Source organism: Schistosoma haematobium, chromosome 3 (assembly GCF_000699445.3).
Source record: "Schistosoma haematobium chromosome 3, whole genome shotgun sequence".
Classification (NCBI taxonomy): Eukaryota; Metazoa; Platyhelminthes; class Trematoda; order Strigeidida; family Schistosomatidae; genus Schistosoma; species Schistosoma haematobium.
This window is the reverse complement of record NC_067198.1, coordinates 32,065,182-32,126,129: the sequence shown is the minus strand read 5'-3', so window position 1 is coordinate 32,126,129 and position 60,948 is coordinate 32,065,182. Positions and strand designations below refer to the sequence as shown.

Here is a 60,948-nt window from a genome sequence, read left to right as displayed (position 1 = left end):
GGCGATAAAAAAGAGTAAACAGAAGTAGGTCATATAAAACGGATATGAATATTAAATTGGCAAACGTAAAAAAAACAAAGTACATATAAAGTTGTTCATAATCATTAATGATGACTATAAAACTGCTATGCAGATTTAAAAAATGGAAATTTGCAATACTTTATATTATGTATTTATATTTATCCAAAAGTTAGAATAAACTCACGTAGGCGTAGAATAGCTGCTCCAACTCCAAATAGACAGATGAACCTAATTTATAGACACTCTGATTGATTTTGGCGAAATCGAAAAATTGAATAATAATTTCTAAGCTCATGTATCGAGGAGATATCTTGGTGTTTATACTGTTTATCTGTACCATTGATGAGATCAAATCCTGACTTCTTTTCAAATAAAGTACCGGTCTTCAAGGTTATGATCTCTTACTGTCATCCTAACGAATCCTTAAGTCATCCCTGGACTAATAACGGTCTTAACAGATGCTTCGTCAGCACTTTATCTTCCAGTGTCCTTTGCATTTTATTTCTGGTTCCTGGATTCGTTCAGGCATACATCTACCGAAAACATGGTCAACCTATTACTAATAGTTTGAGATCCAGGTCTAAGTTCTTATACTTTCACATATTGTTGTCACTAACCATCCCATTTCTTTATCTCTCCCAAACAATGGTTTACGCGTTCATGAATGACTTGGAGCATGTGTATGGATATATGACATATTCTGTTATAGTTATGTTTATCGTTTGGCCACTCTCTGCATATATTTTACGCACTGAGTGCTCCTATGTCCTTTTAAACTTTGAAGGGAGGAGTCATGGTCTGCTTCTGTTATGCTTCTGGACATTATCATTCCTACTAGCCTTCCTGCCTTTGGTATCCATTTCTAACAGCGACTGGTGGTGGAACTTGTCAAGGTTAGTTTTACCACTCGCGCCTGTTTTCCCCGTTTTGCTAGTCTGTGGCATTGTTTTTCACGCTTTTTAGATGGAATAAGTGCATAAACAAACATTCTGCCAAATGTTTAACACATCCTAGAGCAATCTCCATTTTACAAATATTCTCTATAATCACTACTTCAATTCAATCAAAGTATTATGACTACTGCAATTATTTTTTCTCCCCATTTGTGGTTCATTAATCTTAGTGACCTTGAAAATGCACAATTGGGTGAATGGATTTTGAGCCAAAATCTGAGATCCATCATCCTAAATCTGATTGGTTTGTCCATAAATTATTGTGTCACCCAGTGCTGTTGACTTATCGTGATACTTTTAAAAGTGGACTTGGAATAAGCCATTATATTGTTATCTCCAATTAAAGCAGCAGACCGAGTTAATATGGTTGATTTGGTGATTCGATCATATTTTGGCAACCTTTCTTTGACAAGTACCAGAATTGTTTATGGATGGACTGTGACAGTTGTGTTGATTCTCATCGATTTCTTCAGAGTTGCATCGTCTAAAACTTATTTGCCGAGGTTTCACCATGGCAACCATCTAGACCGGGGATCAGTAAACCTTAAGACAGCAAGTTTGACGTTCAATGGCATATTATTTAACAGATGTTATCTTTCAGTATTTTCACTATAATAACCCGATTTCCGAGAGATAATTTTCCCTAACTATTTACACTTATACAATAATATAAAATCTTCATATGCCACTATCTTTGAACTACATTTGAAACAACCAACTTTTGTAATAATTAAGTTTTGGAAGTAATGAGCTTTCATAATGGAGTATGTCAATGGTTTACAAAACAAATCTCCAACTTCATCCGACAGATCGTTTCACCTGGTGTATGTATAGACAATATTTATTTTTGTTGGTTGGAATAAAGTCCTATATAGCGTGGGACTAAAAAAATCAATATAACAATGCATACTATTTCAGTATTAGATTGTGAGTAAACGTCCGTCAAGGCTGAACTATTTTTGACTTAGGCCATTTCTAAGTGACCAGTATCAATGTAGAGTAGAATAATTGATTGATTTGAACATTCTAAAAACTTGTATTAAGATATCATCAAAGGGTGTGTTCGTTGGTAGATTTGTTTTATCTGTTTAGTGACTAGTGGTTTGTAAACCTCTATTTTAAGATGTTTTACTACCTCAAGCTTAAACTTTTTCCCATCTTTAGTGACGCAAATGTGGTCGAGTTCACCTTATGGATTTTGTACGCCTTTTGCGTATCCTTCGTCTTCATATTGGGTATATGGGCTCCAGGCCTCCCAAGCTACTTTGCAGTCTATGAGTTTCTTCAGTCGAATGGTCATAACTCGTTGAGTAATGGAAATATTTGGGTTCAACGCATCCGTAGATTCAAAATTGTATCACCGTTTATCTGGCCAAGACGTCACAAGACCATACAACTTAGAGTATTTTCTTGTTTTGTATTACTAATTGCTGGGCGAATCGTCAATTTATACTCACCAATTTTGTACAAAGATATAGGTGAGTTGCTAAAACAAGCATTTTAGTAATCAGTATTTTCTCTGGCTTATGACAGACCATTATTGACTAACAATATTATATATGAACTGTAGCGACCAATCATATGCGTTAAAATCAAACTCTTAAACTGTAAGATTAAGCACAATGATATCATGAAAGACAAACTTTGCGTAACCGTGAAGTGAGCAAACATTGGTCTGCTTGTTTTTTCCCCTTTTCTTTTCGATGTTTAATCCACCACAATCTGTTTTTTCATATCTAAAATTATTTTCCATTTTACTGTTTACGAAATCCATTTATTCATTTGTCTTTGCACTTCAGTAAACAGTTTGTCCGAAGTTGACAATTCCACCGGAACATTATCTTTTGAACAGAATCTCATCATGAAACCATCTCCGTATACGATATTTAGTGCTGTATCCAGTCATACTGGGTTGATTTATCGTTGGGATTATGTTCTTTTGTTTGCTTTATTACGGTTACTTCAAGGGCTGGGTGGTTTAGGTGCTGGTCTTATATCTGCTTTACGTTCTCAATTATGGATAGCAGTTGATCAGTTTTCAACAAGAGAATTAAGTGTAATGCTCTTCAAACATATCCAAAGGTAATTTAATCCAAATATACGTATATTTACAAATTTATGTTTTCATACCATTTTGTAGTTGATGACTACTCCTTTCGACTATTAGTACTTGCCTGTGATCGTTTAGTTTCTTGAAGCCAGAATAATTTAATTATTTTTGTAAAAAAAGCTCTATACCTTTCTACAGCATACTCATACAACTATGCACTTGAGTATGCTTAACAATCTAACTAACTTCGATAACTAAAATTCGCAAATAAAATCTGTGAGTTTCCTTTCCAATCCCTAGGAAGTCATTAAAATAGGTTCTCTCTAAAGACTTGACCCTTCTTGACATAGTTCACCGTAGCATATACTAAGTTAGTCTATATTCACCATTGTTAATTAAAATATTTTGACCCATACCTTTTATCAACTTTCTTTGTGATCAAATCGTATTTAGACTTACCAGTTAACACGAGCTATTTTCTTTGCTAGCAGTCAACACGAAATAGGTTTGGTCTAAGAATACTTTAACCAACAGCATTTACAGTATCTTAATCTTTTGTGACGTCTAAAAGTTGTGTATACCGATTAACAACTTTTTTCAGTAGATTTATTTTTGTATCTTCAGAAAATATATCCGAATTATCTTATATACACTCTTTTCATCATATTCTCTTATAATTCTTCCATTCACACTACTTATATTTTCTAATTTAAGATCATGTAAAAATTTTGGAATAGGATAGAATTTTGTTCATTTACTATTAGCTGTTGTAGAATTTAATGTGCATACGGATGAATTTTGTAAATAAGTCTCTACACTATCGTACACTAAATCTTGGCAAGACAAGTAAAGCATACCAATATAGCCAACTTCCGATGTTTCTAAAACATAAATTGATCCAAAAATGTAAATAGTGCAGTCAATTAGAAAAAGATAATAATCACTTGCATATCGAAAAGTTATAGAAACTCGACCAAAGTGGATCACTGTCATCGTTAGTCGTATTATCAAAAGGTGCAATTTTTCAACTAACAGTTAAACAAAGAATAACCAACATGAGTTTTAAGTGGAGGGCGTTTAGCCTAACTAACAATTGGTTAGTTTATACCTACCAATCAGGATTAACAGCTACTTCAAGGGCTCAAACTCATTACAGTAAAGTGATGCGTTTATCTGTTTGAATCCACAGTTTAAATATCTTTGGATGTAAATCATATTTGCTGCGATATTTGATAGGCTTCTCATGTAAGCGAATGGGTAAATTATGTATTGCGTTTGTGGAAAGTATTACCTGTAGCCTGACTTACCACTTATGTTCTATGGACAAAAAATGATACTCGTCCGGTCTCTATAATCGAATCCGGGAAAAATATTAGCTCGTTTACTGCATTTAACTCTGCTTATAAGATATATACACCTGTAGGTCTTTTCCTATGGGAACAATACATTAAACAGGTATAAATTTTCCATCGAAGGCCCTTGACCCAATCGCTGGAAAGTGATTATTTGTATTATTCATTCACTTAACTGTTCGATACATCAGATGTAAGTGTGCAAAAACCTATTACCTATTTCTAGAAATATTTTACATGTCTTTTGTTCTTTAAAATCACATCGTTGACAGCCAAGTTCAATATTGAAATGCAAAAACAAGATACGAATGCGAAACGATATTACATTAGTGCCACTTAACTCAGTCAAGACTAATTGTAATGATATAAAGTTGCTCCGTAGTAAAATTCTGTAAATCAATTTAATTGCTCATCTTTCTCAAAGGTGTTGTACTCATTTATTTGTGTCTATTTAAAAGATCTATTAAGTAATTCTACCTTACTTCATCATAATAAATAGCGATCATCAGAAGATATCAAATATTTTATTTGTTATTAGTTCAGTGCTCTGTTAGCTAAAACACTCAAAGTCCAATCAATAGATTCCAATTTCGAACCCTGGCTCACTCTGATTTTCTCAACTGGACATCATCTCTCTTCCTTACATCAAACAGTGTAGCTTTAAATCGAGTACATCCATTTGTACATATTAAATGAGTTAATTACCTTTAAGTAAGCTTTATTACTGAATACCTACTGACTGTAACTTCTTCATCTTCAATTTCTTGATACCACTGTTGTTTTTGAGAGCTTTTTCAATTATTTGATTTTATTTACAGAATGTACTGCTTTACGAGAAACCGCTTATGGTAATGATAAAATTTCTTTCATGTTATCAAAGAAAGCCTAAATCCGGTCTAATTACCATGATCATTGAAATTTTTTCCACTCATTTCAATCCAAATTGCTTATTCATCCCCAACGTACACATCGTTGGAACTGCTAAATGAATGTCCTCATCAGTTGTAGTATTTTCATAAAATATGAGCGGCAAATCTAAACTAATTTAATGAACATATTTATTTCGTGGGTTTCTACTCAGCCTTTTACAGCCGACTATCAATTACAAAACCTATATATCATATTTGAAAAAGATAACTTAGATCATCGATATAGATTTTTAGAAATAGAATAATAATGTCATAAAATAACCAATACCAACTGCAAAGACGATTGACTAATTGGGTAAAATAAGCAGATCACAGATAAGAAGCAGACTAATAACAGAAATTATAACTTAATGCATAAAATATAATGTGATGCAAATTATTAATAAAGACTGGGATTACTAGGGTAATTTAAAAATGACCTTAGTATCATTTTGTTCATGAATAAAACTAATGAAAAACTTCAATAACGATAGTTTAACAACAACCAAACAATCTTTCGATTACTGATCACATCATGTTCACTAGTAAACGAATAACAGATGATTGTACTGTTGAAAATATGTTAACTTTGTTATTGCGATTTCTGTAGGAAATTCTCGGCTATTGTTAACGTGATCTGGAGGTTAAGCGTCCACTCGCGAGACCGAAGGTCCCGGGTTCGATTCCCGCGTCTAGTCGTGGATGCGCATTACTGAAGTGTCCTGTGCTAGTTCGAAACGGCCATCCAGGTTTTCATTGGTGGTCTAACGTTGATCCGTTCATAATTCCAGCATAAATATCCTTTGACACACATAAAAAGTGATAGAAATAATCATACAAAGACATTGTTTCACTTTCAATTCTTAGTCTTCTGTTTTAACCTACAATCAATCAGCTATACAAAGAATTCTTACAACTTTACCAAATTTGTTAATTGTTTACTGATCTAACTATATGTTATCTGTAACTGTGAGCAAGACGTGCCTATAATTAAATACTAATAATTTTAAATTATGAGCGGTTAAAAATAAAAATCACTAAAATAAGTAAATTCATTTCATTTTACTATAATATTTGTTCTGAATGTATACTAAACTCTATAAAAAGGAAAAGACTGTCATACCTATCTTGTGTTATATTTAAATGGTAGTCTAGCCTTCAATAAAAAATTATCCATAATTATTTTTAAATACGTTATTTATTGGCTAATAATCTTTTATTCAAACATAAGGGTTATATAACATCTCATTTTACTTTGTTTAGACTTTCTTTAAAATGGCATTTATCCAGAAAAACTGGTGAAGTGTTAAGAGTAATGGATCGTGGAACAGCTAGCATTTCAAATATTCTATCATATCTTGTATTTAATATCATACCAACTGTATTGGATATAATCATTGGTGTAGTATATTTTGTCACAGCTTTCAATATTTGGTATGGATTGTTAGTTTTTGTGACTATGCTTATTTACCTTAGTAAGTTATTTATTTTCATTTATATATATATATATATATATATATATATATATATATATATATATATATATATATATAAAACTTAGTGAGCCACAATATAGTGTTAACTTATTCCCAGTGTACAATTGATGGTAGAGAAAATTCTATCATGACGTTATACATCAATAGAGTACTATCGCGGAGATCTTAAAAAGCCTGGTTCATACACTCACTTTTGATAGTGAACCCATAAATATTGTCAAAATGTTTATTCACCTAAGCGGTTTTATAAACTTGAATAATGGTGCGAAAACGACATGGGTTTGTCTACAATCCAAACCAATAAGATATTAGATGTGTATGATATCCCGGACATTTCAATCACTGTTTCAAAGTACGGATAATCACTGGTGAACCGAAAACAAAAAAATCGTCGATGCAGAATATCTGGGGTTAAGAAACGATTTGATAACGACTTATACTGACTTCAGATGACTTCTAGGGACGGTCAGAAAAATAGAGATAAAGATAGAGCAAGTATCACTGTTATAAATGAAAATAATTTTATACAATTTAAGGTAAGGTAATGTAAGTTTCTAATGACTTCAACACAGGAATATGTATTAGAGAGATCATACACTTTTTTTTCAGAATAACATCAGCTGTTGTTAAAGTCTATACAATATGAATCTTTTCTGAAACAACAATAAAAGTATTTTACTCTCCTCACCCCTTAGTCATTCTCTGTACAACTAATACAATACCACTTTGATATTCATCTAAGGCTGATACATATGTGCTATGTTCTACGTTGCATATAAGTGACTGAATATTTCCAAATTTTACTTCATTCTTTTCTAAGTTGTTTTGTAGGGAACAATTTCTTTTGTCTTCATTCCAATTAAAATTCCCATAATCACACATTAATTGCATGATGCTATGTTAAAATTAGATGTTTGTAATCCGTTTGACTAATATTATTTCTTATTTTTGGCTCATAATTATAATATAGTTTCCACAGTGCTAATTACTGAATGGAGAGCGAAATTTCGACGTGAAATGAATAATTTAGACAATCAAAAAAACACTAAAGCTGTTGATTCAGTGTTGAACTTTGAAACTGTAAGTCATGATAAGCGTTCTTCACATTATGATGTATTTGAACGAAATTACGTATTATTTTGTAATATAATCTTTTTTGTCCCACACCTGATCATTTTAAATAAGTTATTTAATACTACTCGATCGAAATTTACTTATTTCATTGTCAATGAGAAGTATAATACTAGCTGATGTACAATTAAACAAAGTGTGCCAATATCGTCAATGGACTATATTGGGGAAACCCAGAAAATTCCTCAAAAAAGCCAAAAAGGGCTCTAAAATCGCTGAGAAACATCTTATCTAATCAGCATTCAATAGAAGTTTTACCAGAAACATCTAGAAGGTGAAAAGTCACATGCTGCGTTTCTGATTGGATGGTTATACTGCTACTATGTTCAGTAGCATTCCAGACTTTTCCAGAAGCCCAAGGCTATCTAAAATGCTATAAATACCTTAGATTTTCTGTACATAAACGAACCTTGGAGTAAGACGTTTTTTCCATATTTTTTGCCTTTTCTCTCGTGTTCAAGTTGTGTAGATCAAGCCTCGGGGTTACTAGAAGAGCTTAGGAAACGAATCTAGCCTTCGATTAGAAGATTTATGAAACTTAACAAAAACCTTCGGTTTATACATGACCAAAACACAACTAGTTCAAGTTTTTGAATGATATTATAAATATTTAAACCATAATTTTAATAAATATCTTGGAAAATCTCGAATTACAAACTTGTCTGAGTCACCAATCAGAAGGTTTAAAGTTAATCTTACAGTATGTTTATGGTATAAATGCTGTTGGTGTTTCACAGTTCATACTATGACTTTATCAGTATAAACAATCAACTTTTACTCATTATCAAAATTTAGTTAATGTATTGATTATTTACCAAGTATATCATACTCAGCATTTTCAATCATTCCTCCATTCATTAAGGAGATGAGTATTGCACTTTAAAGTGTAATTTTTACTAAAAATTTCATTTAAAACAGTTGGAATTTCTCACAACTGTCTATCATAAACATTCCAATGTAGCGCAATCAGACATATGGGATTAAAAAAATACAAACATTATAGGAGTTAAAGTTTGAAATGAAATCCTTCCTAAAAATTACAGCAATATGCAACGCTTAATGACTAGTTAAATGGAATATTGAAAGCTTTTCATGATAGTCTCGGCCAAATTTACATATCATATACGGGTGTATTTTAATCACTGCTCTCTATACTACCGTTAAAAATGATATCTATTATTTGTCTACTTTTAATTCTACTCTCTACCTATTTATCACTTAAATTACTCACATCTAAACTTATACATGCTAACCTAGTAAGACACAAATTGTTACCGTGTCCTATTTGACAATGTTCATTTTTATCATAAGTAATAAACATTATTTTGGCTTTCTTCGTTTATTTGTTTTTTTATTTGTTGGTGAACTAACCAGTTTACTAACAAACATGTTACAATATGTTCATAGATAAACATTAAAAATCGAGTCTTACCTGATTGATTTCATTCACCAATTCAGTTTTCACCTACATCACATTGGGATTTTGTTTAACTATAATGATTTTCAAAAAACAAACAATATCTGAACAAAACATCATGGTATTGTGAATCGAAAAGATTTTATTAATTGACTCTTGTAATAGGTAACCTTAATTCAATGTCAACTATTATTCTCTCTTTAAATTAAACATTTAATCATAATTGACCGTAGTTGTTTAAAATTATTCATTCATCGGATTTGACCTATTTTAAAACGGCTGCAGTGAACTTAGACTTGGTGAAAATAACCAATTTATTATATAATTCGAGCTTACAGTGCTTTCGTAAAATATGAATACAATATATTAAATACCTAATTTGCACATATTTCATCAGTTGTCCTTTGCATACTTCATGATTCTCTCAATTCTGTTGTTATTACAATTACTTTCTTCTTCCCTTTCTGTTCTCTTCAATTGAATCTTCTGAATCTCCTGCTGACATGCATTCCTCTTTCAACTGATGCTACATACTACTTATATCTGTCAACAGAAGTAGCATACACCACACTAATATCAATTTTTACCTTAATGAACTAACTATCAACACGTAGTTGATGTCAGAATTTAATCGATTAGATTTAATAATATTGAATCAGATGTTTTCTGTTTTTTATTAATCATATTTTACAGGTTAAATATTATAACGCTGAACAATTTGAAACGGATCGTTATAATCAAGCATTTTTAGATTATCAAAAAGCTGATTGGTGGAATGCATTTACTTTAAATCTACTTAATACAGTACAAAATATAGTAATTAGTATTGGATTTATGTTTGGTGTATTGTTATGTGCTCGAGATGTTGTTAATGGAGTATTGACAGTTGGACATTTTGTTTTATTTTGTACATATATTATTCAACTTTATTCACCATTAAGTATCTTTGGAACATATTACAGGTTAGAAAGAAATTTTAATGAAATTGATAAAAATCAGCTCAATATTTTATTGTTTTCGATTAGTATGGAATACTGTCGTTTGTTTTGAACTTATTAGTTAAATTTGTCTATTGTATCGTTCATTTACTTAATGAGATCATAAGCCAGAGAACGAAACTCCTCTAAAAAGGATAACGAAGTATTGTTTAGGTAGATAATTTGTCGAACTTTGCTTCAAGGTGACCAGAGGTAGTTATTTTTTAGTTCAACTGCATTCGATTGTAGTTGTGATATCACATGAATTAACTTAAGTTGGAAAGGAGAATATTGTGGTCACGATTCAGTGCTCTAAAATTATGATGTCCGCTGTGAAACCAAACGTTTTTTTCGATTCAATTTGAGTCTAGAGTCATGTATGAGCTTTCCCGACAAGTCCTAAACTCTAATTAAACGACTGTCCAATATGCTTTCAATAATTTTTTAACTGCACATCTTTTTGCTACGATTAATGAAATTACCAAGGAACTTATAAATCTCACTGAATGAAGTAGAACATGAGTCTATCATCTACAAATTGAAAACAAAATACTTGGAACAATGAACCGAAACTGTATGCATAATGGTTTACATTTTCAAAAATTAAACCTAATCATAGTTTAAACTTGAATTTTTCATTAGGTATTGAAAATACCATTAAATAACGTAAATTCTTTTCATGTTCTTTTCTATCCTCTGTATTGTATACTATTCTATAGTATATAAAATAATATAATATTTAATTACTAAACTTTCAATATTGAGTTTAAATATTTTTGTTGTTCAATAACACACTTTCAAAGAATACATGGCATTGATGTTAAGGTCAGTATTAATACTGATGATGGATTGTTTTCATGAACTCTCAAATAAATATGAATTAATTTTATGCGATTTACATTTTCCTTGATATAATACTTACTGGATATGAATTTTGGTTTTTTTTTAAACTAGTAATTCATACTGAATCTATTAAATAAACACCTAAATGGATATCATTAATAAATTAATCGACAAAATCGAAGATGTATTGATTTTACAACCACACATGTCTAATATTTTCGTCACGTCAGGGTATAGACAATGATTCTAGTCTTAAAGTTCTCACATCCCTCAATGAAACATTTGATCCACTTTATTAATTTTCTTCGACATTTTGTAATTATCAGCAACTTTCAAAAGATTTCCTAAATTTCATCAAAAACTACCGGTTTCATCCATATATTTATTAGACAAACCATATAAATATTTACAACTATATTTCAAAAGTAAAAATGTCACACATTTTCATGATGTTTGAAGTAGATATCAACTTTGAATCATTCATCATTTTACTATACATTAAGCAAGATTATATCTTTCTGTGAATAAAATAAATACGTCTGATTTAGCGTAGACGTGTTGCTGTTATTAATGCTAAACATCCATCTAAGTGTAGTAAGTTTGAACATTCACATTAAAAACATGCTAAGAGATTTGTGTTATCGAATTTTTCGTTTCAACCACAATGGAATAATGTAAAACTGTTAAACTTGTATTAATATTAATACATTTACCTTTAAGTTTCACAAAACAGGCACATCGTATCGAAATGGTTTGTAATCAAACTAAGAAATATTTCGACTTCTGATAATTGCCATCGAATAAAGTCTCTCCGATTCTTTACATGATTTGTAAACTTATCTTTGTTAAATAGAGTAATATTTACTCAGTAAGTGGACTGATCTGTTTACACTAAACACATTTTCATCACGATGTTGATTGTGTTTTCTGATTTATATGTAGACTTTTTTATGTTTCTAAATGAGAACTATGTATTGTTTCCGTTTTCTCTTTCATTTCATCGTTTTCTTTAATCAGTATAACAAGTTAAAATGGTATTTTTCAATTATTAGATGATAGTCAATTGTGGTACTTTTCTGATACAGTAACAATCGAAAATTCAATACAATTCAGACAAAGTTCGTGGATTCATGCACTGGGCCACAGCTTTCGTCTGTCGTTTGAGGGCCAAATATGCTAGTCAGTTTCCAAACCTTTGAAATATAGGGTAGAATATTGATCTATAATACGACGGTTGAAAGTTGAATGATAGCACCAGCGAGTAGAAACTTTACACCTTAGAGCTCTATGACCATTAAATCTGTTATTGTTTGAATCCTTTATTCGTTTAAACATGAAGAACTCTGATAATTCGTTTGCATGGATTGGTTTTCCTAATTATAACACAGTTGCTGTTTTTCACTAAAATTTCCCATCCGTTTTAAGAAGTTATAACGTCTGTGGAAATGCCACGAGTCCAACTTTGAAAGCGTCTACTATGTTGTTTCTTAGAGTGGATTCAGACATTCAAGATCATTTATTTATTTAGTTCACAGCTTCATTCTAAAGAAAAACTGTTTCTACTTAAAATGTTATGAAAATAGATATATCTTGCTGAATTCCACTTGAGTAGAAATAACCTTGAACAAGTTATCCATGTATACTTTCAATTTCCTGTTCTTTTTACTTCGATAGACAGTATCTCGTTGTTTCTTACCATTATCGTCATTATCATTATTATCTATTTTTTTAACCAGGCTACTACAAACAAGCTTTATTGATATGGAAAATATGTTTGATTTATTAGAACAAGAATTAGATGTTGCCGATGCACCGAATGCTCAAGCATTAATTGTCAAAGAAGGTGCTGTTGAGTTCAATAATGTCTGCTTCTTTTACAACCCAGAGTAAGTTTATTTTCTATCAAAAAATTATGTGATATTACTTCTCTTTCCAATAGTATGACTAACCTAAATTCCTTCCGAAATAAACATCCATAAATGAATGTAAAGGGTTTGTGAAGATTAATGTTTCACTATTGGTATTAGGAACTGATCTTGGTTACACACGCAGTGAGGACCGGAAAGCACTGGTTGGTCGTGACCAGCGAAGTTGCCCACTATTCGCTTTGGAATAGGATAGCGCAATACCTCTAATTGATTGAGGTTATAAATATGATGAACCATTGGATACTAGCTCAGTGTTTTGAAGGTTAAGCGCTCACCGTAGGACCTACAGATTCTAGATTTGATTCCTCGTAGACATGCGTCGCTAAGTGTTCCCACACTAAGACGATATATTTGTCAAATTGTTCCTGGTTTTCAGTGGTTATCTAAGGTCCTTTGTTTAATCAATCAGTTACAAATAATAAAAATCTGGGATGAATTGGTGTCGTACAAAATCGTCATATTCTTATGTCATCACGTTAAAGAGCGATTACCAAGACCTGAATCAAAAATTGTAAAATAATTATCAACGACAGTAAAAAATTGAACATATGGAATATAACTGAAAGGAATGAATAAAATCCGCTACTAAAAATTGCCAAATAATGTTAAACTCAAGGTTCAAAATAAAATGGAGAGTGTATGCATCCGTCTCACTGAATCTATTTTTAAAGCTTATCGTCTAAATTTTCTAATTATAGGGTATAATTATTTTACGGATGGTAACTTTAAGGTCTAGCTTTCTGATTGATATCATGTCGTAGTTTGATCATCTGTATGGGTCTTTCAACTCAATTCTATCCCAATCAGCTTGATATATTGAGAAGAAATTGACTAAGCACGTTTAATGATTTTTAAGTCACATTGGTCGATAAAAGTACATAGTCTCATCAGTTGGCTTGGCTGCTCCATTTAGTACTGTATGTCTTATCTCAGCACTAATCGCTGGCTCTGTCATACATCTTACTCTCGAAACATCTAAGGTCAGATACTTGATTAGTTGTAACTTGTTGTAGTATACATTTTTATATAATTTCTTGAGTTATCAACATCAACCTTTTACAATATGACGTTTTCATGCTTCTTACTTTGAACTGTTAATCTACTTCAACCTTTCTAAACAAATTTTAAAGAGTAAATAAAATGACCTAAATTTATACTTTCCATTAGATATAGAGCATTAATCTTGATAGACATTTGTTTTTAACTCAATATGATCGTAATTATTACGTATGTGACGTTTGACTTAATAATTCTTACATCTAACCGGTATTTTCAAGCGTTATTTACTCATAAAAGAACTGAGCTGGAGTTTCACGACTAAGTATAACACCTCACTTTCTAATCGACAATTATATATATATATATATATATATATATATATATATATATATATTCCTTGAAAAGCTGCCGTCAAATGTATTGGTAATGTGTACAGTGCATTGTAAGTCTCTCATGCATGAAGTTCGTTTATCTTATGGCATTCTTGTGAACGAGAAGCTACGTGGAGACAATCAATTGTATTTTGATACGGAATTACAGAATTCTTTCGTCAAATGTGAAAAGCCTGCATTCAATACTTCATTTGATAATCCTCCAGCAATTGCATCAAACCTCATCGTTCCTCCGTTGCCATGACAATTACTTTTTGTCCTCTTCGATCCGATCATCCCAACCTCCTACCAGGTATTCCGCTTCTGATTGGTTTTATCTACTATTTATGTCAACATCAGTAGCATACACCACACCATAACCCAAATAGTTTGTACAATTGATAAATTATTATAATCGTACTTATTAAATTTACTAATCTTAAAATGGATAAGTACTAAAATAAATTACCAATTAACTAGTATTGGTCAAGTAACTAATCAATTTTCTTTTTGGATTACAAAACAATACCTAATTGTTCACAGTTATTAGATAAACAGTGAATAAGTACATCTTTCTAAATAGTTATCTGTCTGTATTTAATGCATAATGTTTTCTTAATTTATGTATGTACGTTGTAGTTTGTTTTTTTAGACAATCTTTATACTATAATTAAGCCATCTTGCCATAATTATGATCACGATTATGATTATCATTAATAATAATATCGTTGTAATAAATGTAAAAATGTTTATTTTATTGACTAATTTTTACTCACTAACTAGTAATTCTTTCCATGTTCATGGAGCACTTTTGGTGCTGATCGCGTTGCAATATGGTCATCAATCGAAATGACTATACATTCCAGCGACCATCTTTGAATGTTAGGTAGTTCATGACAATTGTGAGGAAGTTCTTCACCGAGGCTTCATGCTAATTAGTATTAATCGCTAAGGTCAATTTGCTATCTTAAGAGAAATGATGCTTTTTTTTACCTCGAATCACTTATCATCGAAGTGTAGCAGGATTCGACTTACGTACTATTAGATAAAAGTGTTATGATGTGCAGTCGTCCGAGTTAGCTACTGAAATTTTCGCTTCCTCTACGCATACCCAAACCACCTACTTGAGTAAGGAAATCAAGCGAGAATGGAAAGCTGTTATTGGTTAGTAGATTCGAAAATACATGCACAACTTATGGGAATTTATTTGTTTCCTCCAATCAAAGCAAGAGACAATCTAAACAAATATGGAGACAGTGAGGAGTCAAAGTCCATCAATAACCAACCAAGATGAACATTGACAGGACAAGATTTTAGTCATATGTGAAAAACTTCGAAACAAATTAAATTTTATAATGGCTAGTACTAATATTGGGCTGCCTAAAGTGAATTAAATCGAGCGGAATTCAAACCTAGGCTTTATTACTTGAAAGTAAGATTGACACAGCCACTAAGACAGACTGTCGTAAGCAACGTAGAACCTGGGATATACGTGCATCAGTTCAAGTTGCCATACCATATGAGCGCAGTGCGGTGAGATTATTCAACAAAATTCGAGAGCAGTAGTGGTATCAGTTGTAATAGACAAGATTAGAGATAAATAGTATGTTTCAAGAAGAAATGAAAAATTATTCCAAGACTGAAGATCTAAGTGAAGACAGAGTAGATATGTCTGCATCACTACAGCCCATTCTGAATCTTGTCACCCAACGTCTGCAACTACCAGTTGCGATAGTCAATCAAATCCCAACCAAGTAGTATGCATCTGCTGGACAGTATACTCATCCGATTGGCAGATGGACATGTCACCTGATCTATAGGTGATGGAAGTTATCAGAATCCAAGTGAACCTTCTAGACCCGTATCGATGTTTCTTCCGATGCAAACCCACGAGGACTGATGAGACTCCCAAGATGATTGAAGTGGTCTATGTGCCCAACTACTTCATAGGATATTGTTACTGCGGACCAGTTCCCAAACAATATTTTTGATCTAGAGAGAAAGAGAGGGGAATGGATCTAAAACATTGTTACATTATTGACCAAGGCAATCAAAGACTGCATTTGTTTCATCTACAGCAGCAACAAAGTACTCAGTCATAAGTTTGATTGCTTTGTATTCATTCTAGAACTTGCACATGAGAAGTTTGATGGACAATACACCAACGTTGTGTGATAGTAACTACAATCCTTAATTGTATAGTGCTTCACAATTTTCTGTACGTTATCTGATTACATACCCCCGTAAGGATTCATAAAGATTATGAATTATTTCGAGGTTTATTCACAACATGTGTTTACCAATTCACTGATGACAATCAAGGTATGCTGAGAGCTTTTTTACCAATTCCGTGTTAGTCACTTCACTGTTAAAGTAAAGGGAAGCCCAGCTAGATGTTTACCCATAATTTAGAACATGCTAGTGGTCACAGAAATTTACTTTCCTGATTTGGAATATTAAACTTAATTCAACTCTACTGTCAATCAAGAAGAATCTTCTTACATCTCAATTTTATACATGGTTAACTGCCTTCTTATTTCATTCAGGCGTCCAATTTTAAAAAATGTATCATTCAAAATACCGAAGGGTCACACTGTTGCCTTGGTAAGTGATAATTTAATGTCTGTTTAACTAACAAATTTAACAGTTTCATTATTCTATAATCAACATTTCGACAATATTTCACCCGCTTTGAATTTTTAATTTTCATTATCGATTAAACTAACCTTACCAGGTGCTTATGCATCTCGGTTTGAAAACACAGCAATTTGTTCCCTATTCATAATCAACATCTTTATTTCTACTAGATTCACATTCTCATGGTAGACTAAGAAGGTCTATTTCGCCAAAGCCCTTTAGCTCAAAAAGTACTAGTGTCAAAGTTGAGATTTTTTGAAAAACGAACAAGTGAAATAATGATTTATTTTGTATTTAAGATACTAAAATTAAAAGGAAAAGAAGACTTCGATGGCCTAACACTAAATATCTTTAGGTGTGGTGGTACAGTATTATTATTCTGACTAACTACTTCATCTTTGATTTTTCCTGTCAATAGTGACAATTTATTGTTCAGTAATCGTCTTCATTAGTTTAGATTTTAGTATCATAGATGTATAATCATCTCGAAAATTTTAAATTGAAGATCATGAAGGTTTTAATTTAGAATGTGGGTATATTAACTGAATCATGGTTTCCTACCATAGCTCAGTACCTAGACAATCATCAGCTCTCATCACCAATTGAATTACTTCACTATAGCTCAATAGTGTGTTAAACTGTAATAAATCCGTAGCGATTACAGTACACTCTCAGTCTAGTCTCAGATCTTCGGTCATGTTAAAATTTGAAATGAGTTAGCATTCAAGGTGAGTACATAAAATAATGTATCTTATAGTTGATCACTGTATTTTAATTTAACTTGTAAAGATATTGTACGATAGTCAACATCTCCCTCTAAGTTCTCCAAAATCGTCCTTTTGCTTAAAGTTTGTTTCTTCGACTCATAAACATAGTACAGTCGAAAAGTAGGGAGTATTAACACTTTTATTTGTGTCACCAGTTTTTTTGGCTCAGTTATACAAAAGACTTTTTATCTATAATCAACTTACACCAGTTGTTTATTCTAGATTTCCAACAGAATTCAAAAATAGTGCTTTGTGTTACCTCCGTAGCATGAAATATAGCTTTATAGGTGTTTTGGACGCATTTTTGACCGAATGGTGGGAAAAATGTTGCTTGATATTTGTAAATCCTCCTTTGTAAGTCATAATGTAAACTAACGTATATTGATTTGATATGTCTATCCTTCAGGGCACAATGCCATACCACAAGCAAACCACCCTTGCACCTATTCTTATCAAACCTGCTAACAGCAATGATAATTATCTCTTTGCATACTCTTGTGAAGTCTAGTGTAGATCATGTATATATCACCGAATCTGTTGTGAGATGACTCAGCTAGTTGAATATAAAATTCCTCATTATTCCATGAAACGTAGTTTCTTTTATCCCAGCACTTTTAAAAGATGTCACCAGCACTATGTAAATAATATTGATAAAACGCAGAGTCATAAAATACCCTCAGCCTGAAATGGTCATGTTACACAAGTGTATAAAGTATTAGCTTCATGATATTTATCATGAATACAATGCTTTCCCATGTTTGTACATCGTTTATTTTGGTTGTTATTATTAACTAATATATAATGTCAGCTGTGGATATAGTATTAGTAGGATATTTTGAAGGTATCCCAATGAACTGAAATCTGGTAATGAACGAATTAACAAAATCATGAACCGATCAGTGCTAGATCATTATTGAAAACCTGGAAGCACTGGACGACCGTTTCGTTCCTAGTATGGGACTCGTCAGTGCGCATCCCCGATTTCGCACGTGGGACTCAAACCAAGGTCCCATACTAGAATGTAACAGCCGTCCAGTGCTTCCAGGTTTCCAATGATGATCTAAGATTGATCGTATCATGATTTCAATGAAACTCAATAATCTCCACGACCCTTTACTGAGGATAAATCAACGTTGAGACTGGAAAAAAATGTTTCAAAGTTACTCTTAAAGTTCATGACTGAACTAGTGGAAAGACCATAATGAATGGACCGATATTAAAATAAAATTGGCTGATAAGATTAGTTAAATGTTTGATGTATATTAAAAGTTAGACACAAGTGGTTTTTTCTCCCATACATCGACAAATGTTATCAGATAAATAAAAATAGATTAATAAGTTAAGACTACTTGTAAGTAGTGTTAGTCTTAACGTTAAGTCAACATTACAAACTAACCAAATCTCTTTCACATTATAAACGAATCCCCATAATCATTTGTTAATCTTATATTTTTTAAGTGGGCATCTATTTTTCTCCATAAAATTGGTCATTTGTAAAGCGACATATATTCATAGAATTTTATTTTCTTATTCATAGGTACAGTCAACCACAACAGTAAAAAAAATTAATCACTTTGCATTGATTGAAATAGGTCTCCAAAACTAAGAAAAATTTAACGACAATTATGGTGATATTTCATTTGGTTTGAGTTTGTATGACAAAACAAATCATTAAGATTCCTGTTACATATTTAATTAGTCTACATAATATGATATGATTATGATACTCTCTTGAAATGTACGTGATTGTGACATTGAACGATTGGAAGGGGATTGATAGGAATACTGCTAACTATATTTTTTAGTGGTTAGCACATTGAAACAACAGTCATCTGAGGTCTCTAGTTGCTTTTCCACTCAGTAACATAGTCAGAAATATTACCACTGTTTTATTCAAAACGCGATTGCTTCTAACCATTCAATGTCAGGTATTACGTCCTTATATTCAGCCTGATAATCCTTATGGATTCAGTAAAAGAAAGTTATCCTGACAGCACTAATGAACTTACTTTGATGCTTCAAAAGAAAATTTACTGGAATTTCCATATTATGGAAATATGCGCATAATTCATAGTCTGAACTATTTTGCTTAAATTTCGGGTATAATTAAACTTTACTCAGTTCAGTCATTAATTTAATTTCATACACAGTATGCCTCTTGACTTTCTGTTGTTTTTGGTTTATTTTCCGAAGGTTGGTGAATCAGGAAGTGGTAAATCAACAATTGTTCGACTTTTGTTTCGATTCTATGATGCCACTGAAGGAGAGATTTTAATTGATGAACAAAATATTAAATCAGTTACTCAAGCATCATTACGTCAGTCACTTGGGGTTGTGCCACAAGTAAATATGTTTATATATGTTTTATTCGATTTTTATCACTATTCTTTATTCTAAATAATTTTATCTTTATAGATATTTTTGTTGTTTGAAAAATTACTAAGTGTAAAGTTAAATTAAACAGATTTGAACTGTAGAAAACCATAGGTTTTTGGAGATTACATAAACAACTCATCATTAAATGTGAATATGCACGAACTTAAGTATCCATTACTTCAGGTTTATCATGTACAATAAAACGTTTACTAAATATCTCTGTTACTACAAAAAAATGCAATTCATAAATAAAACTAAATCCCCATTACAATATAACAGTATCAATGTACACCGCAGTATTTACAGCATGGAAGCTATTCTACTCCTAACTATTCACCTTGGTTACTACCTTGTCATTGAGAAAGTCGTGATACTAGTGAGAAGCTATAGCCTTCAGCTTAGCAATATTCAAACCAATGAAAAATATTTGAGATAATTTGGTAATAGGGATATGATAAATTGGTATTTAGTCAGAATTAATCCAAAAAAGTAAGTTTCAGGTTCGAATTCAACTCCACCCACTTCAGTTTAAACAGCCGAACAGCATTCTTTGACGTCACACAAACATTATGTAGTTCACTGCTAAACACATTAACTTGTACTTGGAAAATGAGTTAAATTATTAAGTTTGATCAGGTTGAAAATTGTACTTTTACGTCTCCAGCCTCCCCAGAAAGCTTTTGTGCTAGGTATTTATTTTCATTCACTAATTTCAACTATTTGAACTTAGAAATTGATCGATGGTATCAATGATTTCACTCACCATACATTCATTAGTACACGCTCATGTACGTAGTTACAGAAACGTCTCAACCATTTGAAAAGACACGTGAAAAACGTACATTATTGTTATTGGTTTTCATTTCATTGGCACAGAAGAAATCCTATAACTTCCGATACTAAGTGTAAATTTAATTGGCATATGTACCTTTTAGCACTTATGTAATCAGGATTTATTCTGAACCTTTTGTCTTATATATCTCACTGACTGGAATAGTTCTCATCAGACTGATCCTGCTCTTATTTTATTGCGTCCCATGATTACCAAGTCCTTTGATTCTAACATAAACGTTTTAAATTTTTCGAAGATACACTTAAGAAAATGAATACACTGCTTGTGTGTTTGAACTAATCTCCAAGGTATTACAAGAAATTGTGTTTTATAAGTAATACATTTATTAAAGAATATGTGGGTTTCATCTAGTTGTAGTGTTCCTTTTAACAGCAACAAGCGTCGTTCTTTACTTTTCATTGACGAAAGTTCACTTGCAGTTCTGAGTCCACACAGTTTGTTTGCATTTAAGATAGAAATACTACTGAGTGCCTAGAGATAATTTTTCTTTTTTACTAGAGGATAACAAAATAAGAATAAGTATTTCAGTAAGTGTAGAACTGATTATGTCAACACCATATGATGATTACAATATCAGTTACATTCAAAGAATCACAAATAACATTGATAATAACTTAATCATAGACGAGTAATCGAAACTTTTAAATGCTCACAAATGAAATCACTTAGGAGCTTCATGGAAATCATTTTTATCTTCTGTGTCAAAATTCTTAGCCACCAAACAAATTTTGCAACATGATTTATCTTTCAATGATAGTAATTAATTAGTCCGGGTCAATGTACAGTTTTCACAAAAATATCTTAAAACCCTCATTTACCATAAGCTCTGACTTAAAAACTGTCAGCTTTAATAGAATAACACAATTTGCTCGATGACAAATAAAACGAATTCTCTCTCAAATGAAGTGATTGAAATCAGTATGTCTTTGTAATTGTGATAACAGTCAACGAAGATGTCACAGTGATGGAATTAATAGAAAATTACTTACTCAGTTAACTAACCAACTAATTAGTTTATAGAGGTAGCAGTTAGTACTTCTAGTATTATTATTATTAGCTTTATTCAATATTATATTTTTGATACAATATAGGATTCTCAGCACAAAGTATTTCAACAAGTTTCAGTTTCTTACTTGGTCGATCCTGACGTTAAATACTGAGTGATCTTGAGTTAGAAGTTAGCAGTCCAGTCAATCGACATCTATATAATGTACATTCTTTTCGGTACATATTGCCAGCAACCACGATATCTCTGATTGGGCCTTTTGTAACTTGTACAACGAAACGTTATAGTTTTCAGAAACGCACTTGAATAGGTTATGCGATTAATAGACATAATGATGTATTAAAACAAACAAAAGTAGATAACTTGTTAAAATATTTAGATGGCAGGAACAGGCAGCCCAGATGTTCAAGCTATAATAGTAGTAGTGTGATGTGTGATACTGATGTGGACAGATATAAGTAGTATGTGTCACCAGTCGAAAGTGGAATGCCTGGTGGCAAAAGGTTGAAAAATCGAAGAGAAGAGAACGAGAACAGAGAGTGATTGGTGTGGGAACGGAGGAACAATCAAATCTGAGATAATTGATGAACATTTTGTAAATGAATTATTTACTGTATGATTCTCAGATTTTCCTAAGACACTGCGTGTTTTAATACATTTGGTTGTCCCCACTTGTGTTCTCATTCACGACAGTAGTAATGCTGAATAGATTAATGTTACTACTATGTTCATCACAAACAGTTGAAATCATATGTTCAAGTCCATTTCTCACTATGTAAAATACCAATTAAAATTTTTTTTTAATTTTTGATTAAATAAGCAACACTTTTATTAACCAGATAGATGGTAAGTGTAGAATAACTGTTAGATAACTTATCAATGTAATGAACAAATACACTGAAAAGATTGCATACACACTAATGAATATGTATATATAGTACTTAAACAATTAATCAACTATTAAATTTACTCTTGTGATGTGATTTATAGCTTAATTACTAGGTTACTTCTAAAATTGTAAGTTTATATCATTATTGTTTTACAGGTGGATCTCTTTTTATAGTTTATATTAATTAATACTTTTTGAGTTATTGATAAATGAAATTGTCGGCTTTGTCTTCAAAATAGAGTTTCTGTGTATTGTATTTCATTGTCATCTACTCTTCACTATTAAAAACTTATGGTGTTCCACTTTAACAAAATATAAATACACTCACTAACTCAGTATTGATACTACATATTATGGATAATTTTAGGTCTTGATCAGCCAGTCAAACGCAATGTAGAACCTGGGAGATACGTAGATCAGTCCAATTTCCCATACCCAATTAGCACAGCGAAATTGAATTATCAAAGAAACTCCGAGAGAAGTAGAGGTAATAAAACTTGAGATCTAAGAGAAGACAAAAAGCGAACGCACGTGCACCGTTACAGACGATTTAGAGCCGTCGTTCAAGGTCTCTAACTATTGGCTACGACAGTCACACAGACCTCAACTGTCTAGTCTACACTTGTTAACATGGTTTAAACCAACTGTGAATAACTTCATAGACTTGTTAAACATTTTGGTTTCATCGATCCTTCCTTCCCTCCAACCTACTCTTACACCAAGCATCACCCGTCGAGGTGGGTGGTGGTTGTGGATACGTAACACATGTGTCAACCACTTCAATTGATGAAAATCCTCTACCTCATCAAACAATCCACCATATTTACCCAGTAGCCTAACCTAACCCAGGCATTGCTTACTTGATGGTCCTGAAATACACGACTAATGCTTCAAAAATATCTGTAATCAAGTACTGGTAACTTACGAGCATCCTTTACTCTTAATGACCATGTTCCACAACCGTAAAGTGGAGCGGAGAGAACTGCTACACAAAAAGCTCGTCCTTTGTTTGAAAGATGGATATCTAGCCTAGCTTCCAAATGCCCTGGTACGGCCGAAAGTGGGGAGAGTCCGCTCTCCCTCTCGAAATGCTCTCACATGGCCACGCGTATATAGCCTCTGCCAGGGAAGTCCTACTCACTGCCTTCTTGGGAGGGGTGTTGTTTGCGAAACTGAGAGGACGAAAAGCGAACGTCCGGCGCTTTAACCGGGTTGTTGGACATGGATAGTCCACCCACGGAAGTTGGAAAACCCTGATTCCAAACCAATGGTGCACATGGGTTCCAGTATTCTGAAGGAACAAATGGCGTATGAACCAATTATTGGTCACCGGCTACCATGGGACTGCATCTCCTTACGTTGCTCCACTGCCTTGTGGGTCGGACCTTCAGTTCGAAGGCTCCGGGTGTGACCCCCTAAGAAAACCATCTGGTTCGGTTTGGGCACCCGGGTAGTATCACAGCCCTCACACATCAAATAAGATCTGTGTGGCGCATATGTATTTGGTGCCTCATTGTACCAGTATCTATTTGTTAAAATAAAATATGCCACAAGTGACGCACGTTACCAAAGCGAATCGAGATTTCTCAGTCCGTGCCGATATTTCATCTTGATCATCTGAATTTGACTGTAATCTATGTTTTCCTAATCCTAATATCACTGACAATCATGTGATTAATTTACCAAGTGCAGATTCGTGTATTGGACTTTGAGCTACGCTACTTATTGGCTGAAGTAGGTGGGATTAGACTTAAACTTTCGACTTAGTAATTGAAGGACTGATACTGTAATCATTGAACCGATCCTATACTTCACTCCAACGACTATCTCTGTATAACATTGTTTTATAGTATTCACTTGTAATTGAGTTATGTAATATCTGACATGATAGTTTAGTTTAAACCAATATATGTAGTTAAACTATCATTCATATGACAATTTTATACATATGAATCGGTGACTGATTTCAAAGTTAAAAACATGAATAGCAATCAACTCTCATAGTTACATAATAATAGTAATTCTGAAATCACTAGCTAGAATTCTAATCTCTTCTAAACTTTTTATTCAATCAGAAAAAGACGAAATTGTTAATAAGATAATTGTATTTAAATATTTTATTTCTTATATTTTAATACAGGATACAGTTTTATTTAATGATACAATATATTATAATATACGTTACGGACGTCAGTCAGCTGATCGAACAGATATTGAACAAGTCGCCATTGCCGCTGACATACATCGATGTATTTTAGAGTTTCCAAAAGGCTATGAAACAATAGTTGGTGAACGGGGTTTAAAATTAAGTGGTGGAGAAAAACAACGTGTAGCTATTGCCCGTAATCTTTTAAAGAATCCAACTATTATGATTTTAGACGAAGTAGGTTGAATAGGTATATTGCACGGTAATTTTTAATATATATATTGGTAATATCAACTTGTTTTTTTTAATGAACGTTCTGATCAATTATTGACAAAACTCATATACTACAATGAATATTGACTTTTTTTCTTTCTGGATGTGTATTGCGAGTTGTTATAAGAGATGAAGTATCAGAAATTCTATTGTCTGGAGAACTGGATTATTTATTTTGGTCGAAGCTATTTTGAACTTGTTAGCAAAAGAACTCTCTGTACTCTCCTTACTAGGATTATCTACACTTTAACAAATCAATGTATATTCTGAATTTTGTGGTTAAAGACTCGACTAGTTGAATATGTATACTACAACTAACCTTCTATGGCAGTCTGAAATAATCATTGCGTAATCAACAAAAATGTGGTCTAATCTTTCAATTTGTTTTTTTAAGTGAAAATGTAAAATAAAAGCTATTAGTCAATTCATTACAACATTAGATATGATATAGTTAGATGCTGTCAGAAATCCGGAACTAAGTTTTTATGTTCATTAGATATGTCGATTGTTTACAAGAAACAGTCGAGTTAAGTTTAATAGAGTACCTTAACTCTATAAGGTTTAACTTCTTAGATGTAGATTCGTGTACTTGAAATTTCACAAAGGTCAAGCGGTAAAATACTTTTCATCTATCTCTGATTAACTTCAGCCATGTTCTAGGATATAATCCAGTTGACTAACTATTAGTTTAACATTGTATCGTGACCTATAAACATATTTACTTCATGTTTCTTAATCGTTGTATGCTGTCACTCGAATGAACGCTTTGATTTTCATTTTCGGGTAGTGGAGATTATTGAATTCAAATCATGTATGCGCATTGCTGAGGAGTCCCATACTAGAACAAAACAGTCATCTAGTGCTTTCAGGTTTTAAATAGTGACTTAACATTGATCGGTTCGTGATTTGAATGGTTTCAGTCTTCCCCTAAGAATCACTAATGACAATATGTATTACTGAAGATGTCTAGACTGAGTTATACCGATTCATCACGTTGACTTGGTAAAGTCAAATAAGTGACCATACTTGCATTTCTTATACTTGTTCAAATATGTCTGAATTCAGGCTAGACATGTTTGTAGTTCATTTTGACAACGTTCAAACATATGTAGCTTCAGGAAACTAAGAATAAGATTCCATAGGCTGAAACTGTCAGGAATATTCAAAGAGTAAGAGAGTGTACAAGTTATGAGAGTCAGGAGTTTAATAGGAGGTGATCATTAAAGAGTAATAGAAAAATGAGGGTTGATAACTATTGTTATTATTTTACAGTTAGGAGTATACACGTGAATGGTAGTTCGTGACTGTCCGTATAATGAAGACTTTCATCTTTTTGAACTGCTTTAAAGAAAAAAACGTCTGACCAAATAGGCCAGGTGAAATTTGTTTGAACTGAGTAACACTTGAGTATTTTACACGTTGTGATAGTTGAATTATTCTGTCCATTTTGAACCACCCAATACCATAAGGTGATTTATAATGCATGGTTTTTATCCGCAATCTTTTTAAGCTAGTTAATTCAAGAACAAAAACATAGCATAACTGAGGCTCTTAATTGTCTTTGTAATACACCTTACTTTCGTCACATTCTTCTGCAGTCATCAATACGACTTCGTTTTCAAATCTCACAGTGGACATTATTTGAATAATGCCAGCTCCTTTTAGTTCTATACCGTATCAACCACTCTTTCCAATATAGTAGAATCTTAATGATTGAAATGGCTAGTTGACTTGTTATATTACGTAAGTCCAAAACCATGCTGACAATAACAACTATCAATTGTGATACATTAATTTCTGCTTAATGAAGTTTCCATTCACTGGGACAAGAGGTACTACTAATAAACACTGTATTCATTTTCTTCCATACTTTTCACTAATTTTACTAAAAAATTTTATTGTTGTTAATAGTATGTTTTTTTCACAAATTCTCATGAACCAGACATTGTATATTTCAATTTTGATTTGTTTTTCATTATCAATTGTCCAAAAATCAGTTGGCGAAAAAATCAATTATTTCGTCTATCCTTTACACTTGACCTCTCCTATGATTGATTTTTTTCCTAATATAAAATATCTTTTCTCAAATTCGCTCCATTTTTTAATGATTTGAGTAGATTTGTTAATTAGATACTTCCAAGCTGAGTTAAACATATCTCTTTATTATCAGATGGGTTTTGTGGAGATTGTAGTAATTTCAATGGTTAAGATCATGAGTCAGTTGAAGCTAGACCACCATGGAAAACCTGGAAACACTGGACGGCCGTTTCGTCCTATTGTGGGACTCCTCAGTAGTGCGCATCCACGACCTCGCCCCCTGCGAAATTCGAACCCAGGACCTACTGGTTTCGCGCGCGAGCACTTAACCACTAGACCACTGAGCCTGCATCCAACAGTGTTTATGTCTAACTTCAACTAATCCACGAAATTGAGTGACACATTCACCATTGTCTTCAGTGAGTTACTATCTCACAACAGACCTGGATGAACTCCACTGGTCGCTACTTCTCACTAGAACTCCAGGATATACCTCGTGAAGCCAGTCACTAGTGAGCATACGAAACGGCTGTCCAGTGCTTCCAGGTTTTCCATGGTGGTCTAGCTTCAACTGACTCATGATCTTAACCATTGAGATATCTCTTTATTGTTGAGTGTATTTCTTCTTTTTTCAGTTTTACTTTGAAATACATTTTTCTAGTATTTAAATGTAAAATCTAGATATATAAGTGAAGAAACGGCATACAAAAAAATAGGATTGATCCGAATTCAATGTGAAATTAACTATATGTTTTTTTTACATCTTGTGATAAATGGTCAGTCAGTCAGTAACAACGTAGAACTTCGTACGTACGTCGGTACATCAGTTCTAAACATAAATGTTAGTCTTTTTTTCAGAAAAATAAAAACAATGATGAAAATCGTATCCTATTTATTGTACTTGTATATATGAAAAATGACGAAATAAGTTTAGGTTAATCATTCTGTGAATCAGTTGAAAATTAACCACTAATCTCTAACAACAATAAGCTATCAGAATCATTTAATAAAATGAATAATATAAAACAAAGAATACTTGTCTACATGATTCGAACTCATTATAAATGCAGGTCATTAGATGTATCTATTAACCTTGAGACATTAATTTTCTTTTTCTAATCCCACTTCTAACATTGGCTATTACTGTATCCTGTAAAGTGATTGAAAAACATAGTGTTTCACTATTGATGAAACTTTATTTAAGTTATCTAAGTGGAAATATTATGTAAATGGTTATTTGAATGTAAGCCATTTATATTTGAAATCTCTTCATCATATGTAATTGTACATACAATTAAAATATATTCTATTTATCTATTTTTAAACAATATATTCATTCATATGTCCTTGGACTTTATTGTCGTTTAGTATAATATCGTCATGCGTACAGGCTTTTTAGCTAATCCGTGTAAGATATTAAAAAAGATATTAAGTAACATTACTCAAAATTGATTACTGTTGAATGAATTCACTCAATCTTTCTTCAAATCTGTAATATCTCATCATCTCATATTTATCTGTACATTAAATAAAACAGATGTATGACCTTTTTGTGTGATGTAAGTCTGAACAGTGTACAGAAACATCGATAATTAGACAGCGATATCAGTCAATCATTTGCAACACAGAAACTGACACATTTTTTCTCATCGATTTAAAATACCAAAGCATATCAGCCCAGCTAGTAGTCTAAACAGTAATAATATTTGTGCTAGTAGGAAGGATGAGATATAGAAGATATGGTTCGAGGAAAAAAAATTGAAATCGTGAAATAATAAAAATGTATAAAAAGTGTTTTAGACATTTAAGATATAAGTAAAGATAAAGACTAAATCTCTTGCGTCGTACACCCCTATAATGTGGTGACCAGTTCTATTTACACATACTTTCAATTAATCTCAAATTATAGCGTTGATATCCATTACTCTGTGTTAAAAAGAGAGTTTCTTTAAAATTGTTATGATTGTTAACTAATTGCATGGTAGAACACTGCATCTTACTAGAATGAACCACTTCATAATCGTTTTACTGAATGTGTTTTCCTCATGGAGTTTTGTTCCTCAACTCGAATGAGTTCATCATTCCAATGATAGTTACATATAATATATACATATATACCATTTTTTCGCATACATTTTAGGCTACATCAGCATTGGATACAACAACAGAACGCAATATTCAAGCTAGTTTAAATCGTATTGCACAAAATCGTACCACTTTAATTGTTGCACATCGTTTATCAACAATAGTTAATGCAAATGAAATTTTAGTTCTACATGAAGGTGAAATTGTTGAACGTGGTACACATTCGGAATTATTATTAAATCCCAAAAGTCGTTATGCTCAATTATGGCGTCAACAAAGTGAAGTACAACAACAATCATCAACATTCCCCTCTACATCATCTTCGTTATTGTTACCAATTATTATTGAAAACACAGAAAATGTGTCCAATCCAATAAATAGAACAAATCAACTTGTTGATGTGTAATATTTTCAATTTAATATTTATATAGGAAGTTAAATCCAATTCTAATATATCTTCATAAAATACTTTGACATCATAAAAATTAGTCATTATTGTGTACGTATATATATAAAGATTAGATAAGCTTTCACTGTTACAGTAACTAGAGAAGAAACATAGTAGTGGTAGTATGTCATCTTTGATATCGTCTACGTCCATTTGTAATGTTTCATTTTTTGTTATTTAGAAAAGCTTTATCTAACTCATCATATATAAATTGTAAGTGCATACACTCATATAACTAGTTACACTGTAATTTCAGTAGATATTTTAACAATTACCTATATATATATAAAGTATATATTTTGTCAAAGTTCCTATGTTTATTGATTGTTCAGTAGTAGTGAATATATATTTCATGACATCTGTAAATGGGAATTTTTTCCACTTTTTATCTATACACTAAGCATACTGTGTCTGCCTTATTATATATATATATATATATATATATATATATATATATATATATATATATATATAGTCGTAATGATAGTCAATAAATTTAGTACTGTTTAGACGGCTAGTCGATATATATATAAGAATAAATTTTAAAAGCATAAATGAAATAAATGGGCATAGGATCTCAATTAAATCGTTGAAGTGAACATACTAATACTGTGACTATAATCGTCATTATGTACAAATTTTACAATTAATTATACATATAAATAAAACCGTTAGAATATTCATGGTTTAGTATAAATCATTACAGTGATATGTTTTGTCATAATTTTCAGTAGTATTAAATGTAAACATTCATTTTATAAGTTTCAGGAAATTTAGAAAAACATTTAAGTAATAAACGCCAAAGGTGTAATGAATTTACATCCAATACATTTCTTTAGTTCACTGTCTTTAAATAAGTCCTATTGAAGATTTATGAGTGACTGGTACTTCTTAGTTTCTCACAACTGTGAAAACATAGTTAATTCTTATTGGAATCTATAAACAAATTCACTTTAGTATTGATATTTTCTGTGACATGAGAATTCAGTGCTCAAAGAACAACTGTCCAAGGCCGATCACACGAGTAATTAATTGCTTTTTGTCGTATTAACTCTAGACTATTCAAGCCTTACTCCCAGGTACAAAGTGATCACACTAATACAGACATAACTCATCTTTATCTGCATCTGAATATTAAATTTTAATATCGTTCCATACGTTTTAGCTTGACATTTCATTTGGTCTTCTCAAAATAAATTACTAAAGTTTAATTTATGCTTTAATGACACCAATATTTTCGTCTCACATATTTTTCACCTTGTTAAGTTTTTCTCGCTGTGCATACCATTTTGAATCGATACAAATCTTTCCTTGCTTGTATATTGTTTCTCACTGGTTACCTTTAAACACAATACATTACTTCTAATGTTTACCAACTTATCATTAAAACTGCATTCTTTTTTTACTGTCTACAATTGATACTGATTAGGAGTCGATACTATTAATTAATCAATGACTTAGTCATGAAAGTCAACGAGTGTATTCATGTTCAATTGAATTTCTGCTAACAATTGAACAAGCTGAGGCGTTAAGTCGCAGTACAAAAGAACTTTGTAAATATTGGAAGGATTTTGACCAGGTTTTGTGCGATGCACTGGATTCAACTTCCGAATGGAATGATGCCGTCCAGCTCTAAGTTTTATGAGGAATAAGATATTTACTAGAAAGTAAAAAAACAACTCGTTTGCAATTACTTGTCATGTTATTGTTGCCTTAACGAAAGTAGGGACTGTTTTATTATTTCCAACGTTTGTTTTCCTTAAATCAGTCTTCGTTAGTTAATCAGAGCAAAAACCAGTCTTTCTAATCCTTATTGGATTCTGTTGATCAAGTTGCAGTTTGACGACTAGTCTAAGTAACTCCACTTTGCGTGCAGATTTTTATGTTAGGTGGTTAGAGGAAGTCAGTAAATAACTCTCAACTGTGGTCTTACGTTAGTCGGTACTCGTCAACAAGGTGGTCTGAATAACTCGGTGGTTACGTTTCAAATGATGTGGCATGACGGCATCGAAGCATTGGCGATGTCAACATCATTTTTTGTTATTGACTGTTGATTGTAAATTTAAGACTTTTTTGAATGCTATGAAATCTTAACAGGGAGCTTTATTGATATCGGCCAAATATATTACACTATTGGATCGCTCGTTTTCTAAAGTAAAATTATTGTTTGGTCCGAAATTTAAATAATATAAACACTAGAACTGTTTATATTTTTCATGTTTCTTAATCCATCAAAGTAAATTACTCCTTTCGTCACGACAACGATAACATGATAAGTAATTTCAAACGAGTTTTTTTTATTTTTTAGTAAATATTTTATTCTTCATAAAACCTAGAGCTGGACGGCATCATTCCATTTGGAACTACAACACCAACCTTATATTTGGCAATTTAATAAATTAGTATTAATACATTTCAAAATCAATACCACTTGGAGTCATGAAGCCCATACCAAGACTTGACCTGTCTTTTCCTGTAGATGGTTCCAGTCAACAAAATCCATATACAACCAACCTATCTTTTCGGTTGCCAAACAGTTTTGTACTTACTCCAGTAGAGTATTTATATCCCTAAAAAATTATTTGAGCCCTTTGTTATACTATTTTTTTCAAACAGCTAATACCTCAATCATAAACGTACCATTAACTCCCACAATCAAGATCCCGTTTTATATAGAATGTCAAGTCTCGAACCTTCAGACAGTCATTTTATAAACTGCTTGCAGCTGATGATTGATTACACTTTTTAAATTTCTGTAAAGGCTTAGATTTCGCCAATATGATATTCAGTGACTGGTTAGAGCTAGTCAATCCCTAAGTACTTTTAAATAAACCTTTTAATGTCCACCCAACTGCACAACTAAAGATCATATTACTTACGCCTGTTACCCCTCGTAAAGGAGCATAGGCCTTCCACCAGTATTCTCCATCGAACTCTATCCTGGGGAATCATTTCCAGTTGCTACTCATCCTTTTCGTGTATGCCCTTTGATGCAGTTTGATGATTTTCTCAATGTATGTTCCATCCAGCTCCAGCGTCTTTTTCTCCTAATTGTCTCTTCAGATGGAGGTTGGTTTGTTCTCTGCCATAGTAGGTTGTTGCTGATGATATCCGACCAACGGTCATTGAGTATCTTACGTAGACAATTGTTTATAAATACCTGTACTTTTTTATGGTTGTAGTAGTTCTCCAAGTTTCAGTTCAGTACAGAACTGTCTTAGCATTCGTACTGAAGATTCTGACTTTGATGCTGGCTGACAGTTGTTCGAGTTTCATATGTTCTTCAGTTGTAGAAATGCTGTCCTTGCTTACTCATCTGCATCGGATTATCCTTATTCGCCGATGATGGATCGACAAAAGTTTGAGAGACTTAACTTACCAATTTAAAAATCTTTAGTCCTATATTATTGAGAGACAATCTGTAAAGCTGAAGTACGTAACCTTTAACGAGAATTTCCGTTCAGTACTTTTACCACTAGCAGTCTAGAAGTTTTTCTATCTGTTTTAACTGATATCATGGGATATACTAACAACGAGTAGAAAATACAGATAAAGTTTTACATCGACTCAAATTAAGCAATATTTTATCCAGACCGAGTTTCATTCACACCATAGATGCATTATCGGTGTCTTTGTATTCCGCCACAAGCTTGAATATCGTAATGCCCACTATGGGTACGGAATTTCCTTTCATCTTGACATTGAAAGTCCTATTAATACACTGAAAGCGTTTTTAAGATGCACTCTATGTAGCGTACATGCATAACATTTGCCAATCATCCCAAATTAAGTTAATTTGGGTACTGTTGTCCAACATATCTCGATATCAATCTAACTCTGTCATGAACAGTATTCTAGAGAGAATTGTGGAGAAATTGCATGCTGGTGATGTAGATCTGTCATCTTAAACAGGAAACTGTCCATGTACTTCCTTTAGGTGACGTACAGTTGAAAAGAAGTAAACGTTCGCGTGCCAGTATAACTGACAAAAGCGATTCTTTATACATTGAGCTTAGTGGTGTTCTAATTTAAGCCATATTTGATGCCCCTGTGATGTTAATCTGGTTTTTAAAAGGTAGTTTACAGTGCCTTGGTGTCAATAAACATAGTTTACCCTTACAAAACCTGATTCCAAGCTGAAGATACTCGATGTCTGTTTATTTGGTAATCGTCGAATTCGTAGCACTAATTATGTATGGTGGCGACCCCAACTGCTTGAAGTAGTTCGAATAGATTATTTGAGTGCTTACATACTACCAAAGCAAGTAGTAATCCATACATCATGTAAAAGAAAACATCACATGAAATAATAATGTTTATATCCAGAACAAGGTGCTCCGTGTGAACTAGTGATCGTAATCATAATTATTTAGAGAAAAAGAAAAAGCAAAAACAGTCAAAACTTGGAAAGGGACAAACAAATATGATTAATAGTAATAACATAAATAATGCCGCTGGAGTGATAAAAAGTGTATAAGTATGAGTGTGTATGTGTTGATTAGTGGCATTCAAAAGTAAGAAATAAAATAATGATGGCGCTAAAAGTGGTGTGCAGAGTAGTAAAAAGTAAGAATAAGCTTAGTAAAAGTTTTAAAGTGTTTCAATATTATGTATAATGTAGGCTACTCAATATTTTTTAAAAAAGACAATCGAAATAACGGTAGATCACTCAACAGCGAGTTAGTTACAATAAAAAAAGTAAAAACAAATTAAGACAAACAACACATTGTCATACATTGATGAGCTATTCAACTTTCCTTCAAGAATAACGAAAGGTATAACAAAAGTACCTACTTACCTAAACTGAATCATATCATGTTGCTTTTTTCTTGTTCAGTTCTTTAATCAGTGTTTATTTAGTTGTGTAGAAAATTTGATCTATATTTCAATATGCGATAAGAAAGTCAAAAAACCCACCAATCACATAACATATTATTTATCCAACTATAACAACTGTAAATTAAAAAGGCAACTGGAATTCATATTCCATATAAAACAAAATTTCAAAATAAAACATTCCATCGAAAATCGAAAAGCTTAACATACAATTGCTTGGAGAAAAAACAAACGGACATTTGATTTTTTCCCTTTGTATTCATACTCATGAATAGATGGGCTTGTGTGTAACAATGGATCAGAAAGAAGAAAACCAACTGCTGTACGTTTATTGCAGCAAGAAAAGGAAATGGCTTTCAGGTTGAAAGCCTAGAGGCACCAGTATTTTAAAAAAAGACTAAAAATTAAGTCTAACTTTCGTCTCCAAAAAAGAAAAATTCACATTACGGCAGGGCCTCCAAACCAATCAGGGTCGGTTTCTTCTAAAGCCATTAAATCGGGACTAAGATAACCAGCACTAACATTTCGTGAAGGTATTGCAGGTGAAGAAATTGAAGCAGCGTGTGTTTGTTGATCTAAAAGTGATGGTCTTAGGATACCTTGGTTATCTTCGTGAAACGGCTTGTATTCTGAAGGTGAAGGATTTAAAAACATATCACCACCCGGACTTAAATAACCACTTGAACTTATACTTCCGACACATGACCTGCGTGGCACCACACTCATTCCAGTGGGCAAAACGGGATTAGATCCCTGTAACTGGTGAGTATTGTCAATATTCTGAACAGATGAAGACACAAGTGTTGGCCCCACAGAATATATATTTCCACAACCCACAAATCCAGTACGACTTGGTGAGCGTATGTTGTGGTATAATTTTACTGGTTGCAGTTCAGAGTACGTTCCAGATGATTGATTATTATTGCCATTATAAATACAATTTGGATCGGAGCAAGTCCCAGGAGGATCACAATCACCCCAGTAAGAGCAACAATCATTGCACACAGAACCTAAATTGACAAGGGGATAAAAAAACTAACAATTATGACAGCATAACTACACAATTACTTTAAAAACAAATGACCTCCTTCCAAATTTTCATCAACTCTATACAGTCAGAAATCCCATCTCATTTTCGTATGGAAATCATATATTAAAACGGTTCACATGCTAGCTCACTTTTTACAAAAGTAATTTCAATCGAAGTAACAGTGATTCCGATTTCGGAACATGTATGTCATTTAGAACAATCATTAAAAAATTTAACTCAATTTTTAAAAGTACTGACATAATTATTATTAATACGTTTCCTAATTCTAAATAGGCACAAAAACAGCTTGTTTTTTGTTGCCTTTCTATCAATGAACCAAATAAGTCATTATTCTTAAATACAGACCCTTATCTCTTAGATAGGATTAATGGAAAACTAGTTACTATAATTGAGAACTAAGGAGATAAGCCTGTAGTGGCAGACAGAAACAGTGTAGACTATAACATTATTAAGACTGTTATGTTTCCATGCAGGGGAAATCAACAATGAAAACATTTATGATTTAGCACTGGTTTGAAAATAAGTAACGTTTACAAACGTTTGTAAAACGTTAATTAGCCTGCTAAAACTTTTATAACCAAGCCTACACGAGATGCAACAGGTAGGCACAAACAATATATGACGTGGTGCAAAAGTGTATCAAAGTCGCCATACGTTATATTAGTACAATGAGATCCGTCAGGAAATGAAAAATCAAATTAATACCAACCACAACTAAGTTTCAGCGCTAAGTAAAGACAGCAGTTATGATCGAGTACATAAAATGATAACTAAACAAACTACTTACCCTTGCAACCAGGTGGAAATGGTCCAAGCATCTCCATCAACGAGTTGGAAGGACTACCACATGTGTTTCCAGATTCTTGAGGATGAGTCTGTAAGGGACCATGGTTCCAACTCCCATGATGAGTTAATGAAGGCATTTCAGGATGCAAAGTGCCCCCCGGATGAACAGTAGGCACATGATAAACTTCTCCTGTATCCATTGGTAAAGGTGGGGTATTTAGCGATTCTATATGAGATGAGAAAATGTACGGGTTGCTGCCTATACCCCTACGCTCTTCAGCTAGTCGGATGACTACTGCAGAAGCATAAGTTGAGATAGCTTCATTCCTAGAGCGAACCAGTTCATCGAACCTTGAGCCTGCTCCAGGTAAGGTAGCTAAAGCCTCAAGGCCATCACGATCCTGTGAAACCTCTGCGAGGACGCCTGCTGAGGCACGCTGGATGGACTCATGAGGCGAATGAAGAAGTTCGACGAATATCGCAAGACCAGAAGAGCCAGATTGAATACTTGGAGTTATACTTAAAGCTGGAGCCTGTACAACAAGAATGAATAAGTATTGAAATATTTTTAAGAGTTAAAGATGACTGAGTGAATGAAAGAGAAAAACAGATGACAAAGCTATACAAAAAGAATTGGTAGCCGATGATCATAAACAAACTAAAGGAAAAGTAAACAGTAAAAAGCAGAAAATGTGAACAACTACTTTAAATAAAATGAACAATGATGAACAGCATACAGTGCGAAGTAAAAACAAGACACTGTATATTAACTAGGAAAACTTACTACACTACATTTAAACGCCCCAGTTTGGACGTTTTTACATTTAACTTCAAAGTGACTTCGAAGTGTTACCGTGGAAGCTCGAGGTAAGCTACATTTTTTAAGGAGTTTAATACATCTAGATGAACTACTAATAACGCATTTTACAAAACTTATAAATGTTTGTATTAACGTAGTGACCACGACAAAGGACAGTGCATTTGTGCTATGAACTGAAGATATTACTAGACTTACAGGACCGAAGGAAGATAGGATCCATTTAGTCCGTGACTTAAAGGTCAGAAAGCCAACACCTAGATTACTGACGCATATGTCCAGGTCATTCGTTGAGTAAAAACTTAGTACGATATTGTACCAATGACTACAATTTCCATGAAACGTTTTTCTTGAAAAAATGTAAGCACGATAGCTCATTTGCAAGTTATTTTGAGTTATTATAAATTCATTTACATTTTATTAACTTCAACATAAACTATCGTTCAATTACAATATCTGGATGCTGTTGTAAACCAACCTTTAGAAGAGCTAGATAAGACCGAGTAGCATGATCTTTCGCTAGCATATGAAGTGCACCACAAATCCCTTCCACAATCTCCTCGAGTCTAACACTTTGCACTACCGTTGAGAATGTTGGATGAGTGGAAGAAACAGAACGCTAAAATATGAATGAAAATTTTTAATAACTTTAACTTGTAATAAGCAAAATTATAATAAGTTTGGCAACTCAAGGATGAAAATGTTATTGATTCAAATGAAATATAAAATAAATTGGTTATAAATTTCCGAATTCATAGACACTAGCATAGACCACTAGAATTAGTGTTGTTATGCGAACAAGCTTACACTGCAAAGGATAAACACACAAGATACCATTGGAAAATAACTCCATTCATATTACATGCCTTCCACTGTTCAGCTCTCCCAACATACGAAACAGCGGAGCAGTAGCACAAACAAATTTGAGTTCAAATCCTTTTCCAATTTCCTACATTGAGAAAACGGGTGACATCACTGGTAGTACATATGACTCACAATCCAGGTGTACCACACAACGTGATACATAAAACCAGGAAGATTCGAAGATTTGTGGTAAAACAACATCAACAGACGTTTGCTACAAGTATATTAAATATCAACAAATATCAGTAGATCAAAGTTTTCAACTGAGTCAAGTGGACAAAGCAAACTACCTGGTCGGGGTCCGCACGGAAACCGTGATCGGTGACTGCAGATTTGAGTGACATCACTCAGTATCGGTTGCGACGGCGCAGATGCATTCAGTCTTTATTCATCTTTCTCTCGATCTAGAATTCCAGTATAGCTTCATGCATACTTTTCCACTGTCTTTACGAAACATATACTCAATATTCAGTTCGTCCCACTACCACTGCTGCCAAATTATTCCTCTCTTTTGCTATTCATCTCGTCGTACTAATGTAGTATGGTAATTTGAGACAACTCCCATCTGTTCCAGGCTCTATATTTACGACGACTAACCGACTGAATTATAGAAGGGGATTTTGATGTCCAAGTAGGTAGTCTAAACAAAAATAAAACTGTTGAAGATACTTTATCCCCGAGTAAAACGTATAAGCAGAGAAATTATGATTTCCTGTATCGATTAAAGTGATTTTCATTCAGCGAACTTTCAAAACATTTTCCGTCATATTAAATTATTCAGAGTTAACTATATTCGTTGACTCCCAGTGTAATTTCAGTTGTAATTTCTCTGAAGAAGTGACTTACACTAAGTCACGAAACGTCAGAAAATCCAATTTTCTACTCATTGGGATATTACAAATATATTATTTTTATTCAGTTGTAATTGTTTATTGGATTGCCTATCTATTTCCATTTGCATTGATTGTGTCAGTGTGATTTTGTGTCATTAGCAATAATTGGGTTGATAAGGAATTTCAATCATTGAATTGATATGTAACTGGACTAACATGAGTGCGATTTCAATTACTTATGTGGTATAGATCAACAAAGCTTCAGTATAAACTGGACTGTTCCTCTAATTAGTGGGCAGGGAAGAAGAGGACAGCAGAAGTCTTCTCCACGCACTAAAGTTGGGGTTATGAAGTAAGTAGCTAGTGTATGAACGTATCATAAAAACTTAGACCAATCTAGAGACGTTTGAGTACAGAGAAGAAATAACAATGACCATTTTGCTGCGACTATGTTCAGATAACCATCTATTTCTAGAAAATACCAAAATTAGTCTCACGTGACAAATATCAAAATCGACGGACGCGAATAGGCCATATCACCACCAACCATCGTTAGAGAAGCCCGATACACTGCTGCTGCTCGTTTTTAGAGCACATCATTAGACTCTGATCATACTCTAGTGAGAACACGTATCTGTCTGTCTTACGGTAATATATATCGGTGACTTAAAAAAGCTAGCAAATACAATTAAGTTTCGGTGTCATTTACTGAAACAGACAAATACCCCGGGACTCATCCCAGCAACGAACACGATGAAAAGAGATGGCTTAGACTGACAAAAAGTCTACTCAATCACTATCAGTATTAGTGGGAGGCGAAATCAAGGGACAGAAAAGGCCGTGGCGATAGGTAATAATAAACATTTCAGAATTATCAAAAAGGAAAGTAGTACAGTTAGATTACCGAAATTATGACCCACTCTAAGCACAAACCGTAAGAGTGGGGGGTGAAACACTTTTAATTACAATTTAACAAATTCGCAGTTACCCTCCAGTTGCCTACCGATAAAAAACAGCCTGGATGGGATACTAACATAAGTCTCTCGACTATCAATGTATTTGAAACAACCATAGCTAATCTAAAGCAAAGGATAACGATGAACCCCGATAGGCTAATCCTGGAGATTTCTTTGGATGGTGGTCCAGTTTTAGATGTTAGATTGCCTAGGACATAAGCTGCAGTTTCGGAACTGGACGTTATCCTAATTGGCTGGTCTCGAGGGCTGTCCAAGTTTTTGGAAGATTAAAATCTTCTTGCGACAGCCACAGAATAAGCTTGGCTAATATGGTGCACAAAATAATGTTTTCAGTGATTATCAAAACTTCAGAAAAGCCTGTGAACAGCGAATCTGAGAGAAACGAACCTAGTACCAGACCTGGAAGTGGGAGTACCGGTCAAATACTAATCCTTTCAGGTTCTCGAGCATGGACGTGCCTACCGACACTGAACTTTTGACTTTAATGTGGTATTCATCCGCAATACTTGACAGGTTTAACAGCAGCATTTATGGTTGAAGGTATACACCAAAGTACATAAAACTTGTAGAGGTTCTTTATTCGAAGACAACTAGTTGAATCAGAGCTTATGGCCAAATGTCATCAAAAATAATGATACCAAGTGATGTTCGTTAGGGTTTCCAGATTTCCCTATTTTTACTCTGTCATACATGCTTCTTTAGGGATAACGCTTCTGTCATCTGACTTTCCAAGGACTTATCACCTACCAGAAAGTCTACTTATTAACTTGAAATATGGAGGTGTTCGATGAAAACACTGACGAGATCTAGTATTCTGATCACCTGAAGCAACAATGTAACAGTGTTTTAGATCCATTTCTCTCTCTCTCTCTCTCTCGATCAAAAATATTGTTTGGGAACTGGTCCGCAGTAACAATATCCAGTGAAGTAGTTGCGCACATAGACCACTTCAATCATCTTGGAAGTCTCATCAGTCCTCGTGGGTTTGCATCGGAAGAAATATCAGTACGGATCTAGAAGGCTCACTTGGATTCTGATAACTTCCATCACCTATGGATCAGGTGACATGTCTATCTGCCAATCGGATGAGTATACTGTCCAGCAATTTACTCCGTCCTAATTTACGACCGAAACATGGCTCTCAGAGACAACGGGAATTAGTGTTCGAACATACGTGTCTTCTAAACATTGCTTGCATATGTTTTGACCACCAAGTGATCAATCCTGGTGTTAAATGTAGGGTACTGAGTAGACATGGGGTTTTGAATCTTCGTCGACTAAGCTGGTCGGAACACATGCTGCTTATGCCCAACAACTGGCTACCTCGTTACGACACGTGATGTTGGTCGATGTAGGAATAGGTTGGGAGAGTGGTAGGAGTGGTCAAACTAAGACCGAATAAATCTATCGAGTCGTCAACCATTAGATGTAGCCGTCATACAATTAATTTTTTCCTGAAAGCCAAGCACATACATTTGTACGTGACAAATGAGATACACATACAACTACTAGTGGGTGTCCACAACCATAAAAAAACACCAGAACATTTATTTGTGACTTCTCGAAGTCCTCACAAAATATCTGCTCCACAGATACCACAAACTGTTAAAATAATAATTAAACCTCATATTGATCACAACCAATACTTTAAATGAACTACAAGTCCTAGCAAATTAGTCCTCTTGTTGAGATTTTATACAAGGACAAAAAGCTTTGTTGAGTGAAGTGAAATCACTTCATTTGCTCTAAATCTACAGACACCACCACAAAACTGTTTTATAAATCTGACTATGTGTGAAGCACAAATTCTTGTTGACATTTAATAAGTTGAGGATTGAGGGGACACCAAATGAAATGAATTCACCTTTCCCCATAGTTTATTGTTCTCATTTTAGAAAACCTTAGGGTCATATTTATTATACTCCCAGGATATTAATAAATAAACAGAGGCACTCACTCTAATTATTTCATATTGCGCTGCATAAAGTAGTAAAAACAAACCGGTGACAAGCCCACATTCACGCATACCATAATGGCTATCTAAGGTGACAGACAGATTGCGCAAAAGGCCAACCATAGCTTTAACAAGCATCCACGATACCACCGGATTCTGAGGATGTTGACAGACTAAACCAAGATCAGGACAAATACCAGCAGTTGCTGCATGCAAAACTCGAGCGATAATCGGCAAACCGTTGAGTTCATGAACCAAGGCATGTCTTGCTGTTTCTTCCTCTTCATGACGACTTGTTAAATGCCTTAAAGCGCACATACATGGTTCTAGGATATCTTCTTTGACAGCAGGTTGACTGACCGCACGCAAAAGCGCCTCCACGCCACCCATCTGCAAAATTACGTTTAGATTTATTGTAAGACCTTACCTTAAAAACGATAAATTTATTTGCGTGGTTATTGCACGTTAGATTGGAGAGGATTCCCGCTGCGCATGTAATCATACTGCTATCACCACAATCCAATAAACGGACCAATGAGTGCAACAAAGGCTGGAGATTATCCATTTTTGTCGCAGCATCGGATAAATTGCGAAGTGCCCAAAGGCAGTTTAATACCAACCGGTGACTTGAACTATGTAAGTGCTTTGCTAAAGCGTCCATTCCTCCAGCAACAATAATAGCCGGCTTGTTACTAGCACACACGCTTAACACTTTGAGAACTCGAGCCGTGGTCCAAAGTAACTTTTCATACTGATATGTTCTTAATATCCGAACCAGTTCAATGGGCCCCCCGCTGCAAAGAATTTGCAGTTTACTTTCCTGATGACCATAAGCCAGTATTTGTAGACAATCAGTACATATGGTGAGAAACTTAATGTTATTTTTCCGCAATAAAGCAGTCATCTTTTGTAAACACCCACTCTGTCTTACAACGGCTTTCGCTCCATCTTGATGAAGTAGAAGATTGTGTAACGTCGTTATTGCATAGAACAAAACTGATTCTACAGGTGAATTCAAAAGCTTAACAAGAGAGGGGATACATTGTGCGGCAAATATTGCCTAAAGATCGAGTCAGAAATACAAAGCACTTACCTTGAGCCCAGGTTGCATCTGCGAAATGTTATATAATGTACCAGCAAGAAAACGAACTGTTTCTGGATCTTCTGTTCGATCCAGAGCAGATATTATACAGTCTATCATGTCTCTCGACTTTATAAGGGCATCGATAGCTTCTGACTTGCTCAATTGGAAAACCATCATTGATGACTGGTAAATAATAACCTGGTCATCTTCATCTTTGATCAGTTTGACAAGCTCTGGTATGGCTCCTGCAGCCTCATCGGTATCAATTTCTGGTAGCTTGTTTCCTCGTAGATCAACGTTACTTGCAGAGTGGGAGCCGCCAACATCACTTAAGGAGTCAACGCCTAGAATGCTACTTGTACTAGGTGTAGCTGGAGACAAAAGACAAGAGTCCGACGGGTTAACAGAAAGTGGAAAAGATGACCAATGAGGTAAATGACCCGGTTTTTGAGTTAAATAACGATCGTCTGCTTCAGCGTCATCACATTCTACCTTGCTACTGATACTTGGTGTATGAGTCCCAACAGCGCTGTGAATGCCAGAATCTGAGAGATAATTAGTTTGCTGCCACATCTTGACTCGGTGACATTTATCGACCATCTGCGTAGGAACACTATCCGCATCTACAACCTGATTCATAGTTAACCCTTGACTGCCACCTAAATTGCAGGTCTGCGCATCTTGGAGTAAGCGCGTGCTAACAGAATCCATATTTATAATGCATTCATGCAACGAAAACGCCTAAAGTACGAACTCGAAAAAGTAGACACAACATCCGAAAGATGCGCCTTTAGTTTCAGTTTCAGTTTGGGAAGGACAGTACGCTTGATGGCCTATGTTAGTCCTGGCATCTTTTGGGATAGATTCGAGACTCGTCTTCAACTTTTTTTGAGAAATTGACAGCTTGTGTCCTAATAGTTTTATTGACGTTACTTCGATAAAATATAGGGAAAAGTAGTTCAGTTAACACCAAAGTGATAAGGAGTAATCCTTAGAGGGATTTCTTCCAGTTCATACAGAATTGAGGTTATAATCAAATCTTCTATCAAAAGACTTGGCAGACAATGTCATCACCGTAGCAGTTCATAGGGGTTTCTATAACTCACTTACTCGTACTGTAGGGCAAGTGAAATGTCACTAAGCCCTAGCCAGATCATCCGGCAGTTGGAACACTGAATGTCGAACAGATCATCGCTCCCTTCCAAGGCCAGGTAAAACCAACGCTCATCAGTTAGTCGTATGCCATGGACTGGCCCATGTGGCAGTGGTCTCACTTTCACTTGTATCTACTTTAACTAATATATTTCTGTAATAACGTCCTCTGTGTTGTACAGTCTTCAAAGCATATATGGTACCTTGATACGTCGATGGGGTAGTCCACGTAAGGTGCTGACCATGAGGTGTGACTTCAACATTAGCTAGTCTGTCACATCATTCACGTCTAACTCGAGTAGGTCTCCAATCATTTCGACATAGATCATCTACGTTGGTGATCTACACAGGTGAGCAAGACTTCGAATAATGCAACCTATCACTATAATCTTTATTATTGTATTCTATACTTATTCTTTTTCATTTTTATCATCGCCTATGTTAATCTATCGCTGTGAACTTTCGTTGCTTCATGTCAATGTTGATTAGCATTTAAACCTATATAATTAGTTCAATCGATAGATCTAACTAATCAACTACGTTTATAATAGGCTATCGTGGTTCGCTAACAAGCATTAGCAGCATGTAAATGCTGCTGTGTAATATGTCTGTTAAAATATCAACCACTCGTGAGTATAGCCACAAGGCAACACGAACGCACATCTGTTTGTAACTTATCCACTGGTATAAGCGAGACAAGATTAACTGTCGACTGTAAATTCATCTTTCTGCTTAACGACTATCCACTAGAATGTTTTACTTTTTTTATCACTGCCTGCCTAATTTCCAATTGCTGAGTTCCATGGCCAAACAGAGGATACGAATGCTAGAAATTTACGGTGAGTTTGAACTATAAATTTTCTGAAATCTTAGATCTCATTTAGACTTCGTCAAGCAATGCTATTTATTTGGCTTAACTTAATTCTGGACTTATACAAATTCAGTCTACATCTCTGTGTTAATCGAAAAATTTAATCAACAGTACCTCGTACATAATCCATATTCAAACTACTGCCTACTTTGTATCTTCACTACTTAGAAGCAACAGTAACCCAGGCGAGTTTCATAATTTCATTAGATTATTTCGTGCTATATTTATGAGGCATGATAACATTTCGTAGTTGCTTTCACATAAATGAGTCATATATTCTGTCACTGCCGTCAAGTTTTAGTCGAAATCATGCACATTTATGACTCGTTAATCGACATACTGTGGTAAAACATATTGCATGTACACGAGCACGCCTAGTCCATGTCCTAAGTACACACGTTACCGTACTAAATATGTCACTTAACTTTAGGTAATAAGCTCTTTATATTAGCCTTTTACAAATTGGCCACGTTACTTGAACCCTCTAAACTTTAGTTACATTGGTGGTTACCATTTTAATTAATGTTTACCATACTCCTTGTATTTGTTATTATTTCACACTGTAAATCATGCCTCGATTTCCCTTTAATTCTATTTTCGGTTTATTTACAAGCAATACGGGTTTGAAAAACATCTGAACGTCCTCAAAAATTATCCACGAACCCAACCATAGTTTTCGTATATGTTTTTATTCACACGTCCAACTATTATGCTAATAATATCCAAACGAACGTTCAATGCAATTGTCAGTATACGTAAGAACGATGTTATTTAGATTTGACTTTATAACACATCCTAACTGTTGTAATTATTCTACTTCGACGTCGTACTTTACTTTATGAAGTATTGTTTCCTCGTGGCTGTTATCTAACAGATGATTTCGGTACATAAGTCGGCTGTTCAACTACTCGACGATTTAAAACCTGTCCAGATCAACTGGTGGTCTGACATTATCATTCGCGCGAATCATCAGTTTATGCAGTCGAGCGAATCTCCTGCAAACCGAAAACGACATTGTCGCCTCTATTCCAACACTGACAGAGTTTTTCACGGGTATCATTGACATAAGTCCAGAGTGACACTCTTGGTTTCGTATGTTCTTTTCGATATTTTTCTGTTCACTAACCAAACAAACACGCAGCACTCACCGTTTATCACCTTTTAGAGACTTCATCGTGCCACCTTTGCTGTCAATTTATAACCTTTGACGCTTACTGACTGTAACAGTAGTCATCGACCCTTCAAACTCTGACTACAAGTTGATTAATAGCTTAGAACAACGAAATCACGACCACTCTTCACGTTTATACTTCTGTACTTACGGTTAGTTTGCTAAATATAGATATAACTAGAAGCTGTCAACGACACTGTCCGACATTGGACTTTGAATCAATGGCAGTATAGACATCCGCATCGATCGATAATACACTTATCCTACTATCGTTATAGCATCATTACTCTTACGGCAAACTTAACGTTTTGCATCGGAGGAACTCAAGTACTTGTCAAGGCTATATATTTCAGCGCGACTTGATAGAACAATGAAACGTTTTGTTCTTTTCATTATTTCTATGGTTAATCAATTTATGTTTAAGCAACGCTGTTTCCCGACCAGTTTCTGCCGCCTCCTTTCCATTTGTTTTACAGATAAGCAATACCTGATGTAAGATCCATTTTGAATGCCTTGTGTGTTTGTGAAGATCCTTCCATGTATATACTTGCACTTTACTCCTATTAATCCCCTTAGTTGTACATTATTGTCTTTCGGTTACATTTGGATTGTTAATGATTGTATTTTTTATAATAGTTTTTATTTTTCTTATGCCTTCACTAAGTTTTGTGTTTCCTCCCGAACTGCATCTATGTTGTTTTACTTGATACTTGTTCTTGGCGGCAGCCATATTGATTTGCTCCTTCTTTTGTGTATGTTCTGTCCAGTCAGGATAGAATAGCCTTCATTTGTTGTGACTGGTAATTTTCCTGCATCTTTTATCAACTTCTCTATTTATTGCAATTTAGATTTGATTGATTGAACAATTATTGGTTGAATAGCCGGGTGGTAATATTTGTTTAGGTAACGATTTACATTTAAATTTATGATGAATTATAGAACCGCTAGTTACCCGATTACTTGTTTTCATTTTGACGGGCAAGGGCGCGTGTCCAATCCACCTAAGAGGTTATTCAACAGTCCAAAACGCAGTTTGGATTCTATACCTGGAGGATTTATAATATTCGTTTAGCACTCTCCGGCGCGCGACTGCTCCCAACATGTTTAGTACCGATTTAAACGGCCGTTGAATCTGGTGGGGAGTATTGCAGGGCCAGTGAAATGTCACTAAGCCCTAGCCAGATCATCCGGCAGTTGGAACACTGAATGTCGAACAGATCATCGCTCCCTTCCAAGGCCAGGTAAAACCAACGCTCATCAGTTAGTCGTATGCCATGGACTGGCCCATGTGGCAGTGGTCTCACTTTCACTTGTATCTACTTTAACTAATATATTTCTGTAATAACGTCCTCTGTGTTGTACAGTCTTCAAAGCATATATGGTACCTTGATACGTCGATGGGGTAGTCCACGTAAGGTGCTGACCATGAGGTGTGACTTCAACATTAGCTAGTCTGTCACATCATTCACGTCTAACTCGAGTAGGTCTCCAATCATTTCGACATAGATCATCTACGTTGGTGATCTACACAGGTGAGCAAGACTTCGAATAATGCAACCTATCACTATAATCTTTATTATTGTATTCTATACTTATTCTTTTTCATTTTTATCATCGCCTATGTTAATCTATCGCTGTGAACTTTCGTTGCTTCATGTCAATGTTGATTAGCATTTAAACCTATATAATTAGTTCAATCGATAGATCTAACTAATCAACTACGTTTATAATAGGCTATCGTGGTTCGCTAACAAGCATTAGCAGCATGTAAATGCTGCTGTGTAATATGTCTGTTAAAATATCAACCACTCGTGAGTATAGCCACAAGGCAACACGAACGCACATCTGTTTGTAACTTATCCACTGGTATAAGCGAGACAAGATTAACTGTCGACTGTAAATTCATCTTTCTGCTTAACGACTATCCACTAGAATGTTTTACTTTTTTATCACTGCCTGCCTAATTTCCAATTGCTGAGTTCCATGGCCAAACAGAGGATACGAATGCTAGAAATTTACGGTGAGTTTGAACTATAAATTTTCTGAAATCTTAGATCTCATTTAGACTGTTCGTCAAGCAATGCTATTTATTTGGCTTAAATTAATTCTGGACTTATACAAATTCAGTCTACATCTCTGTGTTAATCGAAAAATTTAATCAACAGTACCTCGTACATAATCCATATTCAAACTACTGCCTACTTTGTATCTTCACTACTTAGAAGCAACAGTAACCCAGGCGAGTTTCATAATTTCATTAGATTATTTCGTGCTATATTTATGAGGCATGATAACATTTCGTAGTTGCTTTCACATAAATGAGTCATATATTCTGTCACTGCCGTCAAGTTTTAGTCGAAATCATGCACATTTATGACTCGTTAATCGACATACTGTGGTAAAACATATTGCATGTACACGAGCACGCCTAGTCCATGTCCTAAGTACACACGTTACCGTACTAAATATGTCACTTAACTTTAGGTAATAAGCTCTTTATATTAGCCTTTTACAAATTGGCCACGTTACTTGAACCCTCTAAACTTTAGTTACATTGGTGGTTACCATTTTAATTAATGTTTACCATACTCCTTGTATTTGTTATTATTTCACACTGTAAATCATGCCTCGATTTCCCTTTAATTCTATTTTCGGTTTATTTACAAGCAATACGGGTTTGAAAAACATCTGAACGTCCTCAAAAATTATCCACGAACCCAACCATAGTTTTCGTATATGTTTTTATTCACACGTCCAACTATTATGCTAATAATATCCAAACGAACGTTCAATGCAATTGTCAGTATACGTAAGAACGATGTTATTTAGATTTGACTTTATAACACATCCTAACTGTTGTAATTATTCTACTTCGACGTCGTACTTTACTTTATGAAGTATTGTTTCCTCGTGGCTGTTATCTAACAGATGATTTCGGTACATAAGTCGGCTGTTCAACTACTCGACGATTTAAAACCTGTCCAGATCAACTGGTGGTCTGACATTATCATTCGCGCGAATCATCAGTTTATGCAGTCGAGCGAATCTCCTGCAAACCGAAAACGACATTGTCGCCTCTATTCCAACACTGACAGAGTTTTTCACGGGTATCATTGACATAAGTCCAGAGTGACACTCTTGGTTTCGTATGTTCTTTTCGATATTTTTCTGTTCACTAACCAAACAAACACGCAGCACTCACCGTTTATCACCTTTTAGAGACTTCATCGTGCCACCTTTGCTGTCAATTTATAACCTTTGACGCTTACTGACTGTAACAGTAGTCATCGACCCTTCAAACTCTGACTACAAGTTGATTAATAGCTTAGAACAACGAAATCACGACCACTCTTCACGTTTATACTTCTGTACTTACGGTTAGTTTGCTAAATATAGATATAACTAGAAGCTGTCAACGACACTGTCCGACATTGGACTTTGAATCAATGGCAGTATAGACATCCGCATCGATCGATAATACACTTATCCTACTATCGTTATAGCATCATTACTCTTACGGCAAACTTAACGTTTTGCATCGGAGGAACTCAAGTACTTGTCAAGGCTATATATTTCAGCGCGACTTGATAGAACAATGAAACGTTTTGTTCTTTTCATTATTTCTATGGTTAATCAATTTATGTTTAAGCAACGCTGTTTCCCGACCAGTTTCTGCCGCCTCCTTTCCATTTGTTTTACAGATAAGCAATACCTGATGTAAGATCCATTTTGAATGCCTTGTGTGTTTGTGAAGATCCTTCCATGTATATACTTGCACTTTACTCCTATTAATCCCCTTAGTTGTACATTATTGTCTTTCGGTTACATTTGGATTGTTAATGATTGTATTTTTTATAATAGTTTTTATTTTTCTTATGCCTTCACTAAGTTTTGTGTTTCCTCCCGAACTGCATCTATGTTGTTTTACTTGATACTTGTTCTTGGCGGCAGCCATATTGATTTGCTCCTTCTTTTGTGTATGTTCTGTCCAGTCAGGATAGAATAGCCTTCATTTGTTGTGACTGGTAATTTTCCTGCATCTTTTATCAACTTCTCTATTTATTGCAATTTAGATTTGATTGATTGAACAATTATTGGTTGAATAGCCGGGTGGTAATATTTGTTTAGGTAACGATTTACATTTAAATTTATGATGAATTATAGAACCGCTAGTTACCCGATTACTTGTTTTCATTTTGACGGGCAAGGGCGCGTGTCCAATCCACCTAAGAGGTTATTCAACAGTCCAAAACGCAGTTTGGATTCTATACCTGGAGGATTTATAATATTCGTTTATCACTCTCCGGCGCGCGACTGCTCCCAACATGTTTAGTACCGATTTAAACGGCCGTTGAATCTGGTGGGGAGTATTGCAGGGCCAGTGAAATGTCACTAAGCCCTAGCCAGATCATCCGGCAGTTGGAACACTGAATGTCGAACAGATCATCGCTCCCTTCCAAGGCCAGGTAAAACCAACGCTCATCAGTTAGTCGTATGCCATGGACTGGCCCATGTGGCAGTGGTCTCACTTTCACTTGTATCTACTTTAACTAATATATTTCTGTAATAACGTCCTCTGTGTTGTACAGTCTTCAAAGCATATATGGTACCTTGATACGTCGATGGGGTAGTCCACGTAAGGTGCTGACCATGAGGTGTGACTTCAACATTAGCTAGTCTGTCACATCATTCACGTCTAACTCGAGTAGGTCTCCAATCATTTCGACATAGATCATCTACGTTGGTGATCTACACAGGTGAGCAAGACTTCGAATAATGCAACCTATCACTATAATCTTTATTATTGTATTCTATACTTATTCTTTTTCATTTTTATCATCGCCTATGTTAATCTATCGCTGTGAACTTTCGTTGCTTCATGTCAATGTTGATTAGCATTTAAACCTATATAATTAGTTCAATCGATAGATCTAACTAATCAACTACGTTTATAATAGGCTATCGTGGTTCGCTAACAAGCATTAGCAGCATGTAAATGCTGCTGTGTAATATGTCTGTTAAAATATCAACCACTCGTGAGTATAGCCACAAGGCAACACGAACGCACATCTGTTTGTAACTTATCCACTGGTATAAGCGAGACAAGATTAACTGTCGACTGTAAATTCATCTTTCTGCTTAACGACTATCCACTAGAATGTTTTACTTTTTTATCACTGCCTGCCTAATTTCCAATTGCTGAGTTCCATGGCCAAACAGAGGATACGAATGCTAGAAATTTACGGTGAGTTTGAACTATAAATTTTCTGAAATCTTAGATCTCATTTAGACTGTTCGTCAAGCAATGCTATTTATTTGGCTTAAATTAATTCTGGACTTATACAAATTCAGTCTACATCTCTGTGTTAATCGAAAAATTTAATCAACAGTACCTCGTACATAATCCATATTCAAACTACTGCCTACTTTGTATCTTCACTACTTAGAAGCAACAGTAACCCAGGCGAGTTTCATAATTTCATTAGATTATTTCGTGCTATATTTATGAGGCATGATAACATTTCGTAGTTGCTTTCACATAAATGAGTCATATATTCTGTCACTGCCGTCAAGTTTTAGTCGAAATCATGCACATTTATGACTCGTTAATCGACATACTGTGGTAAAACATATTGCATGTACACGAGCACGCCTAGTCCATGTCCTAAGTACACACGTTACCGTACTAAATATGTCACTTAACTTTAGGTAATAAGCTCTTTATATTAGCCTTTTACAAATTGGCCACGTTACTTGAACCCTCTAAACTTTAGTTACATTGGTGGTTACCATTTTAATTAATGTTTACCATACTCCTTGTATTTGTTATTATTTCACACTGTAAATCATGCCTCGATTTCCCTTTAATTCTATTTTCGGTTTATTTACAAGCAATACGGGTTTGAAAAACATCTGAACGTCCTCAAAAATTATCCACGAACCCAACCATAGTTTTCGTATATGTTTTTATTCACACGTCCAACTATTATGCTAATAATATCCAAACGAACGTTCAATGCAATTGTCAGTATACGTAAGAACGATGTTATTTAGATTTGACTTTATAACACATCCTAACTGTTGTAATTATTCTACTTCGACGTCGTACTTTACTTTATGAAGTATTGTTTCCTCGTGGCTGTTATCTAACAGATGATTTCGGTACATAAGTCGGCTGTTCAACTACTCGACGATTTAAAACCTGTCCAGATCAACTGGTGGTCTGACATTATCATTCGCGCGAATCATCAGTTTATGCAGTCGAGCGAATCTCCTGCAAACCGAAAACGACATTGTCGCCTCTATTCCAACACTGACAGAGTTTTTCACGGGTATCATTGACATAAGTCCAGAGTGACACTCTTGGTTTCGTATGTTCTTTTCGATATTTTTCTGTTCACTAACCAAACAAACACGCAGCACTCACCGTTTATCACCTTTTAGAGACTTCATCGTGCCACCTTTGCTGTCAATTTATAACCTTTGACGCTTACTGACTGTAACAGTAGTCATCGACCCTTCAAACTCTGACTACAAGTTGATTAATAGCTTAGAACAACGAAATCACGACCACTCTTCACGTTTATACTTCTGTACTTACGGTTAGTTTGCTAAATATAGATATAACTAGAAGCTGTCAACGACACTGTCCGACATTGGACTTTGAATCAATGGCAGTATAGACATCCGCATCGATCGATAATACACTTATCCTACTATCGTTATAGCATCATTACTCTTACGGCAAACTTAACGTTTTGCATCGGAGGAACTCAAGTACTTGTCAAGGCTATATATTTCAGCGCGACTTGATAGAACAATGAAACGTTTTGTTCTTTTCATTATTTCTATGGTTAATCAATTTATGTTTAAGCAACGCTGTTTCCCGACCAGTTTCTGCCGCCTCCTTTCCATTTGTTTTACAGATAAGCAATACCTGATGTAAGATCCATTTTGAATGCCTTGTGTGTTTGTGAAGATCCTTCCATGTATATACTTGCACTTTACTCCTATTAATCCCCTTAGTTGTACATTATTGTCTTTCGGTTACATTTGGATTGTTAATGATTGTATTTTTATAATAGTTTTTATTTTTCTTATGCCTTCACTAAGTTTTGTGTTTCCTCCCGAACTGCATCTATGTTGTTTTACTTGATACTTGTTCTTGGCGGCAGCCATATTGATTTGCTCCTTCTTTTGTGTATGTTCTGTCCAGTCAGGATAGAATAGCCTTCATTTGTTGTGACTGGTAATTTTCCTGCATCTTTTATCAACTTCTCTATTTATTGCAATTTAGATTTGATTGATTGAACAATTATTGGTTGAATAGCCGGGTGGTAATATTTGTTTAGGTAACGATTTACATTTAAATTTATGATGAATTATAGAACCGCTAGTTACCCGATTACTTGTTTTCATTTTGACGGGCAAGGGCGCGTGTCCAATCCACCTAAGAGGTTATTCAACAGTCCAAAACGCAGTTTGGATTCTATACCTGGAGGATTTATAATATTCGTTTATCACTCTCCGGCGCGCGACTGCTCCCAACATGTTTAGTACCGATTTAAACGGCCGTTGAATCTGGTGGGGAGTATTGCAGGGCCAGTGAAATGTCACTAAGCCCTAGCCAGATCATCCGGCAGTTGGAACACTGAATGTCGAACAGATCATCGCTCCCTTCCAAGGCCAGGTAAAACCAACGCTCATCAGTTAGTCGTATGCCATGGACTGGCCCATGTGGCAGTGGTCTCACTTTCACTTGTATCTACTTTAACTAATATATTTCTGTAATAACGTCCTCTGTGTTGTACAGTCTTCAAAGCATATATGGTACCTTGATACGTCGATGGGGTAGTCCACGTAAGGTGCTGACCATGAGGTGTGACTTCAACATTAGCTAGTCTGTCACATCATTCACGTCTAACTCGAGTAGGTCTCCAATCATTTCGACATAGATCATCTACGTTGGTGATCTACACAGGTGAGCAAGACTTCGAATAATGCAACCTATCACTATAATCTTTATTATTGTATTCTATACTTATTCTTTTTCATTTTTATCATCGCCTATGTTAATCTATCGCTGTGAACTTTCGTTGCTTCATGTCAATGTTGATTAGCATTTAAACCTATATAATTAGTTCAATCGATAGATCTAACTAATCAACTACGTTTATAATAGGCTATCGTGGTTCGCTAACAAGCATTAGCAGCATGTAAATGCTGCTGTGTAATATGTCTGTTAAAATATCAACCACTCGTGAGTATAGCCACAAGGCAACACGAACGCACATCTGTTTGTAACTTATCCACTGGTATAAGCGAGACAAGATTAACTGTCGACTGTAAATTCATCTTTCTGCTTAACGACTATCCACTAGAATGTTTTACTTTTTTATCACTGCCTGCCTAATTTCCAATTGCTGAGTTCCATGGCCAAACAGAGGATACGAATGCTAGAAATTTACGGTGAGTTTGAACTATAAATTTTCTGAAATCTTAGATCTCATTTAGACTGTTCGTCAAGCAATGCTATTTATTTGGCTTAAATTAATTCTGGACTTATACAAATTCAGTCTACATCTCTGTGTTAATCGAAAAATTTAATCAACAGTACCTCGTACATAATCCATATTCAAACTACTGCCTACTTTGTATCTTCACTACTTAGAAGCAACAGTAACCCAGGCGAGTTTCATAATTTCATTAGATTATTTCGTGCTATATTTATGAGGCATGATAACATTTCGTAGTTGCTTTCACATAAATGAGTCATATATTCTGTCACTGCCGTCAAGTTTTAGTCGAAATCATGCACATTTATGACTCGTTAATCGACATACTGTGGTAAAACATATTGCATGTACACGAGCACGCCTAGTCCATGTCCTAAGTACACACGTTACCGTACTAAATATGTCACTTAACTTTAGGTAATAAGCTCTTTATATTAGCCTTTTACAAATTGGCCACGTTACTTGAACCCTCTAAACTTTAGTTACATTGGTGGTTACCATTTTAATTAATGTTTACCATACTCCTTGTATTTGTTATTATTTCACACTGTAAATCATGCCTCGATTTCCCTTTAATTCTATTTTCGGTTTATTTACAAGCAATACGGGTTTGAAAAACATCTGAACGTCCTCAAAAATTATCCACGAACCCAACCATAGTTTTCGTATATGTTTTTATTCACACGTCCAACTATTATGCTAATAATATCCAAACGAACGTTCAATGCAATTGTCAGTATACGTAAGAACGATGTTATTTAGATTTGACTTTATAACACATCCTAACTGTTGTAATTATTCTACTTCGACGTCGTACTTTACTTTATGAAGTATTGTTTCCTCGTGGCTGTTATCTAACAGATGATTTCGGTACATAAGTCGGCTGTTCAACTACTCGACGATTTAAAACCTGTCCAGATCAACTGGTGGTCTGACATTATCATTCGCGCGAATCATCAGTTTATGCAGTCGAGCGAATCTCCTGCAAACCGAAAACGACATTGTCGCCTCTATTCCAACACTGACAGAGTTTTTCACGGGTATCATTGACATAAGTCCAGAGTGACACTCTTGGTTTCGTATGTTCTTTTCGATATTTTTCTGTTCACTAACCAAACAAACACGCAGCACTCACCGTTTATCACCTTTTAGAGACTTCATCGTGCCACCTTTGCTGTCAATTTATAACCTTTGACGCTTACTGACTGTAACAGTAGTCATCGACCCTTCAAACTCTGACTACAAGTTGATTAATAGCTTAGAACAACGAAATCACGACCACTCTTCACGTTTATACTTCTGTACTTACGGTTAGTTTGCTAAATATAGATATAACTAGAAGCTGTCAACGACACTGTCCGACATTGGACTTTGAATCAATGGCAGTATAGACATCCGCATCGATCGATAATACACTTATCCTACTATCGTTATAGCATCATTACTCTTACGGCAAACTTAACGTTTTGCATCGGAGGAACTCAAGTACTTGTCAAGGCTATATATTTCAGCGCGACTTGATAGAACAATGAAACGTTTTGTTCTTTTCATTATTTCTATGGTTAATCAATTTATGTTTAAGCAACGCTGTTTCCCGACCAGTTTCTGCCGCCTCCTTTCCATTTGTTTTACAGATAAGCAATACCTGATGTAAGATCCATTTTGAATGCCTTGTGTGTTTGTGAAGATCCTTCCATGTATATACTTGCACTTTACTCCTATTAATCCCCTTAGTTGTACATTATTGTCTTTCGGTTACATTTGGATTGTTAATGATTGTATTTTTTATAATAGTTTTTATTTTTCTTATGCCTTCACTAAGTTTTGTGTTTCCTCCCGAACTGCATCTATGTTGTTTTACTTGATACTTGTTCTTGGCGGCAGCCATATTGATTTGCTCCTTCTTTTGTGTATGTTCTGTCCAGTCAGGATAGAATAGCCTTCATTTGTTGTGACTGGTAATTTTCCTGCATCTTTTATCAACTTCTCTATTTATTGCAATTTAGATTTGATTGATTGAACAATTATTGGTTGAATAGCCGGGTGGTAATATTTGTTTAGGTAACGATTTACATTTAAATTTATGATGAATTATAGAACCGCTAGTTACCCGATTACTTGTTTTCATTTTGACGGGCAAGGGCGCGTGTCCAATCCACCTAAGAGGTTATTCAACAGTCCAAAACGCAGTTTGGATTCTATACCTGGAGGATTTATAATATTCGTTTATCACTCTCCGGCGCGCGACTGCTCCCAACATGTTTAGTACCGATTTAAACGGCCGTTGAATCTGGTGGGGGAGTATTGCAGGGCCAGTGAAATGTCACTAAGCCCTAGCCAGATCATCCGGCAGTTGGAACACTGAATGTCGAACAGATCATCGCTCCCTTCCAAGGCCAGGTAAAACCAACGCTCATCAGTTAGTCGTATGCCATGGACTGGCCCATGTGGCAGTGGTCTCACTTTCACTTGTATCTACTTTAACTAATATATTTCTGTAATAACGTCCTCTGTGTTGTACAGTCTTCAAAGCATATATGGTACCTTGATACGTCGATGGGGTAGTCCACGTAAGGTGCTGACCATGAGGTGTGACTTCAACATTAGCTAGTCTGTCACATCATTCACGTCTAACTCGAGTAGGTCTCCAATCATTTCGACATAGATCATCTACGTTGGTGATCTACACAGGTGAGCAAGACTTCGAATAATGCAACCTATCACTATAATCTTTATTATTGTATTCTATACTTATTCTTTTTCATTTTTATCATCGCCTATGTTAATCTATCGCTGTGAACTTTCGTTGCTTCATGTCAATGTTGATTAGCATTTAAACCTATATAATTAGTTCAATCGATAGATCTAACTAATCAACTACGTTTATAATAGGCTATCGTGGTTCGCTAACAAGCATTAGCAGCATGTAAATGCTGCTGTGTAATATGTCTGTTAAAATATCAACCACTCGTGAGTATAGCCACAAGGCAACACGAACGCACATCTGTTTGTAACTTATCCACTGGTATAAGCGAGACAAGATTAACTGTCGACTGTAAATTCATCTTTCTGCTTAACGACTATCCACTAGAATGTTTTACTTTTTTATCACTGCCTGCCTAATTTCCAATTGCTGAGTTCCATGGCCAAACAGAGGATACGAATGCTAGAAATTTACGGTGAGTTTGAACTATAAATTTTCTGAAATCTTAGATCTCATTTAGACTGTTCGTCAAGCAATGCTATTTATTTGGCTTAAATTAATTCTGGACTTATACAAATTCAGTCTACATCTCTGTGTTAATCGAAAAATTTAATCAACAGTACCTCGTACATAATCCATATTCAAACTACTGCCTACTTTGTATCTTCACTACTTAGAAGCAACAGTAACCCAGGCGAGTTTCATAATTTCATTAGATTATTTCGTGCTATATTTATGAGGCATGATAACATTTCGTAGTTGCTTTCACATAAATGAGTCATATATTCTGTCACTGCCGTCAAGTTTTAGTCGAAATCATGCACATTTATGACTCGTTAATCGACATACTGTGGTAAAACATATTGCATGTACACGAGCACGCCTAGTCCATGTCCTAAGTACACACGTTACCGTACTAAATATGTCACTTAACTTTAGGTAATAAGCTCTTTATATTAGCCTTTTACAAATTGGCCACGTTACTTGAACCCTCTAAACTTTAGTTACATTGGTGGTTACCATTTTAATTAATGTTTACCATACTCCTTGTATTTGTTATTATTTCACACTGTAAATCATGCCTCGATTTCCCTTTAATTCTATTTTCGGTTTATTTACAAGCAATACGGGTTTGAAAAACATCTGAACGTCCTCAAAAATTATCCACGAACCCAACCATAGTTTTCGTATATGTTTTTATTCACACGTCCAACTATTATGCTAATAATATCCAAACGAACGTTCAATGCAATTGTCAGTATACGTAAGAACGATGTTATTTAGATTTGACTTTATAACACATCCTAACTGTTGTAATTATTCTACTTCGACGTCGTACTTTACTTTATGAAGTATTGTTTCCTCGTGGCTGTTATCTAACAGATGATTTCGGTACATAAGTCGGCTGTTCAACTACTCGACGATTTAAAACCTGTCCAGATCAACTGGTGGTCTGACATTATCATTCGCGCGAATCATCAGTTTATGCAGTCGAGCGAATCTCCTGCAAACCGAAAACGACATTGTCGCCTCTATTCCAACACTGACAGAGTTTTTCACGGGTATCATTGACATAAGTCCAGAGTGACACTCTTGGTTTCGTATGTTCTTTTCGATATTTTTCTGTTCACTAACCAAACAAACACGCAGCACTCACCGTTTATCACCTTTTAGAGACTTCATCGTGCCACCTTTGCTGTCAATTTATAACCTTTGACGCTTACTGACTGTAACAGTAGTCATCGACCCTTCAAACTCTGACTACAAGTTGATTAATAGCTTAGAACAACGAAATCACGACCACTCTTCACGTTTATACTTCTGTACTTACGGTTAGTTTGCTAAATATAGATATAACTAGAAGCTGTCAACGACACTGTCCGACATTGGACTTTGAATCAATGGCAGTATAGACATCCGCATCGATCGATAATACACTTATCCTACTATCGTTATAGCATCATTACTCTTACGGCAAACTTAACGTTTTGCATCGGAGGAACTCAAGTACTTGTCAAGGCTATATATTTCAGCGCGACTTGATAGAACAATGAAACGTTTTGTTCTTTTCATTATTTCTATGGTTAATCAATTTATGTTTAAGCAACGCTGTTTCCCGACCAGTTTCTGCCGCCTCCTTTCCATTTGTTTTACAGATAAGCAATACCTGATGTAAGATCCATTTTGAATGCCTTGTGTGTTTGTGAAGATCCTTCCATGTATATACTTGCACTTTACTCCTATTAATCCCCTTAGTTGTACATTATTGTCTTTCGGTTACATTTGGATTGTTAATGATTGTATTTTTTATAATAGTTTTTATTTTTCTTATGCCTTCACTAAGTTTTGTGTTTCCTCCCGAACTGCATCTATGTTGTTTTACTTGATACTTGTTCTTGGCGGCAGCCATATTGATTTGCTCCTTCTTTTGTGTATGTTCTGTCCAGTCAGGATAGAATAGCCTTCATTTGTTGTGACTGGTAATTTTCCTGCATCTTTTATCAACTTCTCTATTTATTGCAATTTAGATTTGATTGATTGAACAATTATTGGTTGAATAGCCGGGTGGTAATATTTGTTTAGGTAACGATTTACATTTAAATTTATGATGAATTATAGAACCGCTAGTTACCCGATTACTTGTTTTCATTTTGACGGGCAAGGGCGCGTGTCCAATCCACCTAAGAGGTTATTCAACAGTCCAAAACGCAGTTTGGATTCTATACCTGGAGGATTTATAATATTCGTTTATCACTCTCCGGCGCGCGACTGCTCCCAACATGTTTAGTACCGATTTAAACGGCCGTTGAATCTGGTGGGGAGTATTGCAGGGCCAGTGAAATGTCACTAAGCCCTAGCCAGATCATCCGGCAGTTGGAACACTGAATGTCGAACAGATCATCGCTCCCTTCCAAGGCCAGGTAAAACCAACGCTCATCAGTTAGTCGTATGCCATGGACTGGCCCATGTGGCAGTGGTCTCACTTTCACTTGTATCTACTTTAACTAATATATTTCTGTAATAACGTCCTCTGTGTTGTACAGTCTTCAAAGCATATATGGTACCTTGATACGTCGATGGGGTAGTCCACGTAAGGTGCTGACCATGAGGTGTGACTTCAACATTAGCTAGTCTGTCACATCATTCACGTCTAACTCGAGTAGGTCTCCAATCATTTCGACATAGATCATCTACGTTGGTGATCTACACAGGTGAGCAAGACTTCGAATAATGCAACCTATCACTATAATCTTTATTATTGTATTCTATACTTATTCTTTTTCATTTTTATCATCGCCTATGTTAATCTATCGCTGTGAACTTTCGTTGCTTCATGTCAATGTTGATTAGCATTTAAACCTATATAAT

General features: G+C 34.6%; 2 protein-coding genes across 4 annotated transcripts; one reads left to right on the top strand and one right to left on the bottom strand.

Moving 5' to 3' along the window:
* The first annotated feature begins 375 nt into the window (after positions 1-375).
* Positions 376-30,329, top strand: HMT-1_1 (Homocysteine S-methyltransferase 1). Of its 2 annotated transcripts, XM_051213633.1 has the most exons (11): positions 376-914; positions 2,139-2,452; positions 2,774-3,056; positions 6,548-6,759; positions 7,751-7,860; positions 10,022-10,290; positions 12,885-13,034; positions 16,993-17,050; positions 20,044-20,193; positions 25,115-25,357; positions 29,571-30,329. In XM_051213633.1, exons 1-11 carry the CDS (start codon positions 712-714, stop codon positions 29,919-29,921), a joined length of 2,343 nt encoding a protein of 780 aa, XP_051069624.1. In that variant the 5' UTR covers positions 376-711; the 3' UTR covers positions 29,922-30,329. The 2 variants fall into 2 exon arrangements, with proteins under 2 accessions (XP_051069624.1, XP_051069623.1); XM_051213634.1 differs by lacking the exons at positions 376-914; positions 2,139-2,452; positions 2,774-3,056; ... (2 more) ...; positions 10,022-10,290; positions 12,885-13,034 and having other exon boundaries at positions 15,154-18,204.
* A 167-nt stretch (positions 30,330-30,496) lies between these two features.
* On the bottom strand, positions 30,497-43,954 carry CTNNB1_1 (Catenin beta-1; the record flags this gene model as incomplete). 2 transcript variants are annotated; one of them, XM_012939139.3, is made up of 6 exons in its annotated part: positions 30,497-35,809; positions 36,638-37,169; positions 37,932-38,072; positions 42,085-42,471; positions 42,509-43,141; positions 43,175-43,876. In XM_012939139.3, 6 exons carry the CDS (start codon positions 43,874-43,876, stop codon positions 35,238-35,240), a joined length of 2,967 nt encoding a protein of 988 aa, XP_012794593.1. In that variant the 3' UTR covers positions 30,497-35,237. The 2 variants fall into 2 exon arrangements, with proteins under 2 accessions (XP_012794593.1, XP_051069622.1); XM_051213632.1 differs by having other exon boundaries at positions 30,497-37,169; positions 37,932-42,471; positions 43,175-43,954.
* Between the last annotated feature and the right edge of the window lie 16,994 nt (positions 43,955-60,948).

Coding starts and splice junctions, on each gene's coding strand:
- HMT-1_1 (XM_051213633.1), top strand. CDS start 712: ATGACATATTCTGTTATAGTTATGTTTATCGTTTGGCCACTCTCTGCA. Junction 915..2,138: donor TGGTGGTGGAACTTGTCAAG/GTTAGTTTTACC, acceptor TCCCATCTTTAG/TGACGCAAATGTGGTCGAGT. Junction 17,051..20,043: donor AGGGTCACACTGTTGCCTTG/GTAAGTGATAAT, acceptor TATTTTCCGAAG/GTTGGTGAATCAGGAAGTGG.